This window comes from Vicia villosa, linkage group LG3 (assembly GCF_029867415.1).
Source record: "Vicia villosa cultivar HV-30 ecotype Madison, WI linkage group LG3, Vvil1.0, whole genome shotgun sequence".
Lineage (NCBI taxonomy): Eukaryota > Viridiplantae > Streptophyta > Magnoliopsida > Fabales > Fabaceae > Vicia > Vicia villosa.
The window spans coordinates 4,394,509-4,456,892 of NC_081182.1; the positions used below are offsets into that span (position 1 = coordinate 4,394,509).

The window sequence follows — 62,384 nt, forward strand, 5'->3', positions numbered from 1 at the left end:
TTACCCTATTTTAAAAAAAAGTATGAAAAAGATGAACAAGTCAGGCCTATTTGTCACATCAAAAATTTGAATTGTTTGTTACATTTTATAGAACTCTATAATTTAGTTACCTTAACATTTTTATGAGGATATTTGATACAGTGGTTTTTGTTATTTTTCCAATTTGGACGGATTGGATTGAGTGAGTTTTTAAGTCCAAACTCGTCCAACCCGCTCCGTTGTCCACCCCTAAAGACATATTTACTCTCCAATCGCCAATCGGTCTCATTTCATAAGATTCAAGTCATCTAATTTCAAATGAATTGGACCTTGTTTCAATCCATATTACTTTTAGTATTACACAAAAGTGTTCAAATATGGGGACTCTTGTTTCTCTTAACCCCTATGACACATATGTGGGTCATATGTAGGTGCTAAAGTGTGCACCCATGTTTGGTTGGTAATATTAGGGGTGGCAAAACGGGCCGGGGCCTGCCGGGCCGCCCGCGCACCCGCCAAAAATTGGCGGATTGGGTTTGGATTTTAGGCTCGCCGCTCGCCAAAACCCGCCACCCGTCATACCCGCCCCGCCAAAGCCCGCCGCTCGCCAAAACCCGCTCCCCCTCCAAAACTCAATCTTTTTTTAGTTAATTCTAGTAATTGCAATTCTTGATCGTTTATTTTATACATTTATTTATAAATATATGTAATATTTTTTTGAGTAAATTTGTTAAAAAATTACTTTTATAAAAAGTTGTATTAAAAAATAAGTGAAAAGTTTAATTAAAAGGTAAAAAAAGCATATTAATCTATTAAAAATATAAATAAAAATAGGCGGGTAAGCCCGCCGCCCGCCAACCTGCCATCTTGGCGGGGCGGGCATGATTTTGATGTCCATTTTACTTGGCGGGCATGCCCGCCCCGCTCGTTTTTTGGCGGGCATATGGCAGGGCGGGCGGCCCGTTTTGCCACCCCTAGGTAATATATTCTCAAATTAATCAATTATTAGCAAGATATTTTAAAGTCGACAAGTGCTAAGAGGCCTTTTGTTACCCGTTTGAAATTCTTAACACCAACAAGGGGAGTAACACATTTAATTAAATTATCAAGTAATAAAGAAAAGCATGCAAAAGAAAAATAGAAAAATAACAAAAGAAAGTTCCAATAACAAGGAAAAAGAAGGACAAGCACAATGAAATTGTCGTGATTATATCCAAAACAGCGACATTAAACCAACGTTCTCTTTCATTCTCTTCCCTTTTTCTTTCCTTAAATTCACAACTCTTTCCCCACAAAACCAACACTACTCTCCTCTCCAATATTCTCTACTTACATCCATGAAATGAAACTCGACACAGAATCAGAGTTGTGTCTTCCAAATAATGTTGCAGACATTACTTGCATCGATACTAATCAATCAATGGTGGTGATTGAGAAAGTGAACAAAACGGTGCGTTTGATAGGTTTCATGATACAAAACGGTGTGTCTAAGAGTAACAGAATTATGCAGGACATGCATGAGATGATGAAGAGAGGAAAAAACATAGGGAAAGCACTCAACACAGTGATGGTGAAGCACCACGAAGCACTCTCGTGTCGTCCACGTGATGCTGATATGTATTTCATATCACCATTGGAGTATCAGTTCAGCTGTAGCAGCAGTCCACCTCGTCTCTCTCGCGGTGCCAGCAGCAAGAGGAGGCTTTTATCTCCGCCAAAGGAGGTACGTCGCGGGAGTGGTAATGAAAGGAGGCGCGTGAAGGTGACGACGGTGTCGAGGGAGATAGAAAAGGAGAAAGAGTTTCATGTTGATCAAGCTGCAGAGGAGTTTATTGATAGGTTTTACAGAGAGCTGAGGTTGCAGAAATGGTTGGATCATCATCATCGTAGTCAGTATTAAAGCTGCTTCTATGGCTGTTTCTGAGTTTATGTATGTACAGTTGATGATGAAGCATAATGTATGTGTTGATGTTGATTTTAATTTTAACCTGTAACTGTAGACTTGTAGGTGGACTACTTCGTTGACCTTTTCATTCTATATTTAAGTCCTCTTTTTGTAAAAAAATAAAATAAAATCATAAAGAAAACTAATAGAAAAGAAACTAAATAAGTGTTTTAAAATTTGATTTTAATCGGCTGATCAGATCGATTAGATCAAAAATTAAAAAATAGAGCGATATGATAAGGTCATAAAATTATATCTATAATTGATTTGGTGAAAAATCGGTGTGATTTTGTTAATTCATTGATCAAACTAATTGATCTTTTTATGGAAAAATACTTGCGTGAACACAAACATAACAGGTGGTTATACAAACAATCAATCACAATTTTTTATTAATTAAAAAATAAAAAATATTTGTTTTTCTCTCCTACTCAATCACAACCACCCCATGAATCCAATTAAAAAAGAAATTAAATTTTAAATAAATTTAGAATTTTCTCTTTTCTTATTTGTTGTTCCTAACATTCATGATTTATGTTCGTATCCATGCAAGTTTTTCTCCTTTTTATGTATATTTTTTCAATTCGGTAAAACAAGTCGTTTTGAATGAAAAGTATAAAAAAATTTTAAAATTGGAATAAATAAAATAAATAAATGTTTCTTCTCCCTTACATTTAAAAAAATCTTTTGAAATCCTATTTAAATTTGTGTTCTGGTGGAACTAAGTTTTTTTAAACTTAGAACTTTATCTTATAATGGATACCGCAATGCTCATATTCGTATCTGTTTACCCGCATTTGTAACAAAATTAAATCGATTGATTATAAAATATCATATAATTTTGAATTTTTTTTAATAATATTAAAAAATTATGGATGTTATTGTTGAGTTAAAAATAAATAAAAACTTTTAGTAAAATGAATAATATTTCAATAGCGATATATTTTTTAAAAATTCATAAATGTGCATAGTATATAGTAATATAAATGATATTATATAAATATGTAATACGAGTATATGGGTAGGGTGTGGGTAGTGTCCGTACCTATACTCTTTTATTTTAATAAATAATTACCTACGTGTTAGTTTTTATTTTGTGAATTTTTATTCTACTCATTATACATTTTAGTATCATTCCTACTTATGCTATCTATCATTTTCTTATGAATGAAGATTCAAAATAAATAAATAAAAGTATTTGGAACACAAAAATGATGAGATGTCTAGGCAAAAGTTTTTTTTAGTTGCTTGCTTTTAAACGGATGAACACACGAATGAACCAAGAGTGTGTTTTGACGAGAGAACTTAATGAGGAAAAATAATTTTGAAAAACTTATAAAATGATTTGATTAAAATAATTTAAGTTGATTTACTTAGCTTGATCCAAATTGATTTACTTACAGAGAATAGAGCACCTTTTTAATACCTCTAGTGCTCTTTAAATTCAATTTAATTATTAAAAAAAAAAAAAAACTACTATAAAGAAAATCGATTACAAATTTACAAGAGTAAACGAAGTTACAAAAAATAGTTTATGATGATTTTCAATTTTTTTTCATAAATAACTCTTGTATTAAAAGAGAGTATTAAGGGTACTCAACCTTTACAAGAGATAACAGGAAAATCTGAAAACCAACAAAAAAACCAACCAAACTAAAGACTCACATACACAAGGACGGGTTTTTGAACCACTCATAGAAATTACTTCTAATTCTATCTTTGGCTTCTATAGCAAGCCACCACCAAGAGTACCAAAGGATCGAGTAGAATAATTCATCGCAATCAAAAACCGCGTTATTGAAAATGATATTATTTCTAATCTTCCAAATGCACCACCATATAGTCACCCAAATAGTTGCAGCCTTTTTACATTGAATCTTCCCCGACAATGTGGTAACCCTCACGTGAATTTGGCTACAACAGTCGGCTGCCCAGTGCGAGTCTATATCCGGCCATTTCTTAATACTAGCCCACAGGTTTTGGATCTTAGGACAGAAAATAAACATGTGAGATGGGTCTTCACAATGCATTTCACAGAAAACACACATAGCCTCATTATTATTCGCAATAATTCTGCGACGCACCAACTAATTCCTCGTCGGAAGCCTGTCCAGAATTACTCGCCAGCAGAAAATTTTTAGCTTCGAAGGTACCTGTGACGCCCAAATAAGCTCCGGCCCCTGTTTAATGCCCGTGTCCAGCCACCCACCTTCTTGATCTTGCTGTAACAAATTATAACATAAGCGAACCGTATAACATTTTGACACGTCAAAAGGCCAAACAATTACATCTTCATTGTTTGAACTCAAAGCAACATCCGCAAGAAGAATATGCAAGTCTGTCAGCTCTACGATCGCCTGTTGTCCAAGAACCTCCTTCACTTTAATAACTTTCCAGCACCAATTATCACCAAGCCAAAACCCAATATCTTGCACAGTGTCATGTTTAAGACCAGATTCCAGGTACAACCTTGGAAATAGTTCAGACAAGAAGTTTCTCCCAAGCCAATGCGAATTCCAAAAACGAGCCATATTACCCGAACCAATTTTGGCAGTTCCATTATGAAGTAGTCCCCTCGAATTACCACACATCTCCACTAAATCCCTCCACCATAACGATTCTTTTTAATCATAACCTTCGCCATCATAATTCCAAAGCCTAGATCTCAAGTCTCCATATCGAGTCTTCATCACTCCGCTTCAAATAGCTCCCTCCTCTACAAGAAATCTCCATATCCACTTAGCTAATAAGGCCTTGTTGAATCTACCAATGTCCTTTACACCAAGCCCACCCTTTTTTGTTTCCTTACATACGATTTCCCATTTAACCCACGCCACACTACTCTTTTCCACGACACCTTGCCACAAAAACTTCCGTTGAATTGCTCTAATGACCTTAGTCACTTTGGAAGGCATCTTGAAGAACGACCATTGATAACTCGATAAATTGGATATCACACTATTCAACAATGAAACTCTACCCCCTATGGAGAGAAGCTTCCCTTTCCACCTTGCAAGCCTTGCTTTCAAAGAATTAATTACCGGATTCCAAAAACTAATTCTCCTTTGATTCCTACCAACAAAAACTCCCAAAAACTTAAAAGGAAATTTATCAACCTTGCATCCTCAAAAAGAGGCTGCAGCATCCAGAAAGAAATGATCACAACCTACCTACTGCATACAGTTTAGTCTTAGCAAGATTAATTCTAAGACCTGACACCAATTCGAATCCCCTAAACAAAGCCTTCAAGGACCACAAATTCTCCCAAGTTCCTTCTCCAAAAAGAATTGTATCATCCGCAAACTGTAATAGATTATGTTCAACATCACTAGTCAATTGAAAGTCTTTATACATACCTGCACTTGAAGCATGTCTCGCCATCTTTGCTAACCCCTCCGCTACGATTGTGAATAAGAAGAAAGAGAGTGGATCTCCTTGTCTTAGACCTTTAAAAACTTTAAAATTATTTGTCGACTTCCGTTCAAAATTAATTTCTAGTTTTCTCCGCCAACGATTCTTAGAGAAATTAACATAAGAAATGTAGATCATTTATTAATAAATCTCATTGTCCAAAATACTTGTAGGGTACTATTTCTCAATTTAAAAAATCTCATCCCGAAATCACTCACCCCTAAAAGTTGTCTCTTTTAATCTTAGAAGACTACACCCAAAAAAAAAAAAAAAATCTTGGTTCTCATTTCGAGACAATCCACCTCACACTCTACCATCAGATCCATGTCTGTCTCCCACATGAGACATAACCAAAGCTGATTTGGGTATATGTTTATTTCGAGGGATTCTAATGATCAATTAAGTCATCCAAGAGGGAGGGAGTATATAAGTCTTGGTTTCTTTCAACTACCATAAAACATATGTGGGTCATACATAGGTCATAAAGTCTGCACCCCATTGATATATATAATTCACAAGTTAATCAATTTCTACCAAGTTACTTTTAAGTTGGCAGTGCAAATCAAGATTTTTGATACCCGTTTGAAATTCAAGGACACATACAATTAAACTATCAACCAACCCAAAAAAAGCATGCAGAAGAAAAATAAAATAATGAAAAAGCAATATGTGTGTAAGGTTAAAATAACATAATGATAACAAAAGAAGTTCCAATAACAAGGAAAAAGAAGGACAAGCACAATGAAACTGTCATGATTATACTTCACTACCTGTCATATCAACTAAAACACCAACATTAAACAAACCTCTCTTTCTCTGCCCTTATCTTACCTTTTCCTTTCCCTTAAATTCATACTTCTAGTTCTTCTTGCTGCACAAAACCAACACTCTTCTTTTCTCAAACACTTGTTAGTAATAGTGACATACTGTTGAATTACAGATCGATGAAACTGGACACAGAAACAAAGTGGTGTCTTCCAAATAATGTTGCAGTTGCAGTTGAAGATATTACTTGCATGGATAGTAACCAATCAATGGTGGTGATTGAGAAAGTGAGCAAAACGGTGCGTTTGATAGGTTTCTTGATACAAAACGGTGTGTCTAAGAGTAATAGAGTTATGCAGGATATGCATGAGATGATGAAACGAGGAAAAAACATAGGGAAAGCTCTCAACACTGTGATGGTGAAGCACCATGAAGCGCTCTCATGCCGTCCACGTGATGCTGATATGTATTTTGTTTCACCGTTGGAGTATCAGTTCAGCTGTAGCGGAAGTCCACCGCGTCTCTCTCGCGGCGCCAGCAGCAGGAGGAGGCTTTTATCTCCGGCAAAGGAGGTGCGTTGCAGGAGTGGTAATGATAAGAGGCGCGTGAAGGTGACGACGGTGTCGAGGGAGACAGAAAAGGAGAAAGAGTTTCATGTTGACCAGGCGGCTGAGGAGTTTATTGATAGGTTTTACAGAGAGCTGAGGTTGCAGAAATGGTTGGATCATAATCACCATCATCATCATCATCATTCGTAGTCAGTATTAAAGGTGTTTTGTGATGTGTGTTGTGTTTGACTAAGGTAACAGATCATGTGCATGTGGCAGGTGAATCAAATTGAAGATCAAAAGTACTAACAAGTAACAACTATGGTTCTGCGGCTATGTCTGAGTTTCTGTACCATGTATATGTTAATGGCAATGTTTATTTTATGTGTAGTTGTAGCCTTGTAGGTACGTTATTATTGGTCCCTGCATTGTATTTTAGTACTATGCTAGTACTGTTATCAACAACAACAACAACAACAACAACAGCTACCTTTTTTACTTGTTTGATCTCCCCTTTTTAAATTCAAATAAATAGTGTTTTGTAGCAATGCTAGAACAAGAAAATTTGAATATATGATTTGGAGTACTTGTGAGATGAGTGATTTTAGACGAAATTTTTAAGAAAAAATGTGGATTTTTGACCAATATGCCACCCTCATGAAAATTAAATCTTAAAATACCATCCTTTCAAAATTATTTCCCAAATTGCCACTTTTTTTTTACTTTTTGCATGTGGCCGCCATTTCAAATGGAGGGTGTGTAGAGGCCCTTCATGTGGCCTCCGTTTCAAACGGAGGGCACCCTTTTTTTTTAATTTTTTTTGTCTTTTATATTTAACATATTTTTTAATGATTTTAAATTGTTTTTTGTTTTATGTAATTAGTTAAAAACTATAATTTAATTATTTAAATTATTAAAAAATTAAAAAATAATTTTTTTAAATAAAAAAAAATTAATAAATACATAAAAAATAATTGAACATTTTAGTGAAAAATTATTTTATTAATACATCTTTGTTTTCGCATACATATGCCGCCTCCTCTACGTACTGCAACATATCAACAATTCCGTCGAAGTTTACGTACACATATACCTACACTATGTGGAACCGGAAGTCACTTGTTGCAACAACTACAAGATCATAACTGTTCAGGACAAAATTAATTTTTTTTCATTGCATTATCATGGTGTGATATTTAGGGGTGGCAAATTGGGTCGTGGCCCGCCGGGCCGACCCACCCATCTGCGAAAAAATGACGTGTTAGGTTGACATTTTAGGCCCGCCGTCCGCCATAGTCCGCCCTGCCAAAACCCGCCTCCCGCCATAGCCCGCCCCACCAAAATCCGCCGCTCGCCAAAACCCGCGGCTCCGTCAAAACCCGCTATTTTTTAAGTTAATTCTACTAATTCTAATTCTTGATGTTTTTATTTTATAAATTTATTTGTGAATATATGCAATATTTTTAAGTAAAATTTGTTTAAAAATGCTTTATAAAAAATTCTTTTAAAAACTATGTGAAAAATTTAATTAAAATGTAAAAATAATCTATTAAAAAATAATAAATAACAAATTAGGCAGGTAACCCCGCCGCCCACCAACCCGTCACCTTGGCGGGGCGAGTTAGGTTTTTATGCCCATTTTAATTTGTGAATTTACCCACCCCGCTCTTTTTATGCCACCACTATTAGCTTATTAAATATAATTTAATAAAATATTTTTCACTAAAATGTTCAATTATTTTTTAAGTATTTATTAATTTTTGTTTATTTAAAAAATTTATTTTTAAATTTTTAATAATTTAAATAATTAAATTATAATTTTTAACTAATTACATAAAACAAAAAACAATTTAAAATTATTAAAAAATCTGTTTAATATAAAAAACGAAAAAAATAAAATAAAAAAAGATGCCCTCCGTTTGAAACGGAGGCCACATGAAGGGCCACATGCAAAAAGTCAAAAAAAAGGTGGCAATTTGAAAAATAATTTTCAAAGGGTGGTATTTTGAAATTTAATTTTTATGGGGGTGGCATATTGGTCAAAAATCCAAAAAATGTGAGTATGAACAAAACATATACTAAAAAAGAACATATATATGTTGATTTATGGGGATAGTCACCAATATTGAAAATGATCAAATCTTACAAAAATCATATATTTCTTGTTATGTGAAGACATTCATTTTAAAAAGTTCATGTAGATAAGTACTACTAAAGTTATTTTTTCTATTTTAAAAATAGGAAAATTTATAGACAGTTTTTGTAAGTGTAAATAAGTGAGGAACTAAACATTGATAAACTTATACTCTAGATAGAGATTATTTATTTGTCAAATTTGAATTAAAAATTTCACATTTGAAGAATAAAGGATAGTTACAAGGGAGTTAATTTCTTAAAGTTTGGGATTAGAATATGGTGTTTGATTCATTTGTGTGATTGTTGACAATATAATGTGTTTTAATGTGTTTTAAGTATTTCATTCTTATCAAATTCTGGTATTATAGTGGCGGAACCTGAAAAATTATAAAGTCTGAACAAAAATTTAAAAATCACAAATTCACATTATATATAATATATAAATAGTCATCAATCAAAATAAAAGAGACTCGTGATTTTATGAACAAAAGTATAGTTAAATTAAAGAGATGAAATATAACCTTCACTACAAAAAAAAACTGCAATTAGCCAGGTGAATTTCACCCCGCAAAAGCAACAATCACCCTGCAAAGTAATAATTGCGAGGTGAGGTGTCCACCCTGCAAAAACGTTAGTCGCAAATATTTGCAAGAGGATTAACACCCCGCAACTTTGCCAGGTGGTTTACACTCCGCAAAGTTGCCAAGTACAGAACACCCCGCAAACACGCTTTCCAAGACTTTCAGCCAACTTCGTTCCATGTGACAGCTTTGTTCAGAGCAGGCTCCACAGTGAGTCAGAGCAGTACGTTAGGAGACTTGCGAGGTGAATTTCACCTAACAATATTTGAATATTCAAAAACTTGTAGGGTGAAATTCACCTGGCAAATCTTTTGAGATACCATATTAAATGCACAACGCAAATTTTAACGCAGATAATAAAAAATATATATTATTCTGAATATTAAAATTAATATTTAGAATAATATAAAATAAATATAATCAATAATTTAAATTCAATAAAAAATATATATTTATATTATTCTAAATATTAAAATTAATTCTAAATATTAAAATTAATATTTAAAATAATATAAATATAATAAATAATTTAAATTCAAAAAAGTTTAAAAATGTAAATTTATAATAATTTTAAATATTTAAATTCATACTTAATATAAAGAAATTCATATTTAATATAAATAAAATAAAAAATAGTAATAGAAAATAACATTTATAGTATGCAAAATAACCAAATTACATTTATAGTACATTTATAATATGCACATACCATCACCATTCACTCCAATACATCATGCTAACTACCAAATTATTACTAATTTCTTAACAGAGTCTCAAAATCTACCAAACATTCTCAAGTTGTAAATATCTATCATATAAGAAAATAAGATGTTCTTGAAATACCTAAATTACCCTTCTTGCTCCAAATGATACCACGTGGATGTCTTAACTAACAAGCCCAACTTTTGTTTTGATAACAAACCCTATTTTCCTTCTATTAATGCTATTTTTTTGCTTTGAAAGCATATCAGATTTTCAAAATTATATTGCTATTCCCTAGGCGTGTTATTACTGCAAACCTTCTCACTTCTCTCTCAAACCTCTCTTCCCTTTTCTCTGCTGACTTTTTTTCTTTTTCACTACTCTCTCTGTTTTCAATCTTCTTCCTCACAACTGGGGACATCATCTTCTTCATCATTTCATTCATCATCAATGGAGTAAAGTTTCTTATTCAAAACTTTGTTTATTTTTCATGTTTTATTAACTAATTGAGTTTTTGTTTTCTATTTTTCAGTTGCTATTCATTACTCTTTACCAAGGATTTATCTTCTTATTCATCTTTCAGATCTGAAACGGCTTCTGACTGGACCACCAGATCTGAAATTAAAACCACAAAAATCATCACCAGGTTTGAAATCAAAACCAATGGATCTGTGATGGAAACCTCCGGATCTTAAAAAAGTTTATTTTTAACCTTCATCTTCAAGTGTTAGGCTTTATAGATTTCTGAGTTTTTTTCTTACCTTTTTTCATTGTTTTATTTTTCAGGCATTGTTCTACATCAATGAGCCATAACATATCTATTTCCTCAATGAGTTTTTCTCTTAACTACTTTTTCAGTATTTGTATGTTCTATTTATTCTTTCTTCATCATTTTTTTTCCTTTTGTTTGCATGTTTGATTTTGTGGTTGATGTTAAGGTGTGAAAGTAACTGTAGCTTGATGGAATTTTTGGGAAGCTGTTGGAATTTTTGAGGTTCCCACATGCTACTACTGGTGTTTGATGGTCTGCTTCTTCAAAAACAAGGTTTGTTATTTTTTGAATTTTTATTATACAAGTCTTCTTTAATCGATATTAAGAAATATTAATTATGTGTTGATTCAATCCAAACAAAAGTTACATATTTTGTAACTTCTATTCTGATTTGTATTAAATTATGTGATTTCTAAATAAATATTTGCATATTCATAAATATACATCAATTTTATCAAATCTAAAAAAAAAAATTTCCATACTCATTCTGATTTTCTCCTTCTTTTGTTCTTCTCCTTCTTTTGTTCTTATTTATTTTATTTTTTTTTATAATTTTTGCAGATTTGCACAAGAATTAAGGATTTTGTTCTTATTTATTTTATTTTTTATAATTTTTTGCAGATTTGCACAAGAATTAAGGAGAGAGACTATATTTACCTTTCAATTGAGTCTTTCCAAAGCACCATGTCCAATGGAACCATTACTGCAGCAACCTACTCCTCATTATTTTTTTTTCTGAATACCCTCATCTATGTAGTCGACGTGACATTATTGAATTTTTATTTTTATTTGAAAAATATGGAATATTAATCATTTATTTTTCTTTACAAAATATAATATTAATATTAATAGACCTATCTTATAATATTTAGAGTTTGATGTGATATCTCTCATTTTTTAAGAAATCAAAAGCACTCTTATAATTAGTTCAAAATATTATAAGTTAATTTTGTCTGGAGTTTAAATTTCAAAAACATAATTTTTGTTAAAAGTAGCATTTTGTAATTTAAACGGTTTATATAGATTCTATTATATTTACTTTCTATGTTAAACATATTAAAATTATATTTTTTATTTAAAAAAAATCAAACAGATTAAAATTATATTTTTTATTTAAAAAAATCAAGTTAAATATTATTTTATTAGTCGTTAAATGATTATAGGAATGAGTCATATGAATTATATAAAGTTGAATGATATATTATAGTTTATAGCAAGTTCTAACCAATTTCAATATTCCTACTTTAAAAACCAGCCTCTAATAAAATATTAATAACAGAATGAACATAAGAATTATATGAGTTATTCACTTTCATGAATAAATAAACTATGAGAAATTCAATTTCATATTTTATGCATTAAGAAAACAAACTTTCATTGTTGTTTCACTATTATTTATATACGAGGAATGAAAAATAAATGATGTATTCATCAAATTAATCATCTATTTTATTTGTTCTTGGAAATATTTTTAGTTATTTTTTATTGTAAAATTTTAATTTATAATAATGATAATGTTTTGAAAATGACAATTACAACAGTTTTGAATTTTTATTTTTATTTTATATTTTAAAAAATATGCATCACTCATATATAGAATATTAATCTTATATTTTTGTTTGTAAAATATAATATTATGATCTAAAACCAAGATCTCACATTGTTCTAAGAATTAAAAAAATATATTCTAAAATTCAGATCTCATAGTGTTTCAAAAATTTTAAAAAAATGTTCTAAAACACCCGTATGTCACCCAGATGTCACATTGTTCCAAGAATTAAAAAAAATATTGTAAAACCCAGATGTCACATTATTCCAAGAATAAAAATGAGATGGACATTAAAATAAAATATGGACATTAAAATAAAACTATGAAATTACGTTATAAAGTGAAATTACGTTATAAACGTGGAATTATGTTATAAATTGACAATTTATGATAATAATTCATTAATTACCATGATATTAATTTTCAATTTTCAATTTATTTTTAATATTAATTAATTACGTTAATTATGGTAATTAAATTTTAATACCATTTTTAATATCAATTTTCAAATTATTAATAATACCAATTTACTTTATATTTTCAGTTTTTCAATTTATGATAATTAATACCTTTATTCTAAAATAAATAATTTTTTTTAATTTTAAATGCAACATTAATTTTTATTTTCAATTTTTTTACAATTATTGCATTATTTTTTAATTTAATATTAATATTTGATATTTATGATAATCATAAAACTATTCATCTTTATCAAACTAAAAATGCAATTGGATTTCAATAAAAAGTATATTTTTATTAAATAGTGTAAATAATTAAAATAATGTAAGAAATTTAAAATATTTATTGATAAAAAAAATGTTACTACTGATTAGTTGGATAAATAAATGACTTTATTATATGGGGAGATCCATGACCAAAATTCTTAATATATAAATTGCTTTAATTATAATTTATTTTATAATCATTCATGTCATAAATTTTTATTTCTGATAATAATTAGAATACAGTAATTTTGTTACTACTTTTATGGATGTTAATTATTATTTGGCAAAGAGAAAATAAATGCAATAAAATTTTAATAAATTTATTTTCTTCTAATATGAAAATCATATAAAATAGAAAAATGAAATTATTAATTCAAATATTTAAATATGAGAATTAATCAACTATTAGAATATTGAATATTAACGGGAACATAAAATTACTGATCAAAATATTAAAAATTAACAGAAACATGAAACTACTGATCACAATATTATAAATATTAACGAGAATCTAAAGTTACTGATAAAAATATTGAATATTAACGAAAACATGAAATTACTGATCAAAATATTGAATATTAACGAAAACATGAAGTTACTGTTCACAATATTGAATATTAACGGAAACATGAAGTTACTAATTAAAATAATGAATATTAACGACAATATTGAATATTAACGGGAACCTGAAGTTACTGATCACAATATTTAATATTAACGGGAACATGAAATTACTTATGACAATATTGAATATTAACGGGAACCTGAAGTTACTGAATATAATAGTGAATATTAACGGGAACATGAAATTATTGATCACAATATTGAATATTAACGGGAACATGAAGTTACTGATCACAATATTGAATATTAACGGGAACCTGAAGTTATTGATCAAAATATTAAATATTAACGGGAATATGAAGTTACTAATCAAAATATTGAATATTAACGGAAACATGGAGTTACTGATCAAAATATTTTGAAATTAATGAGAACGAAGTTTATGAATAAAATATTAAATATTAACTGGAACATGTTACTGAACAAAATATTGATTATTAACGGGAAAATGAAGTTATAAAAGGTTGTTTAGACACAATTTAATTTTGGTGCTTTAAATTTTGTTCCTAAATTTTTTTAGACACATGAAGTTACTGATCAAAATATTTTGAAGTTAACGAGAACGAATTTCGTGAACAAAACATTAAATATTAACTAAAACATGAAGTTACTGATCAAAATATTGATTATTAACGGGAACATGAAATTACAAAAGGTTGTTTAGACATAATTCTTTCAATTTTGTTCCTGAATTTTTTTAGGCACAATTTAATGTTAATTATTCTTATTTTTTTCCACAAAAATATTACATACTTTTAATATTTTTTTTAATATGTGAAACAAATGCGCGTCCCATATCAGAACCCGTGCGAACGCACGGGTTTGTTACTAGTTCTAATATATTAGAATATATATGCATGCAGCTTGGGATGACAAGTATGTTGGTGCACAAATTCTTATTACAAAGGTATATATTAATATTAATATTATTCAATCTAACTCATCAATATTGCTACCTAAATATTCTAATATATTGGAACATATATGCATGCAGCTTGTTTTAGATGGAAGAGTACCGTCTTCAGGAAACACCAGGAGGTTTATCATGGGTTCTACCATGGGCTAATAATCAATATGTTGCTTCTGCTACATTTGCAATATCCACTTACTCTAAATATTTATCTTCAAAAAAAGCCTCCCTCAAATGTAGTGGTGATGCCGTTTCCATATCCACTTGCTCTAAATATGTTGCTTCTGCTACATTTGCAATATCCAGTTACTACTAGTAGTATAGTTAAATGAAAAATAACAAACAATAAACAGGGACAGCAAAGGTAGAGCTTCAAATGTGGGCGTAAATTCTAGAAAACAAATACAAAAATATGCAAGCAACCTTAGACTAGAATAACAAGGGACCAAATACAGAAATATGCAGTATAGAATAGAAGAAATATGTTAAAAGGCAGCATGAATATAAGAAGAAAAACAATGCTTTACCTCATTCCTATCACCAATACACTGATCACCAATAATAAGCCATAGATATTCTTCAAATTCTTCATCAGGAGCCTACATAAAAAAAAACTCAATCACAGCACATATAGAGTTGCAATGGTAAATTAAAAGCAGCTGAAAATAAAAGGTAAGCCACCAAGCTGGCATTCCCGTATAAAACACTATTTAATCAAGTCAGTGGAAAGCTTGACTAAAGTCAAACTTTATCTATAAATAATGCTACGCTAACTTAAGAATCAAGAGCATATTTAAGGAATGATCAAAGTAGCCTCATATTGTAAAAATTAACAATAACAATTGAAGAAAGGAACGCACCAAACGAACATCAAAAGCTTTTGCAATGCCGGCTAAGGTAACATCTGAATGCAGTGGACCTACACCTCCCCATATAAATACCTAGAAGCAGGCCAGATGAATAATATGAACCATCATTTGATTTTCAAGAAATGTCACAACTTTCTAAGCATTTGTATATTACCATATCAGTCTTAGATTTCCGTCGCTCAACTTCTTCTGCCACAGAATCTATCTGTACAAAACACATGTGCCATAAAAATAAAAGTAAAGGATTGGGTTAATGATGTCTATATTGCAGTTTGCATATGGTCTGTATCCAACCAACTTTTATATCTGTAAAGCAAAACCATTAATAAATACAGAGGTAGGACTTCTATAAAAATGAACTCACATTATTGTGAACTACAGAACATTGCAACACGGACCAACCAATGGAACCCAGCTTCCTACATAAATATGGTCCCAACTGATCCTCAACAATTCCAAACCTGAGCTATGGAGCAGGGTAAAGAATAATAGAACATTAAAAGAGCAGCTGAAGGACAATAAAAAAGCATTCACTGTACTGCACAGCAAGACATGATGGAGATTAAAAATCTGCGGTTTCATTTATTTTTCTTTCATTAAAAATGCTGTTTGTTCATGAGTATAACCAACTATGACAAAATATAGTAGCTCGGCAACAAATTAACCAGTATAAAATCAAAAAATTCAACAGGTTTAACATTGAATATTGATGATCCGAAACTCAAAAAGAGGGATAAATAGTCAGGTATAATTGAACTATCTCCCAATGGAAAATTATAATGCAGAGCATACTAGTAAACAGAGCATAGAGTTTCCAAAAGATTCAACATAATCCAATTGTCCATGTGATATTCTGGTACTTACAGAATCTCATCTCCCATAGCAATGACTGATGTTGTGAGTGTGCTGTTTTTATGCACATCCAAGCCATTGCTATCAGCAGTAAGTTGTCCACCAGAAGAAGATTTCCTTTTAACCCTCCCTGCCCTCTCTAATCTTCCATCAGAAAGTAAATATGCTGGTTTGAATTTATTGAAAGAATTAATGATGGATAGTAAGGAATTGGGAAAAGTGTCATATATGTTGCCAATTGAAGTATATCTGCACAAGATCATAAAGTTATAATTGCACACTGAAACTATTTGAATAAACACAATCAACTGGAACATAAGATCAACAATGATGGTACGATTAATAAATGCTAGAGATGAAATTGGTTGCTTTGACTTGTAGCTTCATGTAGTCTTATCCTATTAGGACCCTACTAACTCACAACCTCCACCATATGCAAAAGTGTATTTTTATGAGGTGAAATGAATTATAAATGAACGGCAAATACAAACGGTAATTTCATGTGAAAAGAGCTGACATTTGTAAACCAGTTCAGAAACTATGCATAAGAGAAATTCAGAGCTAAATAAACAATCGGATTCTATAACATTCTAATAGCTTGATTAATTCTCACCCCAAACCAAATCGAACTTCAAACCTAGCTCAGAACCAATTCTGCATCCCAATACAAATATGCCAAACAAATATGTCAAGCCAAGTACATTACCTGCCAAAAATATACTGAAAATTAGAACTGCATTCATGCCCAAAACAATTCAAAAGAATAAGACTACATGAAGCTGCAAGTCAAAGTAAAACCAGCATGTTTGTTCAATTCAACATCCAATTCATGTTCTACAGATTCATACCAAGCCAAAACACTTCAAGGCCAATGTTAATTCATCGTATCAGTTCAAGTGCATAAACGACTACTACGAAGGAAGGTTAAGGTTGAGTCTCGACTCAAATTTGATTGAAAATTCCAAAATTATCATTAAAACATTGTAAATTTAAGGGGAAATTTTTATTTTTTAGAGGGCAAAAAGATATCGGGCCAGAAAATGCTCAGGACCGGTAACCTCTCAGCTCCGCTATCCTGCTGTTTACCCTACGGCGGCCGTTATAGTGTTCTCCACCGCTAAGCGGTCGACATCGGCTCCACTTCGTTATAGCGCCACTATTGATTACTCTGTTGCAAACTACAACACAATTCCATTTGCATCAACAAGAATTAACGAATATTATATGAAAACTTTCACTCACTCATCTTAAACTACTTCGACGGGTTACAAAATACACAAAAACACAGAGGGAAGGCGGCAAATTTTTGTTATTGTTGAATGGACTAACAATTATGTACTGATAACTATAGTTAGTAATTCTATCAAATAACACTAACAGTAGCAACATAATTTTCCAATAGGAATTAACTACTAACTTCTAATAGTTTTATTAACACTAACAGTAGCCCAATTGGATTTAAAATTATTGCAATCAAAATGAAAAAGATACCTGAACTCCACCGTCGCCGCCTTCCCTTTGAGAAATCTCAAACTCACGATTCTTAGCTAGTAACACCACGTCCAATACTGCAAAGGCATAACGCCGAAATATCAAACTCAAATCGTAGAAACCATGGAAGAGAAATCTGAAATGAAAAACGAAGTTCACTAAAGTACTTGATTGGAAAACCCCAAAATCAAAACCTCCGAACGAGAAATCACCAACCCTGTATGAGAAACCCCAAATGCCAAAACCCTAGAAACAACTTATGGCAATCGTGTGAGAAGGCTTGGAAGGAATGATGCAACTTGCAAGAAGGGTTTTGTGGATATTTTGTTTTTTCTGAGTGAATCAAGTTTGGGAGAGATGTTGGTTCCTTCAAAGAGTGCAAAAGGAGAGAGTAAATGAGAACGTGGGAGATGGAATTGAAAAGATAATATTGAAGAAATCTTGCGGGATGATAAATACCTAGCAAATTTTATTGTCATTGACACTTGCGGGGTGCTCCTCACCCTGCAACCTCCGTGTCTGACACATGTCCCTACCACATTCCATCATCATTAATTATCAGGTTTATTTTTTTTCAAAATTTTAAAAAAAAAACTTGCAAAGTGGACCGCACCTCGCAACGTAAAAAGGAATTGAGACTTGCGGGGTGGTTTGCACTTCGTAACTTTTGTGTCAGTAAAATCAACAAAGAGTCACCTGTCACCCTGACTTCTCAGTAAATTTAATATTTAATTTTTCAATAACTTTTTTAAAACATTGTTGCGGGGTGTTTAACACTCTGCAACTTTTTTTTCTAAAATTTCAAACTTCCCTCCCTCCTTTGTGAGATGGAAAAACATTTATATATATTTTTTTAAGAAAACTGAGTTGCGAGGTGGTTTGCATCCCGCAACTGCAATAATTTGTGAGGTGCTAGTCACCTGGCAAATTCACCCAGCTAATCACCAGTTTTCTTGTAGTGCTTATAATAGTATGTTAAATAAAATCACGAGGTAAATGTCATTTTCAAGACTTCTTTAGATTAAACTCATTAATCAAATTAAATGGTGATTCTAATTCGACTTCCGGTTGCACAACATTCAAATTCTCCGTATTTTTTCTATCAACTAAAAATCTCCTCATCTCTAAACAAAAGATAAAGTAGTTACAAGAATTCAACCTTGATATAAATTTATTGTCAAATTCAACAATATTGTGTATATACAATCACCACTATTATGAATTCAACAACAATAAAATAAATTGTAAAATAAATTAATAATATATAAAATTAAAATAATATTTCATGATTTCTTATAGTTATTAAAAATTAATATTTATATATTATAATCATAGAAAGAGGATGAGAAACATAAACAAATAAGTAAGACCAAAACTTTAGAAAAGGATATTTTTTATTTCTTCAATGAACCAATTCATTGTAGTTCCAATCTCTTATATGAAGTTGCAATCTCTTTTATATGAAGTTGCAATCAACTCTTTAGGTACAAGAGTAGAAATTATAGAAAAAATAACATAAAAGCAATTGAAATTTGAAAATAATTTTTTTTAATTTCAGTAATTAATTTCATTATTAAACCTAAGATCCCAAATACTAAATAACAACCACCAATCAAAATACAAAGATTAGAAGGAAAATAATTCAATGAAAAAAGAGAAATAGAGGGAGGACGGGAAGAGGACCAGAGAATGGCGGAGTCGTGGTTACGGAGATGGGAGGAGGACGACGGAGCCGCGGTCTCGTAGAGATGGACTGTAAAGGTGTGTTACATTTGGCAAAGTTTAACGATTTCTTTTTGTTTTTACCCTCTCTTTTTTCTTTTTTTTCTCCTTTAAATTTTTTACCTTTTCTTTTATTTTTTGACCCAAAAAAATTGGGTTGGCCCAAAAAGTTTGGGCAATTTCCCAAGGTGGTCGTAGGTTGAAACCACCACTGACTGGTATTAAGTTGATGGTTTCTAGAAAGATGGTTGACTCATTGTATTAAAAAAAATTATGATAACATGGTGGTCATGCGTGTTTTCCGATTGAATTAGTGTGTCACATGGATGAATGGACTCACTTGAAAGTATATTGTTTTGTATATCAATCGTAAGTAAGAGTTTCACAATGAATATAAATTATTGTGAAATACAACAATATTTGATCACACATAGACTTTTGATGTGTGACACATAGAATAATAACAAATAAAATAAATGGTATCAAGCAAAATTATTAAATCTTTCATCTAGTATATGCAAATCTACACGAGAAAGAACAAGATAAAAGACGGGATCACAAAGAATTTTTTTTACACGATTTGATTAACCGAACCACTGGGGGAGAACATCTATTTAATTTACTAAACATCAAAAGTTATTACAAAAGATTACAGTCTAAGTTACAAGAAAATAGTTTTCCAAACTCTCCAAAACAACCCATATTTTCTACTCTTAAGTGTTTCATAGGAAAGTTTACAATAAGATACATTTAATGTTGGAGGAGAATATATTTTGAGGGAAAATCATCATTTCGATTAATAATGATCATGTCCTGTTGAAGCACAATTCAAGAGTTGAAACTCTCAAAAAGACCTAATGGCTTACATGATTAGTGAGTGAATTGAGTGATCAACAATGTGAAATTCAGATGCATTATGATAGTTTTAATATCATTTATTTGATATTTGTTTGGATGGAGATTGTTGAGCATATAGATCATAGGCATAATCAATATTACTTTTTTTGCACTTTTATCATTTATTTTCTCATCTGTCACTAGTTGTTAACTTTAACATATTTTATTGTTTTAAAAGTCCTTCTTAAATGTGCACTGATATAGACAATTTTTCATTGCACCCTTATTCATTAGGGCGCATCTCTGAAAAATCCCAAAATATTCTTGAGTGAATTCAGAGATACATCTTTAGACGTATTAAATCTCATTTTTTGTTAAAATTTAGTTCGGAGATACATCTCCGAATTAACCTCAAAAAAATTTGGAGATGTATCTCTGAATTTTTCTCATGCAGTTCATTATGTTATTTGAACCCATTTACTAAACCTTTTTATTGAAATTGACGTTGTTGTCGAAGACTCTCATTCGATTTTAACTAATATTAGAGTCATGGGAATTATATCCTCACGTTATGGCCCTTGCGTTCCTGCGCTTCTGGCATTTACGCGACCTAACATAAAAAACTCGACTTTATGAACAATCGACTCTGAAACGAAATTTTACCGTGTCAATTCATCAGAAAAAATCAGGGATCAAAGCCCCTTATTATGGGACAAGATACGGGACACCACCCTAAAAATCCTAAATTTCTTATTTTTCTATTTTATTTGATTTATTTTCCGTTTTTATATTTTTCGAAAAAATCTGGAATAGACACTTTATTTGATTTTATTTGATTTTTTTGTTGTGTTTTCATAATTTTATAATTTTATTTTAATCGTTTTTTATTTCTCAATTGTTTTTCTCAATAGAAAAATTGTTGGTATTCACATATTTATTGCATTGTTGTTGCACGGCTACTAGGTGTGTCTATCCGATATACATAAAAATATATTTTTTCGGAAATACATAAAAATATATTTTTTTTCGTAAAAAATAAGTTTTATCCGAAGATGCATATCTAAAAATACATTTTTTCCGTAAAGAATAAAGTTTATTCATAGAATCATATATGAAATTACTTTTTTTCGTAAAAATAAAGTTTATTCGGATATGCATCTTCAAAATTAAATATTGTGTAAAAAGAAACGTTCAGAGATATATATTCAAAAATATATGTTATTTTTAAAATTTCACTATAGACCTGGGAGAATGTATAAAGTTACAAGGAGAAGTTGTCCAAATATATGGTCAATAATTATATATATATATATATATATATATATATATATATATATATATATATATATATATATATATATATATATATATATATATATATATATATATATATATATATATATATATATATATTGATGTAGTTACATATATATGTTTGGGCTTGCTAGTTTTCAAATTGGCAGAAGAAAATGAATCACTGCCTTATAATATTGATGTAGTTACATTCAACAAAATTTGTGGAGTTTCGGTTTACATTATATCAATAACAAATCTTCTCAAACCAAAAAAATTTCCTATAGCTGAATCTCAGTCACTCATTTATCTCTATTGCATTGCATCGAATTCATTAAAAGAAAGTTCAATAATAAAGATCTCTACTAAACTCTCTTCAGTGCAATCGTAAGGAAAAGAATTTCTTTTCACAAGTCTTGATGATAGTGGATGAGGAAAAAGAACTATTTTCATAAAATTGTGTTATGGTACCGCCAAAACTTTTAGGCTGAGACACTAAAAAGCAACGAATGGTGGGACGGTAAAGTAAAGATATTCTAGCACTTGGTTAAATATAATTCTAGCACTTGGTTAAATATATTCAACAATAAAGTTGGGAAATCAGTTAGTTACATCTTTAGATCAGTAGTATCATAAATAATATGTAATCATTATACTTTTTCATATGTGAGATTAAGAATCTTCTTTGTAGTAGTACTCCAAACACGCATTAAACCGATAATATAATAAAATTTTAGATATACAATTTGAATGTTTATTTTGACATAAAATATATAATTTGAATTCAAATTTGCACATATGTCATTAATTATCGTCATTAACTAGAGCTTTATATTCGATATAGTTTGATAGCAAGAAAAAAAGAAGAACATATTAATAATTCACACTCTTAACACAAACAAGAAAATATGTGATTGATTGCCTAATAAGGATATGGAATCGCTAAGTTTATATGTGTGAGTAATATTGTAGTTTTTTTTTATATTTTTTTTTTCACATCAAACTTTTTTATGTTTTTTTAAATTAATTTTGTTAATATTTTTTTAAATTATTTTTTTAAATTATCAAAATATTATATTCGAGACTAAGCCCATTTTTTGTTTAAACAACATTACTCTCAAACTGTATTCAATTCATTAGATTAGTTTATAAATATTAATTTTATTTTTATGATGAATTCTTATTTACCCAACTCAAAAAATTGGATAAATTTATCCTTAGTGTAAAATGTCTTGAAAACAATAAACAAATGTACTATTTAATAAATAATTAAATATGTAAAAGCTAAATGGTGTTATGTGATTGGTTGAAGGTACACTATCGATCTTTTTGTGATGGGTAGAGAAGTTGTCTCCTATTTCTTTACCAACTAACGTGGGACTATAACACTGATAGCATTTACGTACCATCACTGAGTCAGATTACTTGAAGCTTGTATATTGGATCCCAGATACCCTTGATAACATTCCTGCAAATGCCTCATACCGTGTCGGTGTCGATTCTTTACCGTCTCACCATTCGGTCGCAAGATCGGATACCAAGATTCTATGAGATATTGGATCGAACTCTAGTATTGTCGAAGGGTAGCTTCGTGGTTCGATAGTTCGACAGAGTTAAGTATGAAGTCGAAGGATTGTTCACATGCTGGTGTCGAAGTGTGCATGCTGTAGTCGAAGATGGGTATAGCATGTAGATGTCGAAGATGCTAGGGTTGTAAGCATGTTAAATTAGGTTTTAGTGTTTAAACCCTAATTTGTTAAGTTAGCTTGTTTATTAAGTTGGCTTGTGTAATGGGCCTTGCTGAAAAAGCCCATTAGTTAGTATGTTAGGTTTTATTATAAATAGCATACTAGTCTCTCATCATTGCTAAGCTGCAAATCCTAATTTAGGGTGAGAGAGGTTATTTGTTATTCTTGTAAACTTGTAATCTTGTTTTAAGAGAAAGTAAAAGAATAGCAGTTATAACCAATTCTTTTGTTCTTATTCTCTTCCCTAATTCCCTATTATACTTTGTTATTGGTATCGTTTTTCACAACAAATTGGTGCGGTGAGCGTGGAGAAGATGCCTTCAACAAAGTATGAGATTGAAAAGTTCACCGGAGTGAATGATTTCGGTCTGTGGCGCTTGAAGATGAAAGCCCTACTGGTTCAGCAGGGTTGTTTGGAAGCGTTGAAGGGAGAGGCAGCCATGAATGCAGAATTGACGGCAGCAGAGAAGACGAATATGATCGAGAAAGCACACAGCGCAATTTTGTTGAGCCTTGGTGATAAGGTTCTCCGGCAGGTATCAAAGGAGACGACGGCATCAGGGTTATGGGTGAAACTTGAAAGTTTGTATATGACCAAATCGCTGGTAAATCGACTCTACCTGAAGCAAGCTTTGTATTCATTCAAGATGATTGAAGACAAAGTATTGGCTGAGCAGTTGGATATGTTCAACAAGCTGATTCTTGATCTTGAAAATATTGATGTGAAGATCGATGATGAAGATCAAGCGCTGTTACTACTGTGTTCTTTGCCTCGATCACATGCTCACTTCAAAGAAACTCTCTTGTATGGAAGGGAGTCCCTGACGTTTGAAGAAGTTCAATCAGCCTTGTACTCTAAGGACTTGAATGAACGAAAGGAGCATAAACCTTCGACTGTTGGCGAAGGTTTGGCCGTTAAAGGAAAACTCTTACGAAAGAATGGTAAGTTCGACAAGAAGGGCAAAAGCCAGTCGAAGTCTTACAATGGCGAAGCATCTGGCATTCGATGCTATCATTGTAAGAAGGAGGGTCACACAAGAAAGGTGTGCCCTGAACGCCTGAAATATCATGGAGGTAAGGATAATGGCAACGCTGCCATTGTTCAAGATGATTTCGAATCATCTGATGTTCTTGTGGTTTCAAGCAGTGACTCTAAGAAGGAGTGGATTATGGATTCAGGTTGCACTTGGCACATGACTCCAAACAAAGACTTGTTCGAGGAATTATTTGATCAAGATGGTGGATCAGTATTGCTGGGAAACAACAAGGCTTGCAAGATTGCAGGTGTTGGATCTGTGAGATTCAAGCTCCATGATGAGTCAATAAGGTTGTTGACTGAAGTCAGGTATGTTCCTGATTTGAAGAGAAATCTGCTTTCTCTTGGTGAATTCGACAAGAAAGGATATGTTTTCCAAGGAGAGAAAAATATCCTAAGAGTCATGAAGGGTTCGAAGGAAGTCTTGAGAGGCGTGAAGAAACAAGGCTTGTATACCCTTGAGGCTGAAGTTGTAAGTGGTTCGACAAATGTTGCATCCACGAAACCTTTGTCGAAAACAGAAATCTGGCACATGAGATTGGGCCATGTCAGTGAAAGGGGTCTGGTCGAATTAGGGAAACAAAATCTGCTTGGTGGAGACAAAGTCGAAAAGCTGAAGTTTTGTGAACCCTGTGTACTTGGAAAATCTTGCAGAGTGAAGTTCAACAAAAGCAAACAAAGAACACATGGATCCCTTGATTACATCCATGCTGATCTTTGGGGGCCTGCAAGGTGTCCATCACATTCAGGAGCAAGGTATTTTCTATCCATAGTAGATGATTATTCCAGAAAATTATGGGTATTCATCCAGAAGACTAAGGATGAAACTTTTGAGAATTTCAAAAGTTGGAAGACTATGGTTGAAAATCAGACTGGCAGAAAGGTCAAGAGGTTGAGAACCGACAATGGCCTTGAATTTTGCAATGAGGCATTCGATAGTTTTTGTGCTGCCTCTGGTATTGCAAGGCATAGAACTACTGCAGGTACTCCACAGCAAAATGGTTTGGCTGAAAGATTTAATCGAACTATTTTGGAGAGAGTCAGATGCATGTTGACTAGTGCGGGGTTAACAAAGGTGTTCTGGGCTGAGGCTGTTTCGACAGCAACATATCTGATAAACAGATGTCCTTCGACAGCGTTAGATATGAAGACACCTGAAGAAGTTTGGTCGGGACATCCACCAGATCTCGACAAACTGAGAGTATTTGGCTGCGTAGCCTATGCTCACATTAGGCAAGACAAGGTCGAACCTAGAGCTCTGAAATGCATGTTCATGGGATACCCTGAAGGAGTCAAAGCTTATAGGCTATGGAACCTAGAGCCAGGTCACAGGAGGTGTATCACCAGTCGAGATGTAGTTTTCAATGAAGCTGAAATGGCTTTTAAGAAAACTGATGATGTTGGTCGAAGTACAGAAACATCTGACGAAGAGCTGGAACAGGTAGAGATTCCTGTTGAGGTGGAGCATGTTGATGCTGAATTGCATATCCCAGATGAAGTCGAAGAAGAAGCAGAAGATGCTGAAGTTGAGGAAACTGACGATGACTACCTATTGTCGAGAGATAGGTCGAGAAGAGTCATCAAGCCACCTCAAAGACTTGGATATGCAGATCTTATAGCTTATGCCTTAATCTCTGCAAGTGAGGTTCTAGACGAAGAACCTAGAGACTATAAGGAAGTTATGAGGAGTCGAAATAAGACTGAATGGCTGAAGGCCATGGATGATGAGATAAAATCTCTTCATGATAATCATACCTGGGAACTGATCAAGAAACCTGCTGGGGCAAGGTTAGTCATCTGTAAATGGATTTTCAAAGTTAAGGAAGGAATTGAAGGAGTGACGTCGAAAAGATACAAGGCAAGGTTAGTTGCAAGGGGTTTCACTCAGAAAGAAGGTGTCGACTTCAATGATGTGTTTTCTCCTGTTGTGAAGCATAGGTCCATTCGAATGTTGCTTGCCATGGTGGCACAGTTCGATCTTGAACTGGAACAAATGGATGTGAAGACTGCGTTCTTGTATGGTGATTTAGATGAAACGATCCTGATGAGGCAACCTGAAGGGTATGTCGAAAAGGGGAAGGAAGATTATGTGTACGAGTTAAAGAGATCTTTGTATGGGCTGAAACAATCTCCTCGACAGTGGAATAAGAGATTCGACAAGTTCATGGCACGCATAAGTTTCATTAGAAGTCAGTTCGACCACTGCGTTTACTTCATATTTTGATCTGGTAATTCATTTGTTATTTTGTTGCTTTATGTGGATGATATTCTCATAGCAAGCAACAATGTTGAAGATGTGACGAGGGTGAAGGCTGAACTCAATAAGGAGTTCGATATGAAGGATCTGGGAGCTGCTTCCAGGATTCTTGGAATTGACATTCGAAGAGATAGAAAGAAGTCGAAGTTATGCTTATCTCAAAAGGCATATCTACGGAAGATTCTTGAAAAGTTTGGTATGTCGAATTCGAAGCCAGTTGTGACACTCCAACAAACCCTCAATTCAAGCTGAGTATTGATCAGTGTCCCAGTACTGATATCGAAAGAGCCTATATGAATAGCATTCCGTATGCTAATATAGTTGGTTCTTTGATGTATGCTATGGTTTGTACTAGACCCGACATAGCTTACGCAGTCAGTCTTGTAAGCAGGTACATGGCGAATCCTGGAAAGGCTCACTGGCAAGCATTGAAGTGGATTTTAAGGTACATAAATGGGTCTCTGAATAGAGTCTTAATTTATGGTGGAGCCTTGGGTGAAGATAGTAAAGCAGTAATAGAAGGATATGTCGACTCTGATTATGCAGGTTGTATGGATTCCAGAAAATCTATTTCTGGATATGTTTTCACTATGTTTGGCACTGCAATTAGTTGGAAAGCAACACTTCAGAAGGTTGTTGCTCTATCAACCACTGAAGCGGAGTATATTGCCCTAACTGAAGCTGTGAAAGAAGCATTGTGGCTTGAAGGTTTTGCGAAGGAGCTAAAACTTCAAGGTCGAGGTATCACTGTTAAATGTGATAGTCAAAGTGCAATACACCTGTCGAAGAATTCAGCCTATCATGAGCGAACTAAGCACATTGATGTGAGGCTGCATTTCGTCAGAGGAGTAATCGAGCGTGGAGAAGTCCAAGTGCTGAAGGTTTCGACTGAAGACAATGCTGCTGATATGATCACCAAGACATTGTCGAGTTGCAAGTTTTTCCACTGTATGCAGTTGATAAAGCTGCATGAAGAAAGCTAGTTTGTTCCTTGACGTTGTAGAGTTAGGTCCAAGGTGGAGATTTGTGAGATATTGGATCGAACTCTAGTATTGTCGAAGGGTAGCTTCGTGGTTCGACAGTTCGACAGAGTTAAGTATGAAGTCGAAGGATTGTTCACATGCTGGTGTCGAAGTGTGCATGCTGTAGTCGAAGATGGGTCTAGCATGTAGATGTCGAAGATGCTAGGGTTGTAAGCATGTTAAATTAGGTTTTAGTGTTTAAACCCTAATTTGTTAAGTTAGCTTGTTTATTAAGTTGGCTTGTGTAATGGGCCTTGCTGAAAAAGCCCATTAGTTAGTATGTTAGGTTTTATTATAAATAGCATACTAGTCTCTCATCATTGCTAAGCTGCAAATCCTAATTTAGGGTGAGAGAGGTTATTTGTTATTCTTGTAAACTTGTAATCTTGTTTTAAGAGAAAGTAAAAGAATAGCAGTTATAACCAATTCTTTTGTTCTTATTCTCTTCCCTAATTCCCTATTATACTTTGTTATTGGTATCGTTTTTCACAACAGATTCCAATAAAAAAAATAGGTAATCTTTCAATTCATTTCTCTCATGTTCAAATATTTCTGCCTGGAAAATGTACGAGGAAATGTATGAAGAAGAACAACAAGAGTTTGACTATAGACTTTTATATGTCAAATATCACTTCATTTTTGTTGTTTAACTATGTGTTTACCTAAATCCATTCTTGTTGCACTTTCAACTAATTAAAATGCAACCAGATTATGGGTTTGATGTTGTTTTGACAAACTTTATGTTAATCGAGTGTACTTTATAGTTTATTTTATTTTTCATATTTTTTTTTTGACCTTCTCATCAAATTCTCATGCATTTACTTATGTTCTTCCTTTAGATAAGAGACAAAGTTTGTTGAAGTTTTAGCATTCAGGTAAGAGTGACACACTAACGTCATCAACTAGCATGTAGTTTGAATATTGGCATGCATGTTATGAAAATGTTAAATTTGTATTTTAACAAGGACCACCATATTGCATACATATAATTCCTTTGACATTATAAAACAAATTATCAATTCAAAAAGAAAAGAAAATACTCTTACAAAACCATGTCAATGAAGGTTGTATCTACGGATGGAAATGAGTCGATTCGAGTCGAACTTATCTCAGCTCGGTTTGATTTGTTAAGAATTGGCCGAGTTCGAGTTCGAGTTTATGATAAATTTTTTTTTCAACTCAAACTCGACTCGTTAAGAATTTGCCGAGTTGGAGTTCGGGTTCGAGTTTATTACAAATTTTTTTCTACTCAAACTCGATTTGTTAGAAGTTCACGAACATTCCGGTTCAACTCGTTAGATTTATCTTGTTATATATATATATATATATATATATATATATATATATATATATATATATATATATATATATATATATATATATATATATATATATATATATATATATATATATATATATATATATATATATATATATATATATATATATATATATATATATATATATATATATATATATATATATATATATATATATATATATATATATATATATATATATATATATATGGAGCATATCAAGTGAGAGCATTTTATAATGAGAGATGAGAGGAAGAAATATCAACCATTTAGTTCATGAACCTAGTTTAACGATTTAATTTGATTTTTTCTTTACCCACCTCTCTATGGGGGTCACCTCCAGCGAAAATTTCATTTTACCGCTGCTTCGGAAATGCATTTCCGAAATATTTTTTTTCTAAATTTTTCCAGACTTCGGAAGTACATTTCCGAAAAAATCCCAAAAATTGAGATTTTGATTAATTCGGAGATGCATCTCCGAAAAAACAAAAAAAATCTAAAAATTTCAAAAATTAATTTTAGGATATGAATTAATTTATATATCATAAATTTGATATAATTTATGAGTAATAAATAATAATAATTATATATTTTGATATAATTTATTAGTTATGAATAATAATAATTATATATTTCTATTCTGATTCATATTTTAAAATTTAAAATAATTATAATTAAAAAAACTAAAATAATTTCACTTACAAAATGAGTTATAATTTTTTATTTATATATTTATATATTTATAATAATCATTATGTATTTACAAAAAAAATTTAAAAAATGAGTTTTTTAATTTATATATTTATATAATAATTATAATAATTGTTATATATTTATAAAAATTATTATATATTTATATATTTATATAATAATTATTATATATTAATTATAAATATATTTATATATTTATATAATAATTATAAAAATTAAAAAAATGAGTGTTTTAATTTATAATAATTATTATATATTTATATATTTATATATTAATTATTATATATTTATATATTATATATTTATATATTTCACTTACAAAATTAATAATTATTATTATATATTTATATATTTCTATTCTGATTCATAATTAAAAATGAGATAATTTTTAATTTAGTTTAAAAAAATTAAAAAAAGATTTTGTCTTAATTTTATTTAATGAATAAATTTTATATTTAATTTTATATAATTCAAAATTTACTTATGGAATAAAAATGTTTTTGATTTATATAAGTTAGTAAAATAATTTCTAACTTTAAAATGGTTTAGGAAATTTTGATTCACCTTGATTTTATTGATTCACCTTCAATTTATTGATTCACCTTGATTTTATACCTATTAATTGTATTGATTCACCTTGATTTTAAATTTTTAATAATTATTAATTATTTCGGAAGTGTATATCCGAAACATTCCAAGACCAATTTGGTCTTGGAATATTTCGGAAGTGTATATCCGAAGACACCCCTCCAAAAAAGTGTTTTCGGAAATGCATATCCGAAAACCCAAAAAGGGGGTGTTTTCGGAAATGCATCTCCGAAAATACCTTTTTTTTCGTGTTTTCGGAAGTGCATTTCCGAAATAAGACAAATTTTGAAAAAAAATAAGCGTTTCGGAAATACATTTCCGAAGTGAGGGTATTTTGGGTTTTTCACCAGAGGTGACAAAGAAAAGAGGGAGGTGGGTAAAGAAATTTCCTTTAATTTTCGAATCAAATTTCGAACTATTTTCAAGTTAATTTAGTTCATTGATAGCTAGTTGTATCCTAATAAACAATCCTGATATTGGTACCAGAAAACTTTGTAAAGGCCTAAGTTGTTTTTTAACAGGTAGCAACCATTCTAACATTGTTTGTTTTTCTGTTAAGTGGATGCCTTTTGAAGATTATGCAGCTCAACCTTTTATGCAAGAAAATGAGCTCTTTCGTTTTATTGCAAAAATATGCTTATCAAAGTTGAATGGCAACCAACTACACTGATTTTTCTAACGTATCTACTACTACATCTTCTAGCAAGAAAAACTTATTTGTATCTTAATAGTGATGCTATTGGTAACAACTTGTTAGCTTCCAAAAAGAAAAAGGCATAATCACTTTAATTTAGGAAATAACCTTTTTTTTTTTTTTTAAATTGAAGTGTTATAGTCTCAAATTGGTTGGTGTAGAAACTAAATTAATGTTTATAAATTAATCTAACATATGAACTAATGAATTACATAGAATTTGTGAGTAAATGGATTGCTGTTGATTCAAAAATGGGTTTAGGCCCAAATATAATATTTTGATAATTTTAAATTTATTAAAAAATATTAATATAATTAATTTAGGAAAAGGTAAAAAAAATTGATATGAAATTTTCTTATTGGAATAGGTAATAATTAATATAAAACGTCACTAACACTAGGAACATGTATATTCAATGCCTTAATGAGAAGGGGACAACTTTTTTACCTATCACAAAAAGTTTGGTAGTGTACCTTCCACCAATCACATTACGAGCCCGTTTGTTTTGGCTTTTTTAAAAAATGATTTTGATAGTGTTACCAAATTTTGTGAATTTTTTTTTTACAAAAAAAACTTTTTAGAAAAGCTTCAAATGAAAAATCTGTTTGAATAGTTATTCTTAAAATGTGATTTTAGGTATTTCATCTATTTATGGGGAAAAAATTTGGATATCAAAATTTCAAAAAATCACTTAATTTTGAAGTTATTTCAAATAGATTTTCATAAAAATTATTTTTGAAATACAACTTTTCGAAAAAATTATGATTTTGACCAAGTTTTGGTCTTCAATTATGTATGCTTATGTTATAGGATGTCAAATTAAGTGTTTCATTTTAGAAAAAACGAATATAAAAAAACTTGTAATATTTTGAAAAACGGTTTTAGAAAATCTATTTTCAAAAATACAAAGAAAAAATCTATTTTTTTAAAGTTGAAACAAACTGGCGCTACATAATTTAGTTTTATCTTATTTAATTAATTATTAAATAGTATACTTTTTGATTGTTTCCAAGACATTTTAAATTGAATATAACTTTACCCAACTTTTTGAGTTGGGTAGATAAGAATTCACCTTATTGGAATAGGTAAAGTTTTTCCAAGAACGAGTGACACGTGTCCCTATTCTTGTTGATAATAAAATTTCCTCTTTCTTATAGCACTTGAGTACTTCAAATCATTTTTGTTAAAATCCCAACCGTTGGTGGTGCGCAATGGCTCAAGATCTGTAGTGAAATCGCTCATCCACACATTTGAAGCAAGTTCTGGGGTTCAAGTAGCACTAATTCTATGAAAACCTTTTTACATATTCAGCCATTTGACCACTGATGTCACACCATTGTTAAATATTTTATCATTTCTTACTTTACATATGCTCCAAATGTTAGCAAAACACATCACACCTACTATTTTGGAGAAATCTTTTCCGCTTCCAAATAAACCTTAACATTACTTTAGATGCGCCAAACATTCTGTGAGAATTTGATCGAACTCTAGTGTGTCGAAGGGTAGCTTCTGGTTCGACAGAGATTGTGTCGAAGTGTGTTCTTGTATGTGGGTGTTGAAATGCTAGGGTTATTAGTATTTCGAATTGAGCCTATTTGTTATGTCCAATTGTTTAAGTTAGCTTGTACCCTAAGTTGGCTTGTAATGGGTATTTGTGAAAAAATCCATTAGTTTAGTATGTTAGGTTTTATTATAAATAGCATACTAGTCTCTCATCATTGCATACTGGAAATCATAATTTAGGGTGAGAGGGTTATTTGTTATTCTTGTAACACTTGTAATCTTGTTTGAAGAGAAAGTAAAAGAATAGCAGTTATAACTAATCCTTGTTGTTCTTCTTGTCTTCCCTAATTCCCTATTATACTTTGTTCTTGACATCGTTTTCACAACAAATTGGTGCGGTGAGTGTGGAGAAGATGCCTTCAACAAAGAATGAGATTGAAAAATTCACCGGAGTGAACGATTTTGGTCTGTGGCGCTTGAAGATGAAAGTCCTATTGGTTCAGCGGGGTTGTTTGGAAGCGTTGAAGGGAGCGGCGACTATGGACACTGGGTTAACTGAAAGAGAGAAAACAATCATGATCGAGAAAGTACACAACACAATTTTGTTGAGCCTTGCTGATAAGGTTCTTCGACAGGTATCAAAGGAGATGACGACATCAGGATTATGGGTGAAACTTGAAAGTTTGTACATGACCAAATCACTGGTAAATCGACTCTGCCTGAAGCAAGCTTTGTATTCATTCAAGATGATTGAAGATAAAGTGTTGGCTGAGCAGTTGGATATGTTCAGCAAGCTGGTTCTTGATCTTGAAAATATCGATGTGAAGATTGATGATGAAGATCAAGCGTTGTTACTGTTGTGTGCTTTGCCTCTTTCACATGCTCACTTCAAAGAAACTCTCTTGTATGGAAGGGAATTCCTGACCTTTGAAGAAGTTCAATCAGCCTTGTATTCTAAGGATTTGAATGAACGAAAGGAGCATAAACCTTTGATGGTTGGTGAAGGTTTGGTTGTTAAGGGCAAATTCTTACGAAAGGATGGTAAGTTCGACAAGAAGAAGGGAAAAAGTCAGTTGAAGTCTCATAGTGGCGAAGCATCTGGTATTCGATGCTATCAATGTAAGAATGAGGGTCACACAAGAAAGGTGTGCCCTGAACGCCTGAAAGATCATGGAGGTAAGGATAATGGCAACGCTGCCATTGTTCAAGATGATTTCAAATCATCTGATGTTCTTGTGGTATCAAGCAGTGACTCGATTAAGGAGTGTATTATGGATTCAAGTTGCACTTGGCACATGACTCTAAACAAATACTTATTCGAGGAATTATGTGATCAAGATGGTGAATCTGTATTGCTGGGAAACAACAAAGCTTGCAAGATTGCAGGTGTTAGATCTGTGAGATTCAAGCTCAATGATGAGTCAATAAGGTTGTAGACTGAAGTCAGGTCTGTTTCTGATTTGAAGAGAAATCTGATTTCTCTTGGTGAATTCGACATGAAAGGATACATTTTCCAAGTAGAGAAAAGTATCCTAAGAGTCATGAAAGGATCGAAGGAAGTTTTGAGAGGCGTGAAGAAACAAGGCATGTATATCCTTGAGGATGAAGTTGTAAGTGGTTCAAAAAATGTTGCATCCACGAAATTTTTGTCAAAAATGGAAATTTGGCACATGAGATTGGACCATGTCAATGAAAGGGGTCTGGTCGAACTAGGGAAATAAAATCTGCTTGGTGGAGAAAAAGTCGAAATGCTGAAGTTTTGTGAACCCTGTGTACTTGGAAAATCTTGCAGAGTGAAGTTCAACAAAGGCAAACAAAGAACACATGGATCCCTCGATTATATCCATGATGATCTTTGGGGGCCTACAAGGTGTCTATCACATTCAGGAGCGAGGTATTTTTTATCCATAGTAGATGATTATTCCAGAAAATTATGGGTATTCGTCCAAAAGACTAAGGATGAAACTTTTGAGAATTTCAAAAGTTGGAAGACTCTGGTCAAAAATCAGACTGAAAGAAAGGTCAAGAGGTTGAGAACCAACAATGGCCTTGAATTTTGCAATGAGGCGTTCGGCAGCTTTTGTGCTGCCTCTAGTATTGCAAGGCACAGAACAACTGCAGGTACTCCACAACAAAATGGTTTGGCTGAAAGGTTTAATCGAACTATTTTGGAGAGATTCAGAGGCATGTTGACTAGTGACGGGTTAAAGAAGGGGTTTTGAAATGGGCTGTTTCGACAATAACATATCTGATAAACAGATGTCCTTCGACAGCGTTAGATATGAAGACACCTGAAGAAGTTTGGTCGGGACAACCACCAAATCTCGACAGACTGAGAGTATTTGGCTGCATAGTCTATGCTCACATCAGGCAAGACAAGGTTGAACCTAGAGCTCTGAAATGCATGTTCATGGGATACCCTGGAGGAGTCAAAGCTTATAGGCTATGGTGCCTAGAGCCAGGTCACAAGAAGAGTATCATCAGTCGAGATGTAGTTTTCAATGAAGCTGAAATGGATTTTAAGGAAACTGATGATGTTGATCGAAATACAAAAACATCTGACGAAGAGTTGGAACAGGTAGAGATTCCTGTTGAGGTGGAGCATGTTGATGCTGAATTGCATATCCCTGATGAAGTCAAAGAAGTAGAAGATGTTGAGGAAGTTGAGGAAACTGTCGATGACTACCTATTGTCAAGAGATAGGTCGAGAAGAGTCACCAAGCCACCTCAGAGACTTAGGTATGCATATCTTATATCTTATATCTTATGCCTTAATCTCTGCATGTGAGGTTCTAGACGAAGAACTTAGAGACTACAAGGAAGTTATGAGGAGTCCAAATAAGACTGAATGGCTGAAGGCCATGAATGATGAGATGAAATTTATTCATGATAAAAACACTTGGGAACTGATCAAGAAACCTACTGGGACAAGGTTAGTCAGCTGTAAATGGATTTTCAAAGTTAAGGAAGGAATCAAAGGAGTGGCGTCGAAAAGATACAAGGCAAGGTTGGTCGCAAGGGGTTTCACTCAGAAAGAAGGTGTCGACTTCAATGATGTGTTTTCTCCTGCTGTGAAGCATAGGTCCATTCGCATGTTGCTTGCCATTGTGGCACAGTTCGATCTTGAACTAGAACAAATGGATGTGAAGAATGTGTTCTTGTATGGTGATCTAAATGAAACGATCCTGATGAGGCAGCCTGAAGGGTATGTCGAAAAGGGGAAGGAAGATTATGTGTGCAAGCTCAATAGATCTTTGTATGGACTAAAACAATCTCCTCGACAATGGAATATGAGATTCGACAAGTTAATGGCACACATAAGTTTCGTTAGAAGCCAGTTCAACCACTATGTTTACTTTCGATTTTCGACTTGGTAATTCATTTGTTATTTTGTTGCTTTATGTGGATGATATTCTCATAGCAAGCAATAATGTCGAAGATGTAATGAGGGTGAAGGATGAACTTAATAAGGAGTTCGATATGAAGGATCTGGGAGGTGCATCCAAGATTCTTAGAATTGACATTGGTAGAGATAGAAAGCAGTCGAAATTATGCTTATCTCAAGAGGCATACCTACGGAAGATTCTCGACAAGTTTGGTATGTCGAATTCAAAGCCTGTTGTGACTCCAACAAACCCTCAATTCAAGCTGAGTATTGATCAGTGTCCCAGTACTAATGTCGAAAGAGCCTATATGCACAACATTCCATAAGCTAATATAGTTGGTTCTTTGATGTATGTTATGGTCTGTACTAGACCCGACATAGCATATGCAGTAAGTCTTGTAAACAAGTACATGGCAAATCTTGGAAAGGCTCATTAGTAAGCATTGAAGTGGATCTTAAGGTACATAAATGAGTCTCTTAACATATTCCTAATTTATGGTGGAGCTTTGGGTGAAGATTGTTAAGCAGTAATTGAAGGATATGTCGACTCTAATTATGCAGGTTGTATGGATTCTAGAAATCTATTTCTGAATATATTTTTTCTATGTTTGGCACATCAATTAGTTGAAAAACAACACTTCATAAGGTTGTTGTGCTATCAAGCATTAAAGCAGAGTATATTGCCCTAACTGAAGCTGTGATAGAAGCATTGTGGCTTGAAGGTTTTGCAAAGGAGATGAAACTTCAAGGTCGAGGTATCACTGTTAAATATGATAGTCAAAGTGCAATACACCTGGCGAAGAACTCAGCATATCATGAGCGAACTAAGCACATCAATGTGAGGTTGCATTTCGTCAGAGGAGTAATCGAGCATGAAGAAGTCCAAGTGCTGAAGGTTTCGACAGATCACAATGCTGCTGATATGATCACCGAGACATTGCCGAGTTGCAAGTTTTTCCACTGTATGTAGTTGATAAAGCTGCATGAAGAAAGCTAGTTTGTTCTTTGATGTTATAGAGTTTGTTCCAAGGTGGAAATTTGTGAGAATCAGATCGAACTCTAGTGTGTCGAATGGTAGCTTCTAGTTCGACAGAGATTGTGTCGAAGACCTACATACTGTAGTCGAAGTGTGTTCTAGTATGTGAGTGTTGAAATGCTAGGGTTGTTAGTATTTCGAATTGTGCCTGTTTGCTATGTCCAATTGTTTAAGTTAGCTTGTACCCTAAGTTGGTTTGTAATGGGTATTTGTGAAAAAGCCCATTAGTTTAATATGTTAGGTTTTATTATAAATAGCATACTAGTCTCTCATCATTGCATACTGCAAAACCTAATTTAGGGTGAGAGGGTTATTTGTTATTCTTGTAACACTTGTAATCTTGTTTGAAGAGAAAGTAAAAGAATAACAGTTATAACCAATCCTTGTTGTTCTTCTTGTCTTCCTTAATTCCCTATTATACTTTGTTCTTGACATCGTTTTTCACAACACATTCCTTTTGAAATGCCGAAGAAATTTTAAACCATTTTCTAACGGAGTACCAAATACTTGCAAACATTGGACACTAAAAAAACAACTGAGAGATTGACTCTTCATGACTAGAATCCCCGACACACTGACTAGACCCTGCTCAATGATACCTCTCCTAAATAAGTTGTCTTATATACATATATATATATATATATATATATATATATATGAGGAGAGATCAAATTACACCCGAAGAGTTACACCACGAGTTACACTCGTTCAATAACTACATCTCGAATTAATATTTTTTAAATTCAACCGTTGGATTGAAACATAATATCATATAGATCATACCTATAGAGTTTGAGCTTAATCTATAATGATTTACTATGTCATTGAATTACATCAAAATTAACGTCATATGAAAGCTCATTTTGACGTTAATCTTTGGATATCTTGATGATATAGTAAATCATTATAGATTAAGCTCAAACTTTATAGGTATGATCTATATGATATTATATTTCAATCCAACGGTTGAATTTAAAAAAAATTAATTCGAGATGTAGTTTTTGAATGAGTGTAACTCGTGGTGTAACTCTTCGGGTGTAATTTGATCCCTCCTCTCTCTCTCTCTATATATATATATATATATATATATATATATATATATATATATATATATATATATATATATATATATATATATATATATATATATATATATATATATATATATATATATATATATATATATATATATATATATTCTTGTGGGGTATATATATGGATAAATGTTTGGATTGACGTTAATTGATTCTAGCATAATTGAGTTTTGTAGAATTGATTTTAATAAAATTGCTTTATGTTTAGATACATTTATGTAAAAGTGAGTTGAACAATAAATTTTAATATAAAAATCACTTGGAATCAATTCTGGAGGCAGAAGTTACAAATTATAGCTTCAAGTAGAATTAATTTTCGGGCAGAATTAATTTTACTTTTTAAAAATGAAACACCTCAAAATCACTCAGAATCAATTATACATTTTTAGAATGGAAATTTCTTTATTGACCCCTAACCTTCTTGGTCACCCTCGGCGAAATTCCCAAAATGCCCCTATATTTCGAAAATGCATCTCCGAAATCACTTTTTTCTAAAAAAAAGTTGATTTCGGAAGTGCACTTTCGAAAACACAAAAAAAAGGTGTTTTCTGAGATGTATTTCCGAAAACACAAAAAAAAGTGTTTTCGGAGATGCATTTCCGAAATCACTTTTTTTTTGGAGAGAGGGTGTCTTCGGAGATGCATATCCGAAATATTTCAATTTTTGGTCTTGAAATGTTTCGGATATGCATTTCCGAAAAAATTCAATAATTATTAAAAAATTAAAATAAAGGAGAATCAATACAATTAATAGTATAATTAATTGTATTAATTAAAATATATTTTATAATTATTATTTAAAATATAATAATAATTATATTGTAGTTATTAAATATATATCATTATCATTAAAATATAATAGTAATTATTAACATTTTTTTAAAATTAAATATTTTGTAGTTATTATTTATAATTAAAAATTTTCAACAATTTTTTATGCACTATTGCTTTATTTACAAATAAATTATTTGATACTTTATTTTAATTGAATAAAATAGAATTTAATTTTAATAAAATTAAAAAAATAATGAGAATATTTTAAAAAAATTAAAAGAAACGTTTTATTTCATATAAAATCAATTTGATAGAAATTATAGTAGTAAATGTAAATAGTACTTTGTTAAGTGAATAGAATTAAAATTTAAGTGAATCTCTATTATAATTATACATATAAATATTAATTTTATTCTTTAGTTTAAATAAAATTGAAGAAAATAATGAGAAATTTGTTTAAGAATTAAAAGAATAATTTTTTTCATTAACATCAATATGATATTAAATTTTAGTAGTAATATAAAAAATACGTTAGTTGATCAAATTTTTAATAGTGTTATTTATGATAAAAAAATTAAATTCATTTTTGTAAAAGTAGACTTATGTGTTATTTATTTATTTATTTATTTGACATTATCTGGAATTGATTATTCATGTGAGAAAAAAATAATGTTTTGTTAATATATAGAATTTATTAGATAGATATAAAAGGAATTATTGGTCATATGAAAAAAGAAATATTTTATTAAGCTTGATCCCTCCTCTATTGATTAACATCCTAAATTTTTTAATATTTTGAGATTTTGATTAATTCGGATATGTATATCCGAATTAATCAAAATTCCATTTTTTTTTTGTGTTTTCGGAGATGCATCTCCGAATTAATCAAAATCCCAATTTTTCGGAGATGCACTTTCGAAATCTGGAAAAAATTTAAAAAAAAACTTCGGAGATGCATCTCCGAAGCAGGGGTAAATTTGAATTTTCGCTGGGGGTCAGCCCCATAGAGAGGTGGATAAAGAAATTTTCTTTTAGAATTGATACTGGGTCTTGTAGGAGTGGAAACAAACATACACTGCATTTATCAAAATATTTCAATTATACTCTTTTCAGTCATTTTTAAATTTTTTGAAATTGGAGAATTTTGCACCCTACTCTAATGTACGGAAAAACTTTATTTAAAGAATTCTGGTACGTAATTTATTTTTATCAGATAATTTGCAATCAAGTATTCTGATATGATTATATACTCACCAGATATCTAAGTTAAAAGTTTTTCGATACTTTGAATATTGTTTACCGAATAGTTTATTATATATTTTTAATGGTTTTATATAGTTTACTGGGTAACTTAATATATGTTTTCTGATAGTTTTTTTTTTTTAATTTTAAATTTTTGACTTTTTAGGCTAGGATTTAAAAATGGTTAAAAATGGTCTAAATTCCTTTGTAAACCATAGTATGCACATAATTAAAAAAAAGTTGTATGCTGAATTGTAAGTCCTTAGACCACAATTTTTATTGTGTTCTAAACTCGTTTTATTTAAGGGTCATGAATCATGAGATAACTTAATAAATTATCTAGGATACAATATTTAAAAAATAATAATTAATTTTTTACTTTTTTTTTTAAAATAATATAAATTAGAAAACTTACTAGAAAGACTTTTGAAAAATTTAATATATCCAAGAATTTGGTAAAAAAGACTACGGAAACTTTTGTATATCGATGAACTTGGTCGTAAGATTTTCGGTACACAATTTGTTTTTCAAATTTTTTCAACTTTCAATAATGTATTGATAACTTTAATATAAAATTAAAAAATTAAAATTTTTTAAACATAAACTATTTATAGAGTATTTTGATCAAATTATATGAATAATAGAGGTGAGAAAATAACTATTGAGATAGTATGGAGGAAAATTTTCCTTGAGTTTCTAGAATTCTTTTTGAGTATGGCAATGCTTTAGGGCCCGAATTACTTTTGTTACCTTCCCTTTTTAGTTTGTCACCTTCCCTTTTTAGTTTGTCACCCATTTTTGTTTAAATTAACAAAACAGTTAATAAAAAATAAATAAAATAAATGTTCAATATTTTAGCACTTATTAAAAAAATAAACAAATTTTTTCTCAACTTATCTCTATTAACAAATAAATCGCATTTTTTTTGTTAAATATGCAAATCTTAATTCAAAAATAACAAAAATTGAGTATAAATTTCTACTACTACTAATTAGTGTACCTTTTATCCTACATACCAAAAATAAAAAAAGATTGTAATTTTTCTATAATTATTCTAAAATAATATAATATAATATATAAATATATAAATAGGTTTGGTGTTTCTCAAAGTTGTTTTTGAAAAGCGTAGCAGTTCATCTCTCTAACATCTCTATCTCTATTTCTCTGTCCCTCTCTGTACTACAAAATAAAATCCACAACTCCAACAAATCGCTTCATTTTCCTTTCCCTCCACAGATCTCCAAAAAATCCCCTAATCGCAAACCCTAATTTCTCATCGATCCTCACTCTCTCGTTACCGTCAACACCCACATTCCTCACTCTAATCCGATTCCGATTACCGCCGGAGGGAACGGAGCCGTCTGTCACAGCCGCTCAGACTAGGAGGAATCGGAGGGTGAAGAGAGACGTGATCGCTACTGACTGACGAGGCTGAAACCCTTGGCGAAGGAAGGGACTAGAAGCATGGATGAGTATGATAGTGGTGGCGGAAGTGGTGATAAAGCTCCGGAAGCGGAGGAAGAAGGGAGTACTCCACCACTTCCTGAGAAGGTGGTTTTGAATTTTGATCTTCAGAGTTTTTTGTTTCTTTGTTGTTTGGATTTTAAAGAAATGTTGTGTTAGTAATCTTGTGTTATTAACTTACTGTTTATAGCTTAAGATGTGTTAAGAGATTGTAGAAAGATTATATCTAGAGCTTTCTGTTGGAAAATTATTTGTGTAATGTAATGTATTAGGAAATTTTTGTGTAATGTAATGTATTAGGAAATTTATGTGTTATGTACTTTCTTAATAACAGGTTCAAGTTGGTGGTTCACCTTTATATAGACTTGATAGGAAGCTTGGGAAAGGAGGATTTGGACAAGTCTATGTTGGTAGACGACTAGGAGCTGGTTCCGGTGCTGTTGAGGTATGGTGTTTCCTTCTGTCAATGTGTTGCTCTATGATGCACACATTTTGGCGGACTGCGTTTTTTGTTTTGTAAGGATGATTAGTTTGAAAAAAAAAAAAGCTTTATAGGGTGGTTACAAACGTTGTTTTGTGTGGATAAGAATTGTGTACACTTTATATATAGTTATAGATATGCTCCCATAAGTGCAGGTAGCATTAAAATTCGAGCATAGAAGCAGCAAAGGGTGCAATTATGGACCTCCCCATGAGTGGCAGGTTTACAAGTGAGTTTTCTCTCCTTTCTTTCAACAGAGTGGAGTTGCTTTGTTGAGGCCTTATCTATGCATAAATGCTAACTTTGCCATGTTTTATTTTTATAGTACGTTAGGTGGTAGTCATGGTGTTCCACGAGTACATTACAAGGGACGGCAAGGGGACTACTATATTATGGTATGTTCTTGTAAGTTTTTTAATAGAGGAATGGAGGCATGAGATTGTCACTGTAAGTTTTTGTAACATAATGTTAATACACAGGTCATGGATATCCTTGGCCCTAGTCTATGGGATGTTTGGAATAACAACTCACATGCGTAAGGATCTATTTATCTCTGAAATTTTATTGATATATACATTGTATATTTTTAAATGTTTTTGGTCAATATAGCATGCCAAACCTTTTGTATATTTTTGGATCCAGGATGTCTACTGAAATGGTGGCATGCATTGCAATTGAGGCTATCTCCATATTAGAGAAAATGCATTGTAAAGGGTGAGGCTCATTTTCCTGATTATGTTTATGGTTTATACATGGGTTTTCTTTACTTACAGATTGTATATGTGGCAGCATGCTTCGTGAGACCCGCTTAATGTTATGATTTGGGTTTTCTGTTGTTTTACCATGTGGGAGGAACACTTTGGATAATTTTTATTGATTATGTGTGACACAATGAAACAACAAATGTTTCTTTTGTCTTGAAGTTGAGCAACGTTTATTCATGTAAAAAAATTGGTTGGGAAACTAGTACATCTGAAATTCTTCTGATTTTACTCGGGATCTCATGTTAGATTTGCTCATACTGTTATACTAATTTAGTATTGTGGAAAAGAGGTTTCTTTTTATCCTTAAGGTTGAGGTCCATTCTTAGGGTACCGAGATAAGTGTGCCCTCAAGTTCAGTAGTTTTCTGTGTTAGTCAAGTCTCCCTGCAACTTTCTCATTAGTTCAGATTCAGACAGAAAAAGTGGGAGTTGATTGGAGTTCCACTGTACATGGCCTATGGGGTGAACCTGTTTCCCACCTGTGATGGGCTCATGAAAACTTGTGCCCACTCTTTTTTGAAATTAATCCATTAATATATCTTGAGTAAATTGATCCACTCCTTTATGACAGGGACTTGGGTATTATGGAATTCCTAAGTCCCATTTCAAGAAGCATGGTATGTTGGCTGGAGTATTTAACTAGATTAGTTCTTTCCCCTTGATAGCTAGCTTTTAAAGGAGGGTTCCCAAGTGTTTAGATACTTGTCAGATTACTGCCCGAATAATATGTGCCATTCAGAAGAAAGGAGAAAGTGTGTTTTATAATATATTATCTATGCCATCAAATTTTTCTCTTGTTCTTCCCCTCCTTGTAATGATCATTTAGTAAGTACCTATATTGCAATGATTGCTTTATCGGGAAATACCATTGTTAGTAAAAACAGATCATATTCAAATTTTAAATGATTTTAGTACATATGCTCTAATTCACGTGAATTACATCTTTTTGCTAAGATAATTTCATCACCCCGCTGTCATTATTGCAGATACGTGCATGGTGATGTAAAACCTGAAAACTTTTTGCTTGGACCCCCGGGAACCCCTGATGAGAAAAAGTTGTTTCTGGTTGATCTTGGATTAGGTAAAATTGTCATGTTACCCTAGAAGACTTGATGCTTTCATTGTCAATGAAGATATACTTATTCTCTCGCTTTTCGATTACTGACCTGACTAACTTTTTCTACCCAGCAACTCGTTGGCGCGATAATTCAACTGGCCTTCATGTTGATTATGATCAACGCCCAGATGTTTTTAGGTGAGTTCATTATTTAACTTTTATAAACCTTACTTAATTTAATGTCTGGCTTTTGAATGATTCTGTATATCATATTCTTGCGCAGGGGCACAGTTCGTTACGCTAGTGTGCATGCACATCTTGGTAGAACAGGTAGCAGGAGAGATGATTTGGAATCTCTTGCTTTCACGCTTGTCTTCCTTCTTCGTGGTCGGTTGCCTTGGCAAGGATACCAGGTTATCTTGTTTCCAATTTCATTATTGTAGTGTTATTACTAAAAGAAAAGCATGATTCTTATGAAGTAATTTATTACAGGGAGAAAATAAAGGATTTCTTGTCTGCAAGAAAAAAATGGCAACATCTCCCGAAGCTTTGTGTTGCTTTTGTCCTGCACCTTTCCGGCAGTTTGTTGAACATGTAGTTAATTTGAAGTTTGATGAAGAACCAAATTATGCAAAATATATATCCCTTTTTGATGGAATTGTGGGTCCAAATCCTGACATCAGGCCAATAAATACCGAGGGTGCGCAAAAGGTACTTGCTCTACTATTACTTTACATGTGTTATATCATTTGTGGATTCAGAGGTCCAACTCCTAAAGCCCTTTAATGGGTTTGTGTTGTGAAGCTTGTATGTCAAGTTGGACAAAAGAGAGGACGATTGACCATGGAAGAGGAAGACAATGAACAGCCAAAGAAGAGGGTCCGAATGGGAACGCCAGCAACACAGTGGATTAGTGTTTACAATGCTCGGAGACCAATGAAACAAAGGTTTTGAGCTGACATGACATAATATTTTTCTGTTGATGTCTAGTTGTACCAGTATTAATTTTTTATATTTTGGTGTAGGTATCATTACAATGTGGCCGATGAGCGACTATCCCAACATATTGAAAAAGGGAATGAAGATGGTTTATTTATCAGTAGCGTCGCTTCTTGTGCTAGTCTTTGGGCACTCATTATGGATGCTGGTACTGGTTTCACAGCCCAAGTTTATGAGCTGTCTTCCAATTTTCTTCACAAGGTTTGTTAATTTTTATGTTCCAGTTGTGCCATTATTTAATGTATCTAATTTAGTGATTTAGTGATATGTTTGTTTATTTTATATTCGATATTCTGTACTGTGTTTCATTCTGAAGTTTATACAATTTGACTAGTCATAAATCTATTTTACAGGAATGGATTATGGAGCAGTGGGATAAGAGTTACTACATCAGTGCCATAGCTGGAGCTTGTAATGGGTCTTCATTGGTTGTAATGTCAAAAGGTTAAAGTCCTATTCTTGGTCATTCATATATTTGGAAGGGCAGTATTTGGCTTGACTTTGATGATGTAATGCGTTGCATAATTTGACCAGTAGTCGTGTTTAAATTTTTGTCTCACTTTTATGGGTGAACTGCTCTTCCTAATAGGGACACAATACATGCAACAATCCTATAAAGTCAGCGACTCATTTCCATTTAAGTGGATCAACAAAAAATGGAAAGAAGGATTCTTTGTCACTGCTATGGCCACTGCTGGCACTAGATGGGCGATTGTTATGTCTCGTGGAGTTGGATTTACAGAGCAGGTTTTTATTCTGAATGTTTAAGATTGAAAATCTTGTGACGGTGAATAATTCTCTCTAATGTGTATATGTTCTTTTCTCTCTAAACTCAATGCTAGGTTGTGGAACTTGATTTCCTGTATCCTAGTGAAGGTATTCATCGAAGGTGGGAAAAGAATTACCGCATCACCGCAACTGCTGCGACGCCTGATCAAGCTGCATTTATTTTAAGTAACCCTAGAAGAAAACCACCTGATGAAACACAAGAAACGCTTCGCACGTCTGATTTTCCAAGTACTCATGTTAAGGTAAAATAGTGCACTTGATTTCCGTGTGTATTCATTGTCAATCACTGTTACTACAATGCATATATTTATATATTTTTTCTACAGGAAAAATGGGCAAAGAACCTCTATATTGCATCTATTAGTTACGGGAGAACAGTTTCATAAACGGCTGATATTTTTTGAGATTCCTGCTGACATCATTTTGACCTATTGCAAGATCCTGCTTGCCCTCACATCTTAGTTGGAAACCGAAGACCCTCCATGACAAATTTCCTGAACAATGCAGTTCACCGTTGATGTATGCAGTATGCTACACCTTTCTTTTTGGTCGCCATCACATATTATATGATTCAAAACCTATGCACTGTATTTCAATGTTGTCAAAAATGAGTTGTGAGCAAAATTAAATCTTGTGTCAATTGGGACAACTTTTTTATTATGATCTTTGTACAGTTCTAAACAGTAATTATTATGTTGAAAGGCATTAGATACAGGTTATGTTTTTGTTTGATAATGGTATTTTGCAAATGCAACTATAATTTTCCAGTGGGAACTGGTTACAATAAGCAGGGCAACCTTGCACTTTGGACCTTTTTATCCATATCTCTTCTGACTTGAAGCTACTTCTGGGCTTTTCTGCGTCTAAATAATTGCATTCTATTTGTGAAGATATTGATTCTGAAAAGTTCATTTTTATTGTGACATATTTTACTTCCAGTATCCTAAGTCTCTGCATGATGGACATCTCCTTGTGATTCATTCTACTTGAGTGGGTGCTTATTTTGTATGATTATTTTTCTAACATCAAACACTGCAAGATGCACTGCTGATACTTGTGAGAAATTGGGCACGTCTTTGAAGCTCATCTTTGGGGATAATTGGTGTACCTCTTCACTGTTGAGGGTTACTAGCACTTCGAAACAGGTATTAAATTTTGCATATATTTTTATTCAATTTGGGCATTCTATGATATTAATTGACGGTGATTATATGATATTCAATTATAATATTACTAGACGTGTTATTACTTATTATATTATTTCTTATTAGATTAGATTAGATATCTTATTAAATATTATGCAGCCTGGGATTTGGGATGGATATATGTCTTGTATGGATGAAACATGTGATGTTTGTATGGCCTGATGGCATGTGAGTTGTTCCTAATGTTTTGGCTGTTACTGATGTACAATTCCTTGTATCAAATCAGATATTCAGGTTGTGTGGGTGCTTGTGCTTCATTTAACATCAGCCACTGCTGACTGTGTAACAAGTTGATGTTTCTTGTTATTCAAAATGCCATGGTTATGGCGATGAAGCAACCCAAATGTCAAATGGGGAAAGCTGTTTAAGGCTCTGGTTATTTTGGCAAGATCTTTTATGAACTGGTTAGGAGAAATTCTACAGGATGATTGCATCCCATTAATCCCTTGTTATATCCATCAACCATCCTCCCTCTTTTTATTCTTCTGCTTCCTCCATTTCACATCAATTGCTTTACCTTTGCAGTCAATTTTGTAAGGTTGGGTTTTAAATATATCACATTGTTCCTCAATTGAAGAGCAGGGTTTGTTTTAGGACAAGATGGTAGAAAACAAAATGAGCCGTAGTTCAGCTTTTTTGTGTTTTATCTAAAGGTTTGATTAAGTTTGAGAAATTCAGTATGGTGAATTTGTTGGTTTGGTTTAGTTTTAGATAAAAATCTAAACCAAGAAAAAGCAATCCAAACCAACAATTTTTTTTTTCATTCAAGCAAAAGCTGCAGATTATTTCATTCACCAACGTTCATTAAAATTTGTATTTTAAAAGAAAGAAATTTTATAACATACTTGAACACAATACATAAATCAAAGAAAGAAAAAAGGTCTTCGGATAACAATAAGTGGACGTGCTAACTACTTTATTTATATTGGATATAACCATTTTTAACTTGTAGAAAATTGAATGCGTGCAATAAAACCATTTTGAGGTAACTACTTTATTTAGGGGGGGCAATATGTAAAAGAATTACAAAAGAAGAAAGAAGGTAAATAAATTAGGGGGGCAAAAATCTGACCTCAAAACTATCTAATCATGTAATTAAGTAAACCTAATTTGTTTAGCAAAGCATCATTCTGGACAAGCCAAAGATTAAATGAATTATTTCGGAAAACTTGCTCCATGGCGAGAATGGTTCCCACGAGTTCCGTAAAAAAAAGGCATTAACAGCCCCCAAGTTACAACAAAAGCTGTCCAAATGATCACTTAAATCATTGCGAAATATTCCGCCGCACCCAGCCAATAAGGGCGTACCAGTTGAAGCACTGTCAACATTCACTAGCACCGTCAATATTCACTTTCACCCAACCATGCTGCGGCGGCGACCAAATCACCTTCACTGCCGGCTGAGGCCGAGGAGAGTGGATATCCACCTTGAACTTTTTTAACACCACAAAATCAGAAATAGATGAATTTGCTTTAGCCAAAGATAAATTACCCAATAAGTCTGAGGCTGAAATAATAGTAGCACAATGGGACTGCCACAGAGTTTTTCGATCCTGAAATCTTACCGAATTCCTAACCAACCAAATGCAGAAAACAGTATTCAAAATTGCAGCTAAAACAACCACATGCCGCTGATCAGAGTAAGCAAAATCAATAGCAAAAATACAATCTGTCATGTTTTGAACAACAACTTGATATCAAGCAACTTACTAATCCAAATATGTTTTGCATAAGCACAGTCAAAAAACAAATCTGAAGAGACTCAGAGTCTTTGAAACAAAGGCTACAAACCAATGGGAGATGCTGACCGCGAACCAATAAATTATCATCCGTTGGCAACTTTTTGTGGTATAATCTTCAAAAGAGCAAAGACCAAGACGATGGAACATCAGAGTTCCAGAGCCTACTACCCCACGCCCGCACATGAAACCTACTGCAGAAAGAAAATGCCTCTTTGGGAGAAAGGAGGCTGTTGGCTGAAGGCTTCCAAATAAGACGATCGGGCTACTGATGATTAACGAAGACAACATCACATAAGCTAGTTAAAGGAGGATAAATATTGAGAATATCTCTAGGCAAAACAATACGGTTAGCATTGATATAATCCTTCAACAAATGATCAAAGGAATTCAGAAGATTCCTGAATCAAATTCCCAAGAGTGCTACCACATGATTTTAACATTTAACATGATTTTGAGCCATAGTTAAGCTTTTTTGTGTTTTTATCAAAGGTTTGAACGGTCGGAAATTTCAGAATTTCTGTTAAGATTTACCAGAAATTCTAAAATTTTTGAAAAATTCTATTAGAAATTCTGAAATTTTCGATATTCTACTAATTTTTCAAACAATATCTTGTATGAACGTGAAATTTCCAATATTCTACTTATTATTTTCAAAGAATTTCTAGTATCGTCTAAATTTTTTGTAATTTTCTTTGAAAACGTAAATTTGTGAAAATGGTAGAAAATTTAAATAAGATTATAATGGTCTTTTCATTGAATTTGAGGGGTGCTAGACTCCTGTATTAATAATAGTTCTTAGAAATGCAATGCTTTAACCGTTGACTATTTGTTCGGGTTTGGATTAAAACTAATAAAATGTTGATAATTTTTAGACTGTATCAGACCAATTTATGAAGGTATTAATTAACATTTAATGTATCAATTATATAATTAATTTTGTGTAGTGTCTACCATGGGTTGAAAGATATTTGCACTTAAAGGAGCTTGAAAATGTATGATTTCAGTATATATTTATAACATTATATCTAAAAGATATTGCATGAACTGAGAGATAGTACTCTGAAATATCTTTTTTTTCCATCTATTTATTAGTAAGATGAATCCTAGTATGGACAACATGTCATTTTTATTCTATTTGTTAGCGGTGTAATCAGATCGGTTTGAATCAATTTTTGATTAAAAAAAGGTACGAACTAATGATATTGCCATTGGTTTGGCTTGGTTAAACTTCCTAAGATTCACCTCACCAAGTTTTGCTTTTATTAATCAAGATACAAGATATACACTAGGATTTTAGTAATAATTAAAAGTATTCTAAAGTTGTGGAAGCTTAGGCATCTCCTTGCCCTTTTCGTTAGCTTTTCAATGCCTCCAACGACGCCTAATTCCGAGTTACGAAACTCCAGTTATGATCAAAAGAGTAAAGGGATGATTTTTTGTCAAGTGCAATCGATTGCTCACTGAACCAGAAGTGCAGAAAGTCAATTTTTCACATTGCAGAAAGTCAGTTTGATAAGTATTGGTGATAATATTAAGTTACTTTATACTTTTACATGGATGTTTTTGTGATATATATATATATATATATATATATATATATATATATATATATATATATATATATATATATATATATATATATATGGCATACAATATGAGAATGCTTATTTATATGAGAATGTCAGAATGAATCTGAACCATTGGATTTTAAAATAAATGGTGAAGATTACGTGGGAATCTTTTTTTTCTCTCCTACATCATTTATTTTAATAATCGAGGAGAGAAAAAAATATTGAAATACGGGCCGAGCTGATCCATCGGTCTATACGGGTCTTTAAAAACAAGTCGGATTAATTTTCTATAGTCCATTAAATAATTGAACTGAGTCAGGCCAGCCCATTTAATATTTTGACTCACCGGACCAAAGCGGGATGACCAGACCGACGCATTTGACAGCTCTGGCTTCACCTATCACTGTAATAATTAAGACTGCTTCTTTATGGACTTCCAACCTTCTTGGAAATCCGCGGTGAAATTCTAAAAATGCCCCTATATTTCAGAAGTGCATCTCTTAAGTCACCTTTTTATGAAAAAAAATGTGGTTTCGGATGTGCACTTTCGAAAACACCTTATTTTTTTGAAAAAAAGTGATTTCGAAGATGCACTTCCAAATTCACCCCCTTAAAATATTTCGGAAGTGCACTTCCGAAATATTGTCTGCAAAAAACAAAAAACAAACCACGTTGAATGCTGCCCAGTTAATATTCTTAATAAAACCATAAAATTAGTTATAGCTCTTATATCCATGGTTTATGCATTTGTTTATTATTTTGAGAATGAAGAGTTGTTTACAGTAGGGGTGTTTAAAAATATGGTTAATTGAACCATATTCCTAATCTGAATTGCATTGAACAACAAAAAATTTAAACCTTAAATGGTTAATGAATTGAACCATATATTATAAACAATCTAGTTAGCCAAATTTAAGTTAAAAACCAGTTTAAACCGTTTAACTAACTGTTTTTAAAAACATCAATATTACTTTTTAATCAAAAAAAATCTGAATTTTTTTTTTTGAAAATTAAGTTTAAAAAGATATTTTTATTTAAAAAATTGTAAACTTTTTTCTAAAAAATAGTAAAATAGTTAATTTCTTTCTCTAAATATTAAAATAAATTGTTTTTTTCTGAAAATAAAATAATACTACAATATTTCAATTACTTGTACATCAATATAGTAAAAGAAAAACAAAAATATAGATAATTAATTTTACATTTAAAATTGTAAAACTATAATCAATTATTGAGTTGAATTAATGATAACTAGAACTAATAATCAAGAAAAATGTTTATATCAAGTATCCATATAGAAAATCTATTATCAGCAACCAGTAGAAGTTAAGAAGTAAACCTCTTTTACAATTAAAAAAAATTGGATTTGTAGTCGGAAAAAGTTTATCCGAAGTTATCTATCAAGTATCAACACATAAACTATTGTTTGCAAAACTGTAAAAAAATTCACCTCACGAACTGGAACCAAAGGAAAACGCAATTGAAATTTTGCTTGCATGCTATAATTAACGAACAAATTTCACATGGAAAATAAAATAAAAAGAAAATATTAATGGCAACAGTAATTATTTTTTCATATGATTTATACACTACAGTTTTGTTTTTTTTTTTACAGTAATTTATACACTACAGTCGAAGAGCACCATTCCACTAGATAGTTCTATTATGGTTCTGAAAATTAATTTTGTTACTTGTAAGTACAACAAAATATATATATATATATATATATATATATATATATAGAGAGAGAGAGAGAGAGAGAGGAGGGTTATATTGACTCCAAGAGTAAGTTATAATAACTTACTCCACATCTTGACCATTAATTCGTTTCAATCTAATGGTTAAAAATAATAAGGAATAGTTTTCTCTTTCCACATTTAATGACCTATTATTTTTAACCATTAAATTGAAAAGAATTAATGGTCAAGATGTGGAGTAAGTTATTATAACTTACTCTTGGAGTCAATATAACCCTCCTCATATATATATATATATATATATATATATATATATATATATATATATATATATATATATATATATATATATATATATATATATATATATATATATATATATATATATATAAAAACAATTTTGTAACACTTTATAAAATAAATCTCGTTTTTAACTATAAATTGGTTTTAAACTAGTTTCTAACTAAAAACAGATTATAAACCAGTTTATAAATACAAACTGGTTCTGAACTAATTTAAAACAGAATTGAAATTGTTTTACCAATTAACTGATTTTTTATTAAAATGGTTTTTAAAAATAGAATTGAACCATTAATTTGGTTCAGTTCAATGCAGTTCATGAACCACGAACACCCCTAATTTACAACAAATGTTGCCGTCAACTAGATAGATCCAGACCTTATATTAACAAGTTGCTTGATGCTCTTAAAAGGAAAGCAAAAAAACTTCATTCGTGATATCTCTTCATAGCAGAGAAATTCCAGTTCATTGAAATAAGAAGATTTGCTAAAGTTGATGGAGCACAAGTACGTCTCAAGTCTTGCTCAGCCAGGTGAACCAGTTGATGTGTTAGCTTCTCAGTCCGTGGGAGAGCCGACAACACAGATGACCACGTGAGTGAATTAAATTTGTTCAACCCTTCATGAAGACTATTGCAAAATCTCATCAAATGTTTGATATCATAGACACTAGGAAAATAGACACTAGGAAAATACTTGTTAATCAAATTATAGAAAATAAGTGTTTTCGGAGATGCATCTCCGAAAATACTCAATTTTTAATATATTTGTAAATACATCTGCAAAAACACCACAAAATAAGTGTTTTCGAAAATACATTTCTGAATTCTGAAAAAATCTAAAAAAAATACTTTCAAAATGCATCTCCGAAACAGAAATATTTTGAAGTTTTCAGCAGGTGTTATCTCCATTGGAATCTACAAAGAAATTGTCATAATTAAACCTGTAAAGTAAGAACACGTGGACGGAAACGAACTTGTGTATACAGACATTCTTCTGTTGTGTTGACCGCTAAAAAACATTAATAAAATATCTTTCCTTTTTAAAAAACTAATTATATATATTTATTTTATAATAAAAAGTATAAATAAATAAATAAAATTAAATTTGCTGAGAAATGAGAAACCCCTGAATCGGAAGAGAAAGGGTTTATACTTGACTTGACTCTCACAAAACCAAACCTCACCATGGATCGTTTGCGTCCTCGCAACAGATCAGTTTTTACCGGATTCACTAATTCTGAGGTTCGTTTTTCATTTTTTGTTATCGTTGAATTCAACTGTTTCTCAATTGAACCGTTATTTATAAACATGCTTTGAAATTGTTGTTGTTAAACAGATTGAGAAAATGGAGAAAGTGCTAAGGGAAACGAAAGGACAATCATTGACTCAGGATTTTTACCAAAAATTGACTAAAAGTTTCAAGTCTGTTTCATTTCTCAAACCTTGTTTGTTTGTTTTCTTTTTCTAACAAATAATGTAAGAAACGGTTTCTGTTTTTGTTTCAAATGCAGTTATTCATCTGGTCGTGCTGGGAAACCTCTCCTCAAATGGACTGAGGTTACTGCTTTTACTGACTCATGTTATTTCTTTTGTTTTGTTTTGACTCATGTTTTTTGTTTTCTTGTTTTCTTTTGTTCCGCACCTACGCATCTGAAAAAAAGCGTGTCAGTAACCGACCTGACCCCGACACGATACTGATAGTTGTGATTACGTTCAATTTATTTATTTATTTATTTTAAATTATTAATTGTGTCGACGTGTCAGTGTCGATGTTGTGTTTGTGTCTGCGGTTCATAGGTTTTAATTGTTGTTCCTCTATTTTGGTGGGAATTTTAGATGGAAAGTTGGTTTCAGACTAGGCTCCAGGAATCACCACAAGTACCTGAAAATGAATTGGTTTCTCCTCAAGGGCTTCAATGTAAAGAAGGTGAGACTTTTTCCATGCAGTAATGTTGTTTGGATAGTTGGGTCATTATGCCGTCTTCAATCGTTCTGATGGCTATGTTAAGATTATTTCGTATCCGTGTCATTGCTACTAAGGATTTAGTAGGTTGCCGGATTTATGTTTGTCGCAATATTGTCAACTAGCAGCTATAATATATTGTTCTGCAATGTATGGTTTAGTATAAGTTGCTGTTGAATTGCTGCTATAGAAGTGTAAGTGTAATAGCACTTTGGCATAGGGATATTTGAACAACACTGGTTTGGCATGTTTCAGCCTTTGGTGTCTGCCAGACTATGTTGCATTTTTATATTTGATGCAAACATTTGAAACTTTATAATATGGATTTATGAGTGACTCAACTGCTAAAACTAGTGTTTCTAGTGATGTTGAATCTGAAACGAGTCTTTTGCAGGAGAAGCTGTCCGAGACCCATCAGGATTGGAATTTGAAGCTAGGTCTACAAAAGATGAGGCATGGTGAGCACATATGCAGTATTGCAGTTAACTTAAATTTTAATGTCTTTCAAAAGATGATGCATGGTGAGAAAAAGGGTTCTATTGGTTCTAGTGACTAGTGCTTATTTGTTATCACGGAAACACTAAGCCAAGTGCTTTTCCGTTGATTTTGTGAAAAGGATTTAAAGAATGTTGATCCATCTTATATGCCAATGTTGGACTATCAACATTGGGCTATAACTTGGTCGTTTATTTTTGCAACACCACATGATTTTGATGCTTAAAAGCTTCCCGTCCCTGTTTACTTGCAGGTATGATGTCGAGACATTTCTTGCTCACAGATTTCTTAGCACAGGGGAAGCTGTAAGTTTTAACAGCTACATATAATAATCTGATTTTCCCCTTATAGAGCATACTAGATTTTGCCAACTTATATTGTTCCGCCTTTTTGTTAAAGGAAGTCAAAGTCAGATTTGTTGGATTTGGAGCCGAGGAAGATGAGTGGGTCAACATAAAAACTTCTGTCCGAGAACGTTCAGTTCCGTTTGAAAATTCAGAGTGTTCCGGCCTGAAAATTGGAGACCCTGTCCTATGCTTCATGGTGATTTAAGCCAAAGTTTCCTCACCAAAATTCTGTTATTACATTAAATGACAAAACTGAAATTAACTCGACACTTTCAATGCGTTTTTAGGAGAGGAGAGATCAAGCCATCTACTATGACGCTCACATTTTAGAGATCCAGAGGAGAATGCATGATATCCGAGGTTGCAGGTGCCATATCTTAATTCGGTATGATCACGACAACTGTGAGGTGAGTATTATCACTACATTTGGTTGTTGTGTTAACCATTTTGTGTAATCTATAATTTTTCTATGTCACATTGTCTATTTATAGGAAAGAGTTCGCTTGAGAAGACTTTGCCATAGACCAAGATCTTAGATATACTTGACATAAATTCATTTCTGACATTCCTGCTGGGTAAGTAAGTAGCTTTCAACCAGATAGCAATTATCTGTATACGGCAGGAATCAAACAGTGATTGACATTTTGAATATCCGGGTTCCTTTATGCTCAATTTTTTTAAGCTAGAATGTATATTCTCCCGTCCGTTTAACTTTTAGTCGGGAGTGATTGTGCGTTGAAATTAGAAGGCGAGTCTTTTTGAAAATGTTTTAGTTACTAAATTATGTCTTCTTTCTTTGTTGATGTAGCATTTTCACGTCGTAGCCAAAGTAGCCAATCTTGACTGTTGATTTAAGATTTGATGGTTTAGATTTTAAATTCGGTTTCACCTTATAAAACAATATCGGACGACAATTTGAGCTCGAATGATCTAGATCTGTTATATTGCGGTGTCTTTACGCAACAGCAATAAATCCATTTCGCCTCTCCACCCCTCTTGTTGCAGTTTGATTTGGCTAACATCATTAACAAACCCTTCTTTCTCTTCCATCGTGAGTGTGACTCTCCCCTTGTAGGAAACAAGTAATGAGGGAGGGTGTGGACTGTGGACTAGGTCTCTTATAAAATGGTGATAATTGTTAGATCTAGTTGCAGATTTGTTATAACCAGTTAAAATTGAGTTTTGGATACTCTTTATAGAGTGACCATTGGTTTGTCTCACACAGTGATGCTATTTAGGGATGTTAATTTATATCCACAATATAATAGATTTTTCGCGGGATGTCCTGTACGAGGTTTGGGAAGCAAGTAATGAGCCCGTTTGTTTTAATTTTTTAAAAAATAAAATATTTCTTGTATATTTAAATATGATTTTTATAAAAATATTAAATCCATTTTTATAAAGTTGAAAGTTTAATTGACATCCAGTAAATCCATTTTTTTATAAGTTGAAAGTTTAATTGACATCCAGTAAATCCATTTTTTTATAAGTTGGAAAGTTTCAGTAAAATAAACATATATTATTGATGATTAAAGAGCAGTGCTATTTAGTACGAAAGAATTTGAAGAAGAAATGTAAGAATGAATACGTGTCACTATTTTAGTGGGGAATTTTAAATTAATTTTAAATTTAACTTCCTTTTTAATAGGGATCATGGGGTTGTGGTGATAATGGATGGTTAGGATTTATTCTTGCATTTCTTATTTTTCTATTTTCTTACTAATAAGCATTTTCCATGATTAAAATATAGTTAAAATCACAATTATTTTTAAAAATAAATTTTAAAGGTCATAAAAAGCTATTTGAAGTACTTCGAATTTAAGTGACTAAATTTTTTATATTTAAAAAAAAAAAAAGTTAGTTAAATGATGATTTTAGTTAAAATAACTTTGAAGTAGTTTAATGTATAAATTATTTGTTTGGAAAAGAGTGATGCCTAGGGGCATGGGCGGTCAAAAAACCTGTGCCACCGTTGTCGAAAATTTGTGTAGATGAAGAGAAATTGAATCCACATAATGAAATGGAAGAGAAAGCAATCACAGATTTGGAGGAAAATGTAGAGTTACATACTGATGCGGAAGAGGAAGAAGAAAATGTAGAGGTACACACTGATGCAGAAGAGGAAGAAGGGAACAACACCTCGCTAACCATAGAAGTTGAGAAGAAGGATGAATTCATGAAGGCAGGGCAATTGTGGATCGATGTGCTCAGTAACAAAAGAAATCTAGATAATGGAATAGTAATTGAGTTCGTTGTGCCAAAGGTGGTGAATGGAGAACTAGAAATCGAAGATGAGAGGATATAGAGTCAAAGCTAAAATTTTGGAAATCCTTTTTGATCTTGTATGTGTTGGGAGGAGATTTGATCATGAATGCGGTTAAACAATTCATGAAGTCATGGGGCTTTGCTCAGCTACCTTATATGTTCTATCATGAAGAAAGATATTTCATTCTCAGATTCAGATCGCATATGGATAAGGATTCAGTGTTGATGAAATGGCCCTACACCATCAGAAGTATGTCTGTCTTGCTGAGGGAGTGGACACCTAGGTTCAATCCCTCAGCAAGATATTTCATTCTCAGATTCAGATCACATATGGATAAGGATTCAGCGTTGATGAAATAGCCCTACACCGTAAGAAGTATGTCTGTCTTGCTGAGGGAGTGGACACCTAGGTTCAATCTGAAACAGGACATGCTGTGAACATTGCCAATTTGGATCAAATTGCCTTAGCTTCCTTTGCATCTCTTGGGTGCAAAGAGTCTAAGTAAAATTGGAAGCGTTAATGGTACTCCTCTAGTAACTGTTGAATGCACCACCAACAAGCTTAGGGTTTCCTAGGCTAAAATTCTAGTAGAGGTGGATATCACGCAAGAGTTGGCAAAAGAAATCACCATTAAAGATAGGGAATCGTGGAAATTGAAGCAACCTATAAAATATGAATGGAAATCTCATTTCTATGACAAATGTCAGAAAGTTGGTCATAAATGTAAGGTTAAGACTTAGAAACAATGGAAATTTGAGCCTAAAATGTCAAACAAAGTAACGCCAATTACCAAAGCTGATGAGATCCCAACAAATAAAGCTAGTTTAAGCAACTCAATGGAACACACAAGGGATGAATGACACAAAGTGAATAAAGCTGCAAGAGAAAAAGGTAAAGTTATTCAACTAAATAGTTCATCAACAAAAAATCAACAAAAATTCATTGTGTGAATGGTTTTAAGGCATTAGGGATTGTGAATGATCCCCTAGTGCGCCAAGATAGTGGCCAACGATTGTTGCCTAGAACGTAGGGGGTGAATAAAACTGGTAAGCTAAAAAAGACTAGCTCCTGTCTACTTAAGCTTCACTCTGAGATTGTTATATTGTTAGAGACTAGAGTTAAAATGGCCAAGGCTAATCATGTTATGGATAAGCTCAATCTTAGAGGCAGGTACTTGGATAATTACCACAATCACAATAATGGTAGGATTTAACTGAAATATGATGATAGTAAGGTTGATCTAAGGTTTGTTAAAAGCACCAATCAAGTGATTCACTGTGGGCTCTATGACATTAATGGTAAACCTGAATGACAGCCATCTATGCCCTTAATCAATAAGATCAAAGAAGACTGTTGTCGAAAGATATTAAGAATGTTCACAAACATCAACAAGGCCATTGGTTCCTTATTGGGGATTTTAACAATATGGTTGAATCCCAGAATATGATTGGTGGCAATTTAGTAACTGAGTCTGAACATGTGGATCTGAATAAAATGATGGAGAGTACTGGTTTATTTGAGAAGGATAACATATGGGATTATTACACATGGTTGAATAAGCATACCGAGGGACTCATTTATTCTAGAATTGATAGGATTTTGGAAAATGTTGTTTGGCTCCAAGACAACCTTGACATACCTCTTTGTGCCTAACAGGTATGGAAAAGATGGAATTTAGAAGAGCTAACTTCAAATTCATTAACAACATGGTGAATATAGAGGAATTTCAAGATGCTGTTGCCAATAGATGGAATCAACCTATGGGGGGAAGACCCATGTATGTTGTCTGGAACAAGTTGAAAAGGCTTCAACCAATTCTGAAGGGTTTGAGTAAGCCATTCTCCAACCTGCAGGCTAACATAGCTAAGGCTAGATCATAATTAATGAAAGCTCAACTTGATTTTACTGCTGACACAATGAATGTCTTGAAGATTGAGGAGGTAAAGAGATACACTGAGAATATCATGTATTGGCATGATTTAGATGAGCAATTGTTAAAGCAAAACACCAATATTAATTGGCTAAAATTAGGAGACAACAATACAGCCTATTTTCATGCCACTGTTAAGGTCAAATACAATACAAGTAGCTTGAGGTTATTATACAAAGAGGATGGCACTCAAATTCTCACACATGATGATATTGAGAGGGAAATTCTAGAGTTTATGGAGGCTTAATGGGTACCAAAGAAGAGAATCTAAACCATATAGACATTATTGTCATGAGGGACGAGTCTCAGCTTACTATGAAACAAAGACTATTCTTACTACTCCTGTTCATGAGTAGGAAATCAAAACTACCCTCAAAGGAATTGGTGACTTAAAGCCCCCCGGTATAGATGGCTATGGAGCTAAGTTTTTCAAAATTAGCTTGAAGATCCATTATTATATCATGTTGGCTTTTGAGTTATTTAAGGGCTATTTTAGGAAGGGTGGCACACCTAGGTGCATGATGCAATTATATTTGCAAAAGGATTATGACATGGTGAATTGGAATGCCCTAGAGAGTATCCTCAAGGAGATTGATATTTGTTTCCCCTAAAATTTGGTAAACAAGCACTAGTCTTCCAAAACAACGGTATTTTGGTTACTCATAGGATTGACTAGACTGATCCTATGACATGTGTTTAGTTTTGGTGATTTGATGTCTTTCTGATATGCATTCTGTCAATTGTTATGGCTAATTTGTAAGTAAAGGCAATGTTAAACGAAGTACAGACGAGAAAGTAGAAAACTTTGACTCGAAGGTAAAAGAATTAAAAGGGACTTTGATAAAGATAAAATTGCAATTAAGTAAAATTTGGTGAATCTTACGTACATTCTCAGAAATCTCGTTTCTCGATAAATATTGGTACTTTGAGTGATATTGAGTATTTCTACAGAATTGAACACCCTAAGTCCTAACGCTAAATTTAGCACTCAGTAAAATTTAGCACTCACTAAAATCTTTATTTTGTACTTTCCGAATATTTTTGAATTTTTGGCAGATGAAAGCGTCTCTCCCAGCCGAATTTAGCACTCAGTAAAATCTTTATTTTGTACTGCTAGAATATTTGAATTTTTGGTATCTTGTTGTTGTAATGAATGACTAAGTCATTTGGCGAATTTAATATTGCCATTTTAGCCTTTCGCCTTTATTCTTGTTTATTCAGCTACAATTTTTAACTCCAGAAGCGTAGGTTTATACTTTTTAAGTACTTACCATTTATCTTCAAGATTTCTACCAGGATATACCTCTGACCATTGGAAGAGGCTGGTCGAATTTCTCCCACCAAGTCCAGTGCCTAACCTCTGAAGGGCCATGGTTTAATTATAGAATGCAATTCACTTGCACGAACATGTTGAATGCCTGCATGAATTTGGCGCTCTTGGCATCCCTTGGCGAATTCTATACAGTCTTTTAATATAGTGGGCCAATAAATTCCATATCAAAACAAAAGCCACTTCATTTTGTAACCTGTTTGGTGTGCTCCATATGCCCCACCATGTAGATTCGATAATGCTAAGTAAGCTTCGATTTCTCCTGAATACTTGAGTATGACTCATTCTGGTGTTTTCTTGAATAATTCATTTTCCAGTAGTATGTAGCGTAGTGCACGATACTTGATTTTCCTTTCTGCATTATCTATTGGATTCTTTAAGTAACTTATTATTAAACTCGTCCAATCTATATTTTCCAAACTATTGATGGCCAATACTTTGAAACCTTCTTCGTTTGTATATCCCAAACTTGAGTTTTGCAGATCGGATGGGGACAATTTGGTAGTAAATATTTTTCTTCTAATTTCGACCAGGTCTTCTGACTTTTCCTTTGATACTTTGTATCCTGAGTTAATTTGGGCTAGGTCATTGGCCTCTTAATTCTTTAGTCTAGGGATGTGCTTGATGTTTATATATTTGAATTTTTGAAGTAGCCTGTTTGATACAACAAAGTACATTATCAAGTTTTCTTTTATGCACTTGTACTCCTTGGTTATTTGTTTAATCACCAATTCAGAATCACCTCTTATTTCGACTCTGGTTGCCCCTAATTCCAACATAGTTTCTAGTTCTGCTATTAAAGCTTCGTACTCAGCTTCGTTATTTGAACAAGGGGGACCCTCAATTCTATACTTGAACCTTGTTGGAATTTTGTCAGGAGAAATAATCAAAACCCTAATTTTTGTTCTGTCCTTATGAGTATAACCATCGAAGAACAACTTCCAAGGTTCTAGATCCACATAATTCTGAGGGTCTTCGACCATTGCATGAACAATGAAATTTGACACCACTTGTCCTTTCATAGCTTTTAAAGGCATGAAAGTCAAAGAATACTCAGTTCTCATTTGCCAATTCAACTATGCAAGATTGACTTTGAAAGCATGTGTTTAATGACGTCGACGTGAGAAGAGACGTACACATCAACTGATTTTATATAGTATTTCAACTTTGTACCATAAAAATACAAACAAAGACACAATTTTTCTACAATACTATACCTAGTTTCTGCATCATTAAGTACTCGACTAAGGTAGTGTATGGCTCTTTTGATGCCACTCTCATCCTCTTGAGCGAAAATACTTCCTATCATTACATTTGATGCAGATATGTACAATCTCATACATTTGTTCCTACAAGGGGGTGACAAGATTGGAGGTTGAGCAAGGTATTGTTTGATCTTGTCAAATGCTTCTTGATGCTATTGTCTCTATTTGAAGCCTCCTTGTTTCAGACGTAGAAAGGGAGAGAAGGCCAAAGTTCGTCCACTTAAATTTGAAATATATCTTCTCAAGAAATTTATTTTCCCAAGTAAGGACTGCAACTCTTTCTTTGTTGAAGGAACTTTTGTTTCCATAACGACCTTCATCTTGTTCTGATTAATCTCTATTCCCTTCTTGTGAACCACAGAGCCCAAAAAATACTTGTCTGCATAAAAAAGGCACACTTTAGGGGATTCATCTTCAAATTATGTTTTCTCATTCTTTCGAATGATTGGCAAAGTGATCCAAATGGCTTTTATCTGAGACAGTATATTTGCTAAAGGAAGGATACAAAGATGACTCTATTTATCCATGCACTTTTATGAAAAGATCAAGAAATAAATTTGCTATAACTACTATTTATGTTGATAACATAAATATTA

General features: G+C 32.4%; 5 protein-coding genes and 1 long non-coding RNA gene across 20 annotated transcripts; 5 read left to right on the plus strand and 1 right to left on the minus strand.

The window, feature by feature from the left end:
* Window positions 1-1,321: 1,321 nt before the first annotated feature.
* On the plus strand, window positions 1,322-1,879 carry LOC131657441 (uncharacterized). Its single transcript, XM_058926838.1, has one exon. It carries the CDS (start codon window positions 1,322-1,324, stop codon window positions 1,877-1,879), a length of 558 nt encoding a protein of 185 aa, XP_058782821.1.
* Window positions 1,880-6,279: 4,400 nt separating this feature from the next.
* On the plus strand, window positions 6,280-6,858 carry LOC131657442 (uncharacterized). Its single transcript, XM_058926839.1, has one exon. The coding sequence runs from the start codon at window positions 6,280-6,282 to the stop codon at window positions 6,856-6,858; it is 579 nt and encodes a 192-aa protein (XP_058782822.1).
* A 3,515-nt stretch (window positions 6,859-10,373) lies between these two features.
* Window positions 10,374-11,622, plus strand: LOC131654785 (uncharacterized). 2 transcript variants are annotated; one of them, XR_009299571.1, is made up of 4 exons: window positions 10,374-10,522; window positions 10,600-10,713; window positions 10,854-11,112; window positions 11,461-11,622. It is a non-coding gene; the product is annotated as an uncharacterized LOC131654785 (long non-coding RNA). The 2 variants fall into 2 exon arrangements; XR_009299570.1 differs by having other exon boundaries at window positions 10,600-11,112.
* A 2,535-nt stretch (window positions 11,623-14,157) lies between these two features.
* Window positions 14,158-18,370, minus strand: LOC131660104 (uncharacterized). Of its 13 annotated transcripts, XM_058929240.1 has the most exons (10): window positions 18,027-18,368; window positions 17,860-17,936; window positions 17,217-17,546; window positions 16,982-17,074; window positions 16,381-16,617; window positions 15,881-15,977; window positions 15,671-15,721; window positions 15,508-15,588; window positions 15,175-15,246; window positions 14,158-14,934 (listed from the first exon to the last, which is right to left on the minus strand). In XM_058929240.1, exons 5-10 carry the CDS (start codon window positions 16,395-16,397, stop codon window positions 14,917-14,919), a joined length of 336 nt encoding a protein of 111 aa, XP_058785223.1. In that variant the 5' UTR covers window positions 16,398-16,617; window positions 16,982-17,074; window positions 17,217-17,546; window positions 17,860-17,936; window positions 18,027-18,368; the 3' UTR covers window positions 14,158-14,916. The 13 variants fall into 13 exon arrangements, 10 of the variants coding, with proteins under 10 accessions (XP_058785223.1, XP_058785226.1, XP_058785227.1 ...); XM_058929243.1 differs by lacking the exon at window positions 17,217-17,546 and having other exon boundaries at window positions 18,076-18,368; XM_058929244.1 differs by lacking the exon at window positions 17,217-17,546 and having other exon boundaries at window positions 17,860-17,995; window positions 18,076-18,368.
* A 22,876-nt stretch (window positions 18,371-41,246) lies between these two features.
* On the plus strand, window positions 41,247-47,511 carry LOC131660106 (casein kinase 1-like protein HD16). Of its 2 annotated transcripts, XR_009300703.1 has the most exons (17): window positions 41,247-41,674; window positions 41,922-42,032; window positions 42,224-42,297; window positions 42,394-42,463; window positions 42,548-42,603; window positions 42,711-42,782; window positions 43,818-43,912; window positions 44,020-44,086; window positions 44,172-44,301; window positions 44,381-44,599; window positions 44,693-44,835; window positions 44,914-45,088; window positions 45,241-45,331; window positions 45,477-45,634; window positions 45,730-45,918; window positions 46,003-46,821; window positions 47,108-47,511. XR_009300703.1 is itself a non-coding variant. In XM_058929248.1 (16 exons), the coding sequence occupies exons 1-16, from the start codon at window positions 41,588-41,590 to the stop codon at window positions 46,060-46,062; spliced, it is 1,797 nt and encodes a 598-aa protein (XP_058785231.1). In that variant the 5' UTR covers window positions 41,247-41,587; the 3' UTR covers window positions 46,063-47,511. The 2 variants fall into 2 exon arrangements, 1 of the variants encoding a protein (XP_058785231.1); XM_058929248.1 differs by having other exon boundaries at window positions 46,003-47,511.
* Window positions 47,512-53,292: 5,781 nt separating this feature from the next.
* On the plus strand, window positions 53,293-55,762 carry LOC131660107 (protein SAWADEE HOMEODOMAIN HOMOLOG 1-like). Its single transcript, XM_058929249.1, has 9 exons — window positions 53,293-53,434; window positions 53,529-53,614; window positions 53,704-53,749; window positions 54,029-54,119; window positions 54,550-54,613; window positions 54,904-54,955; window positions 55,050-55,193; window positions 55,285-55,404; window positions 55,489-55,762. Exons 1-9 carry the CDS (start codon window positions 53,378-53,380, stop codon window positions 55,531-55,533), a joined length of 705 nt encoding a protein of 234 aa, XP_058785232.1. The 5' UTR covers window positions 53,293-53,377; the 3' UTR covers window positions 55,534-55,762.
* The last annotated feature ends 6,622 nt before the right edge of the window (window positions 55,763-62,384 follow it).

Coding starts and splice junctions, on each gene's coding strand:
- LOC131657441 (XM_058926838.1), top strand. CDS start 1,322: ATGAAACTCGACACAGAATCAGAGTTGTGTCTTCCAAATAATGTTGCA.
- LOC131657442 (XM_058926839.1), top strand. CDS start 6,280: ATGAAACTGGACACAGAAACAAAGTGGTGTCTTCCAAATAATGTTGCA.
- LOC131660104 (XM_058929237.1), bottom strand. CDS start 16,685: ATGTTCCAGTTGATTGTGTTTATTCAAATAGTTTCAGTGTGCAATTAT. Junction 15,589..15,670: donor GGAAATCTAAGACTGATATG/GTAATATACAAA, acceptor GCCTGCTTCTAG/GTATTTATATGGGGAGGTGT. Junction 15,247..15,507: donor AAGCTTTTGATGTTCGTTTG/GTGCGTTCCTTT, acceptor TTTTTTATGTAG/GCTCCTGATGAAGAATTTGA.
- LOC131660106 (XM_058929248.1), top strand. CDS start 41,588: ATGGATGAGTATGATAGTGGTGGCGGAAGTGGTGATAAAGCTCCGGAA. Junction 42,604..42,710: donor TGGAATAACAACTCACATGC/GTAAGGATCTAT, acceptor TTTTGGATCCAG/GATGTCTACTGAAATGGTGG. Junction 44,600..44,692: donor ATACCGAGGGTGCGCAAAAG/GTACTTGCTCTA, acceptor TGTGTTGTGAAG/CTTGTATGTCAAGTTGGACA.
- LOC131660107 (XM_058929249.1), top strand. CDS start 53,378: ATGGATCGTTTGCGTCCTCGCAACAGATCAGTTTTTACCGGATTCACT. Junction 53,435..53,528: donor CCGGATTCACTAATTCTGAG/GTTCGTTTTTCA, acceptor GTTGTTAAACAG/ATTGAGAAAATGGAGAAAGT. Junction 54,120..54,549: donor AGGGCTTCAATGTAAAGAAG/GTGAGACTTTTT, acceptor AGTCTTTTGCAG/GAGAAGCTGTCCGAGACCCA.